Consider the following 72,089-nt stretch of genomic DNA (forward strand, 5'->3'; position numbering starts at 1 on the left):
TGTACATTTTGTCATTTTTCTCCCAAAATCAAATAAAGTTAATAAAAAATTATTAATTAAAATATTTAGTGTTTAACAAGTACATCGATGAATATTTTTGGAAAATTAATCAATATCAGTCAACTAAATATTTACAGGATAAATATTTTCTGACACTTAAAACTAATATTACAAAGTACTAAACATCAAAACTCTATAATTTATACAATAAATACACGTCAAATATATTTCCAAAAAAAAATTGAAACAAAATTTCACGTCAATTATTTTTTCAAACAACAAATACAAAATACATATTAGTCCACCAAAAATATACCAATACCCCAAACGAAACCCTAAAGTCATTGACTAAGGAATTTGCAAGGAATTTGCAAGGGATCCCTCGCAATTCCCTTGCAAATCTCAAATTTGCGATGAATTTGCAAGGGAATCCTCGCAATTTCGTTGCAAATTCATTTTTTCTCCAATTACTCAAAATTTAAATAAAATCTAATTTTTATAATATATATATATATATATATATATATATATATATATATATATATATATATATAATATCTCAAACTATATACAAAATTTAAAATTTTACATTATACATTTCAAAAATAAATAAAAAACACTAAACAACACAAAAATAAAATCACTAAACTATGAAAGGGACTTGACAACATTTTGTGACCTATCTATGCGCTCTCTTGTCATATACGTTAAGGCAAATCTCCAAAATAGCACATTTCTAAGTTTATATCATAAAAATAGCACTCAGAAACTAAAATGACCAAAATAGCACATTTCTAATTTTATCCTTTGAAAATTTTAATTTTTTTATTTTTCAAAATTTGAAATCTTATCCCCAAAACCTCATTTCTCAACTCTAAACCCTAAACCCTAAACTCTAAACCCTAAACCCTAAACCTTAAACTCTAAACCCTAAACCCTAAACCCTAAACTCTAAACCCTAAACTCTAAACCCTAAACCCTAAACCCTAAACTCTAAACCCTAAACCCTAAACTCTAAACCCTAAACCCTAAATCCTAAACCCCACCCTTTAACTCTAAACCCTAAATTTGTGACTTTTGATCAAACATTAAGTGCTATTTTTGTGACTTTTGACCTTGAATGCTAGTTTGGGAACAAAAACTTGATTTAGTGCTATTTTTGTCTTTTTCTCTATAACAACAAAAAAAATAAAAACAAATTTGTAAAAAATCTCATTGGCTACTACTTTCACACAAGGATTAACAAATATTCATTCCTGTCCATTGGATTACACTTTAATCGAATGGACCATATCTTCATTTTCATCTGTTTTTCTTCTCTCCTCTCGATCTCTCATCTTAATCTCTCCATAGCTTCTCTCAAACTCTGGACGAAATAGGTAAAACCAAGCTCAATCTATCATCACTTGTGTCTTCTTCTTTATCTACATTGTTTATCTCTCAATCTCTCATCACTTGTGTCTTCTTCTTCTTTGTCCCTACATGAACATGAAGTTTGGGTGGAAGAAGACAAAAACGAAGTTCATGGCTTGGAGGAAAACGACGACAGTGAAGCGCAGGAGCTGTGGCGAAGGAGGCGCTGAAGCGGAGGTGGAGGCGCTGAAGCGGAGGTGGAGGCGCGGCAGACTCGTCTCGGTCAAGCTCTCTGTTGGCTTCACCTACTCACCACCATCACAGGTCAACCCACTTCGCCTTCCTCTTATCTCTGTTCTCTCGTTCTCTTCATCTTCTTATATATTTGTAATTGGTTTTGTTTTTTTTTCAGATCTGAGAAGCAGTGGTGTGACAGAGAGTGTCTCCGGTTAAGGGTGGTGCGTTGGTGGTGCAAAAGCCGTTGGTGGTGCAGCGATGGTGTGACAGAGCGGCGCTGTGAGATCCGGTTAGGCCGAGGAGGCGGCTTGAAGCTTGAAGATTAGGTTTAGTATTTTTTATGGTTTTACTTCTTCTTCTTTTTTTAGTTCTGGTTTAGTTGTCAACCGGATTTAATTGTAAACCAAACTTTTATTAGTAAACCAAATTCAATTATTTTGTAAAAAAAAAAATCAATGTATTATATATTTCCATTGTATTTTGTGATTTATAATTTTTTTAATTTTTAATAATGTCAAAAATAACGAAAATTATATATTTTTAAAAATATTTTTCAAAACATTTGCGAGGAAACTGTGTTTCGTAAATCTATTGCAAATTTGCGAGGAACCATTTTCCATCGCAATTTGCAACGAACCTTCTTCTGTCGCAAATTTGCGAGGAACCGTCTTCCGTTGCAAATTTGCGTGGAAACGTTTTCCCTCGCAAATTTGCAAGGAAATTGCGAGAGTTTTTTTCCTTGCAACAAACTTGTTTTCTTGTAGTGAAATTATATTAATATCCAAAACTATATTTCTCTAAAAAACTATTTTTAAAAAGTAGAGTTAATTTTTTAAAATAAAATTTAAATGTTTTAAAAAAAATAAATTTTAAATTGTTTTAAAATAAATTTAAAATTTGAGAAAAAAATTAAAAAAAAAGGAAATTGCCAAAACGACCACATTCACAATACCATTTGCATGTTTACGTTAACCATTTTTTTCTTCACTTATAAACCTGGGGTTTATTTTTTAAACATGTGGTTAACTAATCTAGGTTTTGAGTTTTGAGTTGAGGGATGGGGTATGATTTTTGGAATGTAGAGTTTACGGTTTTAATAAGTATTTTTTTTTTAAAAATTAAAAAATTTAAAAAATAGTTTCAAAATTTTTGAATTTCAAAAAAAAAAATTGAATTTGAAAAAGTATAATTCGAAAACATAAAAAAAAAATATTTTTAATTTTATTTTTACTTTATCTTTTATTTAAATAATTATTTATTATCTATATAGAGTAAGTGTATAAGAGTCTCTTGTCTCTTAATGAAGAAGATATTTTTGAAAAAGACAATTCTCCTAAATAGACAATTTTCAAGTTTTGGCCACAAAAATAGACCACAAGGAGGAAAATGACCAAAATGTTTCATTTAACAGGTAAAATGACACTAATACCCTAGATATATAAAAAAATAATAATAATAATAATAATTTATAGTTTTAGAATATATGTTTTCAAATTCGAACTTTTTTATAAATTTTTTTTTTTGAAATTTTTTTTTCGAAATTTTTTTCATTTTTCGTTTTGTAATTCGAAAATATTTTTTGAAACTATTTTTAAAATTTTTATTTTCAAATTTTTAATATTTATTTTTTATTTTATAAAATTTTAAACTTCAATCTCAAATCTCTACCCCTTAACTCTAAACCCTAAGGTTTGGATTTGTTAACCCTAAGGGTATAAATGTATATTTACCTCTTTAATGAAACATTTTGGTCATTTTGATCCACTAACCCAAAACCCGAAATAGGGGTGCTTATTCTTTTTTTAATAATTTTAAGTTGTAAAAGTGATTTAAGATGCAACGCTAAGCACCCCGAACATTTTCGTGCTCCAATGGGAGGTTTTTATTTTGGGGTTCTTAAAAAAAAATTAAAATATTATTTTTTGAAAGATGCATTTTAGTTATTAAATAAAACATAAAAAGTAAACATTTAAACATATATTCTAAAATAAAAACATAGATTTTTTCTTTTTCATCTTTGGGTGTCATTTTGGTCATTTTTTTAAAAACAAATGGTGCTAGTTAGGTCATTTTCATATCTGGGTGTCATTTTGGTCATAAAAATAGTGTTTGAGTGTCATTTTGGTCATTTTCAAAAAACAAATTGGTGCTAGTTAGGTCATTTTCATATTTGGATATTATTTTGGTCATAAAACAGTGTTTCAGAAAGAAAAAAAAGTGCTTGAGAAAAAAAAAAGCATCTCAATGGCAGCGCGCCACGTGCCTCTAAGATACGGCGCTTATTGTGCTTGTTTAAGCGCCAATGCTTCCCTTTTTTCATTTTTTTTAAGTTGTTAAGCACTCGGGGTAAGCACCCCGTTAATTGTGCTCTTAGAGTCTACATTTCTAACAAAAAAAATTTTAGTGCTATCCTAGGGTATTTCTCTTTTGAAAATGTCTCTTTAGTTATGGTAAACATGAATAATGGTACCAACAAAAGTGGTTAACATGGAAATTCTCCAAAAAATTATAATTATATATAATTTGTTATTTTCAATAAAAATATAAAAATTAATATATATATATATATATATATATATATATAAATATAAAATATCTATATCATTCATAAATAAGCAAATTATATATCATATACTAATTTTATATCATAATTTTATATATGAATCATTTACTGTTCTACCAATCACTTTATTAATTGCATGTAAGAATGCATATTACTTTTTTTTCATCAAACGGTTATTCTATTACTTAAACTTGAGGTGGTATGGGAAATCAGACTGGAACAGAAAAATCAATGTAGTACAAGTCTCTATGAAAGTCTTGCTATCTTTGCTAACGAATCATACAGTACATTTTCAGACCGAGGAATTAAAAACAATCGAGAACTCTGTGGATCTACTCTTCAGCTTCACCAGTTCCTTTAGCCCGGTGGAAAAGTTAGGCCATGCTCCCGAGTCTTGAATCATAGAGATTAGCTTCTTACAATCGATGCCAAAAGTTTGGCACGTCGACAACTGTAGCATGCACTCCATAGCCCATGAGAGGGCATTGAGCTCCGAGTGAAGTGGTGAGGTTCTTCGACGTTGGTTCCTTGCTCCTAATAGCTGAGTTACTCTTGAGGAGTTTGTCCATTTCCATCCATAACCACTAAAGTTAGGCCATGCTCCGGAGTCTTGAATCATCGAGATTAGCTTCTTACAATCGGTGCCAAAAGTCTAGCACGTCGACAACTGTAGCATGCACTCCATAACCCATGAGAGGGCATTGAGCTCCGAGTGAAGTGGTGAGGTTCTTCGACGTTGGTTCCTTGCTCCTAATAGCTGAGTTACTCTTGAGGAGTTTGTCCATGCCCATCCATAACCACTAGAGAGTGCGTCACTAGTCCATGATCCATCTATCATGTATGTCTGAGAGATTGAAGCTTGGTGGGGATTTTCAATTTCCTCTGATTCCTCCTTTTTGTGATTAGCTTCAAACCAAGCATGACATTCTGATTCAGCGTGTCGGACAATTTCCAATGGGTCCATGTCTATCCCTCTGAATAATTTGTCGTTTCCCGCTATCCAAATGTACAAATAATCCAAAGGTATGGATCTTTATCCAATTCAGGATCTTCAATATCGTTATTTTGCTAGAATAGATAGTCCATATTTGTGAAGTGATTTGCACTGGGGGACATCAATGGTGAAGTTGGGATTGATGCATGTGCCAATGTCTATAAAGCTGGGGGCATTCAAAGATGACATGGTTTATATTTTCGTCCTCCGCTCCACATCTAGGATAATGGTTGTCGCATCGCATATGGCAATATATTAAGTTGCTTGTTACCGCCAATTGTCCAGAGATCATTTACCAACTGGAATGTTTGATTTTTGGCGGAGCTTGTATCTTCCAAGCAAAGGCCTGAAGTTTCGTGATACTCGGTTCTATCTACGACTACGTCGTATCTTTATTGAGCAGGTTCCTAGCTACCCAGTAGCCTGACTTAACAGTACACCTTTCATTCATTGTATAGCTCTAACAATATTCATCTCGATGATATCCTTGACTTATGGCCAAAGATTGGATCAGTGGGATGTCTTCCGGATTGATATAGTTTTCTAGCCTCTCAGAATTCCATCATTTTGGTGTCCCTGTTATAAGTTCACTTACTGGCATCATTGGATGGACCACTGGTGCAATTAGCCTAGCCGGTCTTGCTGGAACTGTTTGTAGCCAAAGGTCTTCCCAAACTATAATTGCATTCTCGGAGTGGACCTTTTGTCTGATTCCTGGCAATGATAATGGTGTTGCTGCCATTATACTCGTCCACCCGTATGAGGACTTATCCGCCTTGGTTAGCCGCAAAGGCAAATTACATCTGAAATATTTCCCACTTAATACTCTTGCTGCTAAAGAACTGCACTATTCACCATAACTATTTGCCTAGAAGGGCAAGATTGAATTCATGGATCATCATAAATCCTATTTTTCCCTCTTTTCTTGGTTTACATAGTTTTTTCCAATGTACACCTCTTTTAAGAAATCACTAGAGCTTGACCGTTTGTTTTATTTTTTTTATAAATGATAATATATATATAAAAAAAATCCTATTAGATAACTTTTTAATATCACATTTCTAAACATAATAATTTTATAGTTTATATTGATTATTTTATTTTATTATGTAAATCATCAATTGCATTATCTACATTTTTACCCGTACATTTGCACGAATGTAATTTTATTTTCTATAGATCAAAATTTTATGATATATTTTTGTCAATTATGATAAATTATACTAATATTGTTTCATATGCTATTTAAAATCCGGTTCTATATATTGAATTTACATTGGGATATTATTTGTATGAAAATACACATAAAGAATATGTTTATATACAAATTTATAATTTAGTTATATATTTTATAAATGATTCTTTTATGTTACTTTTATTTTTTATTTATTATTAATAAATAATGAACTATTATTTTAAGACAATATTAGGTTATAAATTTAGTAAATGGATGTCAAAATCATTTTAGGTGACTTTATGGTTGTTTTGTCATGTTTATTAGTTAGTTATTAATAATATAAAATTAATATATCTAAATCGATTTTTTCACATTTTATGGTTGTTGCCTAATCAATATAACATTAATTATTTCATGTTTATTAATTAGTTATTTAAATTAAGGTTTTAAAATTAATGAGTTTGAAAACTGATTTGTTTAACTAAGTTTTATAATTTATTTATTTGAAAAAAATAATAAATGCTAGAAGTTAAGATTACGTAGTTTTTCAGTTGAATTAAATTGTAATTAATTAGTTATTAATTATTTCAGTGGCATTGCTTTGTAAATAATTTGAAATTGTAACAATTATTTCATATTTGTATTTTTCTTTTAATAATACAGATATTGTTTATATAGCATACTACTTATATATTATGCTACTACTAATTTATCATCAGCTATACCAATCAAAACCTAAGTTGATGATGTGTAAACAATAATAATGTGTTTAAAGAAAAGTGTATACATTATTATTTTATTAATATTTTCTTGATTCAAATATGTCCAAATAATTTAGTTGATCTTTCTTTACATATTCGTTCTCTTGGGTGGTATGTTATATTCGTTTTCGATAATTATAAATGTCAAGTTGTGATAATTTTTTGGATATGGATTCGGTGGTCCTAACTTTAACAAATCGTGGTATATTGTCGTGGCCAATATTTACTCTCCATGAATTTGGGATATCTCCAAGATTTCTTAAAAAATATTTCCTACTCGATTAAATAAAAATACACTTAAAAATAAAATTTATTTCAAGTATAACAATTTATTAAATATCGTTGAGTTTAGGAAAAAAATATATTCAAAAAATCTTTACTAATAATATTTTGATCATTACTTATATATTGTACCATTTACATACAATATACAATCACACATAAAACTATTTGGATAATTACATTTATAAGTTACAAAAAAATTAAAAAAAAAATGTTTTATCTTTAAATATTGTTTTTTAATTACAGATATTTCTTCTTCTCTATAACTAAATCTTCTTTTTTATAAATTTTCAAAAATTTACATAAGAATTAATATATTCAATAATTAAATGATGGAAAAATTTCATATTTACAATTTTCTTGGTACCATTATTCATGTTTACCACCACTAAAGAGACATTTTCAAAAATATATTTTTCGTTAAGTACCAAAAGACTCTTATACTCTTGTTCTCAATAAATATAATAAATAATTATTTAAATAAAAATTAAAAAATTAAAAAATTAGAAAATATATATTTTTTATGTTTCCGTATTATACTTTTTTCAAATTCAAACCTTTTAAAAAAAAAATTTCGAATTTTTTTTTCATAATTTTTTTTGAAAATCGGAAATTATTTTTGAAACTATTTTTAAATTTTTTTAAAATTTTAATATTTATTTATATAGTTATTAGAATCCTAAATTTTACATTCTAAAAATCCTACCTCACCCCTCAACTCTAAACCCTAAGTCTAGATTAGTTAACCTTATGGCTATAAATGTCTTTTATCTTTCATTAAAATTGAAGGTAAAAATGGTTAGAGTAAACATGAAAAGTGGTACTATGAATGTGATATTTTTGGCAATTTCTCTTAAATAATTTCAAATTATTTGATAGTAATTGATATATTATTAGTATAAATACAAATATATTTTTCGTTTTAGTATAATAAAATTACACAAATTTATTTAATCTCTGTTTTTAAATAAGTAAATAAATTAATAATTACTATTAGATAATATCATAAATTAATATTTATTTAATATTCGCAAGTAACAAAAAATGATATGTATATCTATATATACATATACTATTATTTACAAATTATAGTGGTTAAAGCTGTTGTTACATTTAATAAATTATTATTATATATTGTATTATATAGTCATACATTTTGTTATAGATAACTATAGTAGTCAATTAACCAAGAAGAAAAGAAAAACGTGTTTAAAAAATATAATTCATATTTATCCGAATATATATAATGATTTATTAGAATATAGATAAATATAATAATCAATTAACCAAAAAAACGTGTTTAACAAATATAATTCATGTTTATCCTAATGTTCAAAGTTTATTTTTAGAGCTTTTTCAAAATGACTAAAAACAAAAAAAATTAAATACAAAACTAACCCATGATTTTTTTTGAAACTTTCATTTGCCTTACCACCCCAAAAATTCGGATTATTCACGAAATATCATTACTTTTTTCGAAAATGCATATTTTACTCAATTATCCTCATCTTCTTCTTTTATTTACAACATTGTCACTGTCATCAATAAACCAACCACCATGAACAACCAATTTCAAACTCTAAATGCACCTAAAACTAACATCTACATTTTCATATTCTTATTTTTTACCACACGAACCATTCTCTTTTAGTTCCTCTTTTATTTCATCCCAAAATTCAAACTTTTTATTTCAAAATTTATAAGTTTATTAGAATTACTCGAGTTCATCATTCTTGGTGAAGAACGAGTGGAGAACTTTCATTAAAAAGTTATGTATGCTTGGAGAAGCTCGCTAAATATGAATTTCACCGGATCAAAGAATGATCTTTGAATTTTTCCAGATATTTTTAGTGAAAAATACTTCTCTCGAAGTTTTCTCCACCGAGAAAACTTCCATAGAAGTCTTCTGGTCAATGCAAAGGTTAATTTTGCAATTGACTTTTTGTGTGTGTTTTCAGAGAAAAATTCTCTCGAAGTCTTCCAACTTTTCTTCGTTAACAAAAAAATTGAGTAGACATCTCTGGAAGTTTTCTCGGATGAACAGGTTTGTTTTGCAATTGACCGAGTCATGTCAGATATTTGATTTTCTATAGAAATTTCTCTGGAAGTATTCTCACTTTCGGTGGATGTCTGCTCACTGTCAGTGGGTGTCTGCATAGGTTAGTTTTACAATTGACATTTAAAAATAAAAAAAAAATTAATTAGAAGATATCCAAAGTCTTCTACCAGAATTCTTCCCTAGAAGTCTTCCCGATTTTTATTCTGTGATTCTGGTCAAACCTTTGGTTATGAAAAAAATTCATAAAAAGTGAAATATGGTTAATTGTAAAAGTAATCTACGCAGACTTTCACTAACAGTGAAAAGACTTCTTTGGAAGTCTTCCGACATAAGACTTCTAGGAAAATCTTCTAAGAAAAACTTAAAACTAACATGTTTATTCGAGAAGACTTTTATACGAGTCTTTTCTCTTATTTTCGAGAATTTTTTAAAAACAAAAGTAAGTCAATTTTACAAAAGAAGACTTTTAAAAAGTATGTTGTGTAGTAGACTTCTCTGGAAGTCTTCCTTTGTAAATTAACAATTGCAAAAATAAACTAAATGGCAGACTTGAGAAAGTTTTCTAGGTCAATGTTTAATAAATTCTTATTTTCTTTTAAATTAAAATTTTTTTTAAATATTTTATTGTTAATTCATGTATATTAGTCTATATTGGAGCTCATCAATGAAATTCATAATTTAATTGGTGATAATTATTAATGTTTCTAGCTAACGAGAGAAGATTTTTTATTCAACTATTTAAAAATCGAATAGATAAAGTTTTAAGAGCATTTTTAACCGTATTTCATTTTTTTTATTTCAAAATGGAGTTAGAGAAAAGAATGCTTCAACTTCACTATATTTTACACTTTATAATAGAATAAAGGTTAAAAATAGATTTATTATGAAGTATTTTTTATTTTTTATTCATTGCGGTATATTTTATTATAAAATAGAATATGGATGGAGCGGACCACACTATATAGTATGGTGTTATTCCATTTTAGAAAACAAATATATGAAATCTGCAATGGAAATGCTCTTATTATGGGTAGGCAAAAGCCAAGAATTTGTTATTTTATGTATATTTGACATTTGAATTATCTTGTAACAAAATTTTGAATTGTATTTAATGTGTCAAAATGAGTACTTGTTACTCGAACACTTGTTTAAAACGAATTGTTTATAAGTTATGGTCTCAGTCTATTTTAATACTTCGAGCGTTTGTGAATTACTTATAAGAACTTCCAAATCTGTAAGAGCTAATTGCTAAATAACATTCTAATGGAGGAAACATGTGAATTCGTTTTGTTTACTCTACTATGAAAAAAAACATGATATTATTTTTAATGAAATACAGTATAACCTCTTTAAATTAATACTCTATAAATTAATATACATTAAAAATTTCTATAAAATAATATAATTTTATAGTCTTAAATTGAGTTTTTGGTTCAATTAGTATATCGATAAATTAATAAAAAAATTATAGTTTGGTGTAGTCCCAAAATTATTAATTTATAGAGGTTTCACTGTACTTGTGTATGTTATATAGAAAAAAGACCAAAAAACATGAACTCGATAAAATATTATTTACTTTATTTTTAGATATTTACTTCTTACGACAGAAAAAACATCTTATGGGCTTAGGTTTCTGTTATTGCGGTTTAATTATCATTTTTAATCACCACAAAGATAATAAAATTTATCAATTTTTTTAATGTTAAAAAAATATCTTTTTTTTTTAATAAAAAGCACGTAAAATTATCAAACCAAACCAAGTAGATAACTTTTTCATACATGTTATTTTTGTATTATACTTACTAATATCAAAACACTCCGATACCTATCTTAACAACGATAAATACTTACAAAATCAAGACACATACGGATCCAATAACAAGTATTTGTCTATGGCCCTAGTTCAGCATCACCAACTACGCTATATTTTTCACTATAAAATATAATTTATAATAAAAATGTTCTAATGGTATTATATTTTCAATTCTATAATAGAGTAAAAAATGGGTTTACACTATATATAGAGTAATCTAATTTTTTTGTTCATTACTTTATTTTTTCGCTCGAAAATAGAATAACACAAAAGCAAATCTCAATTCTATTATTGAATTACTCTATTTTAGAGAAAAAAATAGAGTAAACCATTGGAGATGGTTTTTGTAACATACTTATCGAGAACGTTAAGGGTTTGACTAGTTTTTCCATTACCACCCGCAAACGCAGCTTTTGCCAGTGATAGCGGTTGTTGGCATTTTAAAGTCATCACATAAAATGTTATAAATCGTTTCAAACTCCTCCAAACCTCTTAAAATTAGAAGGTAGTTTCCGCTACCATTTGTGATTGCGGCTAGTGGATAAATAATATATAATTATTTTCGAAGAAATATTCAAAAAAATAAAACTAACTATTATAAATAAAAATATATATAAATTTTATATTTTCATTTAAATTCACTAACAATATCTTAATTTATATTTAAAAACTTTAAATCAAGAATATTCACTTTATCTTTTAAATATTAATATATAAATATATATATATATAAAGATACATATATAAATGAAAAAAATAATATTTAAAAAAAAGTTCTTATATAAATCTTCAAAACAAATTTCATTGAATTAAAACTTTTATATAGATTGAAGTAAATAAATAAATGTAATATTTTATTAATTATATTATATTAATGATTATTATATATTTTCTTAATAGTATGTTTTAAATTTTATAATTTTATAATGTGTTAATAGGTAATGTAACATTAACCCGCTGCATCATCTCATAATCAATCAGTCATAAATATCTCACTAATAATTATGTTTCTAACCGTTATACCATTCGTACAAATCGCTTAACGATAGAAACTATAACTACCCATATCCGTAAATTCCGCAACAATTTCCGTAACCCACACGTAACTGATGCGTTTCAAGTTTCAACCATTCATGCCTTAAATCCATGAGAAACATGTGGGTTAATCCATTTTGGTTCCGAAATAGCGACTGCGTCTTTACAAGATAAAACTACTATTTTACCCTCATTTCATAAAGACTATAAAGAAATCCTAATTATTCAACCCCAAATCACCTGGCTTTAGATCTACTATACAAAATGGAAGAAAGTAAAAGAAACCTACTAAATGAAGAAGCCAAAGCTTCTCTAGACATATGGAGATATGCCTTGGGAATTGCAGATATAGCAGCTGCAAAGTGTGCCATCGATCTTAAGATACCAGAAGCCATTGAAACCCATCCTTCCTCACAGCCCGTGACACTAGCGGAGCTCTCCTCCACAATATCTGCATCTCCGTCACATCTCCGCCGTATAATGAGGTTTCTTGTGCACCTAGGAGTCTTTAAAGAAGTCCCCACAGAAGATGGTCTAACCACAGGCTACACTAACACGCCGCTCTCTCGCCGTATGCTGATCACAAAACGTGACGGCAAGTCTATGGCTCCTTTGATTCTATTCGAAACAAATCACGAGATGCTAGCTCCGTGGTTAAGCCTGAGCTCAGTTGTCTCTTCTCCGGTCAATGGTTCACATCCGCCACCGTTTGATGCGGTGCACGGTAAGGATGTGTGGGCTCTAACAAAGGATAATCCGTGCTTCGGAGAGATGATCAATGAGGCCATGGCTTGTGACGCAAGGCGCGTGGTGCCACGTTTAGCCGGCGCTTGTCACGACTTGTTTGACGGCGTGGCTACGGTGGTGGACGTAGGAGGCGGTACCGGAGAGGCGATGGGAATCTTGGTTAAAGAGTTTCCTTGGATCAAAGGATTTAACTTTGATCTTCCTCATGTTATCGAAGTTGCTCAAGTCTTGGATGGTGTTGAAAATGTTGGAGGCGATATGTTTGATTCTATTCCAAAATGTGACGCCGTCTTCATCAAGGTTCAGATCATTCACATACTCTACTCTGTTGAATAACTATTAGTCTATTACTATCAAGTGTTTTTTTCTCTCACAGCTTTGAATTAGTGTTCAAAATCTAATTTACACATAACAAAAAAAAATAAGTAAAACGAATAAATATAAACTAAAATCTTTTTTTAAGCATCCAATTTTTCGAAATATCATCATTCTTTCCACTTAGCAATAAACCTTGTACTAATTAAGCTTTATGTAAGTTATAATTTTTCACTTCGTATAACCTTTGCGTTTACATTCTATTGTTTTGATTCTAGTTGTATTGTTTGTTTGCTTTAAAATGACTAAATAAAGTAAAGATAATGATGATAAAACAGTCATTTTTTTTTAGTTCAAAAAAAAATGACTGTTTTATCATCATTATCTTTACTTTATTTAGATACATATATCCAATTTTGTGTGTGCTTGACAGCATAAAAACAGATGATATATTAACTTTACTTTTATCAACGAAAGAGACTTCTTTGGTTTTGTTTTTTTTTTAACACCAGACTTTTTGTTAAATGTTTAAAGAGAATTAAAACGCATGCATGAGAAAAGTATTTACAAGAGTAAAGTTGCAAAATGCTAGGTGGCACAATTTTTAAAAATTTAAAACTATAAATTTCTACAAATAATTTTTATATTTATTATAATATTATGATTTTTGATATTTCTATAATTATATAAAATGTAAATATTGTTAATTTATTATTTAATCACTGTGTTGGGTAGTTAACCAGTCAAAAGTATCCCGCAAACGCACCAATTTCTAACCGCAGAACCATTCGTACAAATCTCTTAAAACCGCAAGAAACCACAACCACATGCATCCGCAAACTCCTGCAACCGTAACTGTTGCGTTTGAATCAGTGCGTTTGAACCAGTCAGGCCCTGAATCAATTGATGGCGATTACTATCCAGTGCCAAATAACTATAACAATGACTAAAAATCGTAATTTAAAAGTTTGGTTTCTGCATATAATTTAAATAGATAACATGATATCGTATATTCTTATCTCTATATATTATAGTGTGTACAGTGACAAAAAAAAATATCTTTCCGAAACTATATCCTTTATCAAAGATATATATATATATATACATCTTGATAAATATTGGGCTGTAGAATATACATCTTGATAAATATTTTGACAGAAATTTCTTTCCGGAACTATGCTCTTTATCAAAAAAAAACCTTCCTTTCTGAATTATATCTTCTTTTTTCTTTTGTGGACGCCGAAATCATATTTTTAACCACTGATTAAAATGACCAAAATAATTTATTTTAAAATTAAAATTTTTATTTTGTCACAAATATAACCTTTAAAAAAATGACCAAAATAATTTCTTTCAATATTAAAATTTTTAATATTTATTTTTTAAAATTTAAAACTTTATCTCCAAAAGTCCACCCCTTAGCTATAAACTCTAAATCTAGATTAATTAACCCTAAATTAAAAATATATTTTATTGTTTAATAAAATTTATTTTGATTATTTTCTTCGTAACTATTTTTGTGAAAATAAAATAAAACGGGGTTTTCTTAAAATTATATTTTACGTTTTATATATATATATATATATATATATATATATATATATATTTTTTTGTTAATATAAATACTACAAAGCTTCGTCAATATTTCAAAGCATGATATTAGTTTGTGTATCAAATACGTGGTCTAAATTCTAATTTAAGTAATATTTGGAAAATGATGATAGTGGGTGTTACACGATTGGGGAGACGAAGATTGCATTAAAATATTGAAGAATTGCAAAGAATCAAATATTGGAAAAGTGTTTATAGTGGAATCTATAATCAGAGACAAGAAAAAGACGATGATGGTGGAAGAAAGAGATAAAAAGTTAAGAGTATGTCAGATTGATGCTTGATATAGCGATGATGGCTCACACAACCACAGGCAAAGAACGAACTCTGAAAGAGTGGGACTTTGTTCTTAACGAAGCTGGTTTTGCTAGATATGAAGTTAGGGACATTGATAATGTTCACTGTGTTATCATCGCGTATCCTTAGATGAAGGATATGAAAGGGGGTAAACCTAAGCTGAGGAAGAGCTAAACCTAAATATATTTAATTATGATTATCGTTATGTGAGAGTAAGTGTGAGGAGTTATAGTTAAGTTTGAGTGATTGTGTTGTCAGAATAATCAAGGCTTGTTTGAAAACCAGCCATGTTGAGTTTATTGTGTCTTCTCTTTGTATTTTCACATGCTTTTAGTAATCTTGTTGCTTCATTCGGACTTGCACAGTTGCACTTGTAATTTGCTTTTAATTGTTTTTTTTTCTCAAGCCTTATCTCCCCTTGCCTATGTATTTCCATTTAGATTTTCTTTATGTTAGCTTTGTGTTGGTCCAAACCTAACTATTTATAGGTGGGGAGAGAGACCTAGCTTACTCATCAAATTTTGATTACTTCCTCACCAATACTTTCTTACTTCCTTGGCAAGTTTCATCGTCTAATCTCAACCATCCATCAAGGTTGAGTAATGACAAGTGTTTTAGATTTCTAGAACATTTTTCTTTGATGCATTGAACTTAATTCAAATGCCTTCTTACATTGACACATGTTTTCATGAGTCACAATATGAGAAGCCTTCTAGAACATGAATCACTTGTCCATTAGTTAAGTCATCTATACTATTAAAGCAGAATCTCTCATAGGATCATGCCCTTAGTTGTTTGAATTATTTACAATGACATGCCACTCATTAATGTTATCATTTCCTTATTTAAAAAAAACACTCAGAATAAATACACTCCTATGATTATGACAATCTTTTATATTCTTCGATCAATTGTTTAATTCTTGAAAATAGTTTTAGGCAACAATCTTATATCATTTAGTGTAATCGATTGTGCACAAACATATATTTCATATGATTTTCCAAATTATGGTTTCAAGATTTTTTACATTTCAAGAAATAGATCCAGAAATATTCAAACCAACAAATAAAATATTTATTTTAAATTCAATAAATCTATCATAGCTTAGATATGATTTGAGTCCAATACGCTGAATTTTTTTTTTCATATTAAACGTTTTAGTATATGGGTTTTGAATTCGATTTAAATTTTTCAAAAAAGTAATAATTATTTTCACAAAATTAACATTTTTTGGATATTGATCATCAAAAACATATTATATATATTTAAAATATTATATAAAACAAATATTTTAAAATAGACAATTCTGCGCTTTTAAAACGCGAGTCAAAATCTAGTTAGGAAGTTAAACTTCTTTAGTTTCCATTTTATTGGTTACCAAGTGCCATTATGTTTAACAATTTCAATAAGAAATAGATTATCATAAGACCGCATTATGTGAAAGAAATATTAGAGGAAGCTCTGTTCATTTTTGTATCCAAGCGCGACGTCCAGATGCAAATATTCAAATGCTGTTCATTTAGATAATATTACATCAATATTTAGACGATGTGTCTAAATGTAAACTCTATAATATCTAGATATTTAATATGGAAGAGCATATAAAATTTGGTTACAACAATTAATACCAAAATGATGATGTAGATCATTTATATACACCATAGATAAATGATTATACTATCTATCTTCTATATATATATATATATAGTAGACTTTTATTTCATCTCAAGTATCTATCTCATCAATAGATGTACCAAAAGTTGATACCTTGTCACAAATTTTTTAAAGTTACTAAATTTATTTCATATTTTTCATTTTCTTAATATTTGGATCAAATTTATTAACAAAACATTTATAACCCATAAATTATATATAAATCATTTATAAAGATTAACAGTTCATAGATTTTTTTCCTAGTTACATGTTGTTTTCGTGATGACATCATCTAGAAATAAACTATATCATTAATATTTAAATCTAAATTTATCTGCATATAAATATATTTAAAATGAATATGAGATATCATTTGTTTATTTTCGTGATGGTTAATTTTTATGTGTATATTACATAATTTAAGATTTAATTATTTTCAAATGTAATTATAAATATGTTAAAATTAATAGGAGATGTATTTATCATTTTAACATGTTATATACGTAAATTAAAAGAAATAAAAAAGTGGTTTGTAAATTTGATATCGTAAAATAAAAAATCATGTTTCCGTATTTTAATTTTAAAATTAAAAAAAAAAGTGATTACACTAATGTATTTTATATTTTATATTTTATATTTTCAAACTTTTTAATATTTAAATGGGATAACCGGGGCTTCGAGCTCTAGTGGTAAAAGGCTTACAGCTGTGAGTACCGCCACCTGGGTTCGAATCCCGGCCACTGGAGAATTAACATTTCGGCATCGCCAGGGACAGAGGATCGACACGTAGCAACACGTGACTAGTCTGGATCACTTCTGTGAGGTCAGGATACTTCTGTATAATTCAAAAAAAATATTTAAATGGGATATTCGGTTAATGAATGTTACATATGAAAGATTGATCAATCTTCTAAAGCCCAAAATGGGCAAAGCCCGAAATAAAACACAAAAGGCCAAGACAAACGGGCACTCTCTCTCGCTCTTTTCATTTTTCTGTATGTAAATTTGCATTAATGTGAATAAAATTTTGTTTCTTTGATAAACGGATCAATTCTTGTTCTTGCTTAGAATCGTGGGTCTGCTTTAGTTATTATAATATATGATTATATGATCGACCATGAAAACTGATGGATACTGTTTTATTGTCTTATACTCTGTTCATTTGCTTAGGAACTTTGTGACAGAAGAACACAATCAATGAAAACGAAATTTTATATTTAAAAAATATTATCCAGAAAGTGAACCTAAAAACAAGCCGGTCAAAGTAATCTACCTTTTAACTCTGGTCTTAGTCAATAAATGAGTGCTTCTTCGTTGAAATTTAGACACTTGGAAAATTTGTACTTACATAATATTGTGTGGTCGGAGGAAGAAACCAAAACGAAAAGTCATGTTTGTATCTTTCTACCATGAGTCTTGTGGGGATCAAACTCACCATTAGTCTGAAGAAATTTCTTTCTGGATATATATTTGGTGAAACTCTCTAACTTTTAACTCACTTTAGTCTCTCTTTACCTTTTCTTACATATAAAGCAGGGTTGGTGAAATCTGAAAGGAATCCTATTTCGTTGGAGTTTGTTGCATATTGTAAGTCCAGTGTCTAATCTTTATGACCTATTTGCTGAAACTATTGAGTATAGCTTTGACCTTTTATACATATCCCTCGATGTGATATGTTCATTCATATGAAACCACAAAGTTGAAGCTCTTGTGTTGCTTGTCTGTGTCTTATGAGGTTTTCTTGATTACAGTTTCTTGCATCTAAAGCTATGAATTTCAATCAAAAAGCTCATCCGGATTGCGTATATTCAGACAATCCTTTCCATGAATGTGCTTCAGCTTGTTTAGAGAAAATTGCTCAAGGCCATGTCAAGAAGAAGACTAAGAAGCAAGGTAGGTCATTTTCTTTCTTTTTTTGATGATCATTGTTTTTTCTATTGTAAATTATTTTTCAAGTAAAAGTTTATGTAATTAAAATTATTGCAGGTTTAAAGACTCTTAGTTTCTCAGGGAGTTTTGGTAGGAAAAAGAAGGAATCATATCCACAACCACTTTCACCGTTATCTGCAAGGCCATATCAAAACGGTGGAGGCAGTTTTGGAAACGCTAATTTTCCCAAGGTTCACCATGCAGTTGCTGCACCTGTAGCTGTGAAGAACAAGACAGTTTCTGATACGAATAAGTCTTTCTCCTCTTCATCATCTGATGATTTCTTTAAGCATAAACCGGAGAAAAAACTCTCTCAAATCATTCCTCTTTCCCCCAAAAAAATGGTATTTTTATCTCTTAGTCTTGTCCATCATTCAAACTATTCGTCTATATTAGATGTTTCTCAATGTTTGTAGCATCCTTTGAAGGTTGATACAGGCAAACCGGTATCACCTAAACCGGGAAAACAAGAAGGGGAGATTGAAGCAGGCGTTGAAACTACATTATTTAATTTCCTAAATTCTCCAATACCGCATGGAAAAGAGAGCAGTGATGATGATGAAGAAGAAGAAAGCAACAATGAGATTGGAGTAGAGCTCGATCTTGAGTCAGTAATGTCTGACACTATTGTCTCTGTCGGGAAATACAGAGTGAGATCGGGTTTGGCAGCAATCCTGAAAGCTATCATCGAGAAACACGGAGACATTGCTCAAAACTGTAAGCTGGAGTCGGGGTCAATGCGGTCTCGTTACCTCGAGTGTTTATGTTCGTTGATGCAGGAACTGAAGTCAACCCCGGTCGGGAAGTTGACCAAAGTCAAAGTCAAAGAGATGTTGGCAGTTCTCAGAGACTTGGAGTCAGTGAACATCGAAGTGGCTTGGCTGCGTTTGGTTCTTGAGGAGTTTGCGCGGTCTCAAGAAGATGTAGAGAGTGAAAAAGAGAGGCAAGAGAGTTTACTGAAGGCTAAGAGAGAAGAGCTTGAAGCTCAAGAAGCTGATTTGGTTCGGATGGAGGAGGAAGTGGCCGAGGCGAGGTTGCGGATTGAGGAGACACGGGACCTGGTGGTCGAGATGGAGAGTGAATGGGTGAGGATGGAGAAAATGGGATTCAAGATTGAGAAATTTAAAGGGAAAACGTTTATAGATGAGCTTCTGTGAGATTGTATTTGTGTGATTGTGATTTTGTTAAGGGTTTAATAGTAAGTTGTAGCACAAAATCTAAAGACTCTAAAATGAGTTTTCGGTTTTCTAGAAGTATATGGGAAAAAATGGTTTTATTTTATATCACTAAGGTGAATGTTTATTTATTAGTAACTTGTAATGGTGTTGATGTATTTTGTTGTTGCTAATAAATATGTTTGGCTTTGTGATGCAAATGTTCTTTTACTTTTTTAGTTTCTTTCGTTTTCTCTAATGGAATGATTATAAGAATACATGTTGTCTTGAGTTTAGTTAGATAACGAAAGCTATGTTCCTGAATCTGCTAGTGGCTTATGCACAGAATGTTTTAGACTTTGTTAATTCACTTGGTCAAAACTACTTGTATAATTTAATCATTTTCAATAAATTATAGAAAATGTCAAAAGGATGCTTTTATGGAGATAGTAAAAATGTATACTGAGAAGAACTAACACAAAGAAGAAATGTAAGAAAATTATCTTACAGCCTACTCTGTTTTAACTTCTGCTCTGTTCTTAAGCCGTTAGACTAACGAACTTTGTTATTTGCGGCAATGCCACTAGGCTTCAGTTACTCTTTTTTTTTTTTTTTTTTTTTTTTTCACGGGCGGTCTCCGGAATCCCAGAGGACTCGAACCCAGGTGTCTTGGAATCCAGTTCACTCTAGTGTTAGCCTAGTAACACTAGGCTATTCTGTCCCGGCAGGCTTCAGTTACTCATGTGGCCTTTATATTGAAGCCACTGTAACATGGCCCAACAGGCAGCTCCCGAGCCGAAGACTATGCGTAAAACGGCGAAACTAAACTAGAATCCCCCAAAAAAGGAATGTGCTTGGTCTTTTTGCATAGCATGAGTAAATAATTAATTAACATTATTGAAGATTAAGTCTTAACTACTAGTGAGAGCAATAGTTGTAAAGGAATCACAAGACAAAACACAGAAGATGACAAATGATGTCAACGACAAATTGTTTGTCGCTTCAAATCACCTTTGACAACGAATTTTTGTTTTCTTATGTTTCTTAATTTCTATAATATTTTTTTTTTAATTTCTATAATATTTGACGAACCAATTTGTGGGATAAAATTATTCTCAAGTCAATTGCCTTCCAAAACTAATGTTGTACCATTTTTTATCAACATTATTAGAGAAGGTGTGTTTTTGTCGACACCAAAAAAATAATTCTGAACATCAAATTAAAACCAAAAAGTCGGCAACTTTTTAAAGAGTCTGCTTTTGATCAATCTTCTACAAAACTGAATAATTGAAATCTAGACTCAAAAGAACTTCAGTTCATAACTAGTTAATATTCATTTTAGTTTATTAGGTTAAAATGTTTGATTTTTTTATTTTTTTTCTGGTAAAAACCAAAAATTAATATTATTTATTTATTTTCATGTTATGAATTTTAGATAGTAGTCATGTTGAACCAATAATTTCATATTATAGTTTCTATAAACAGATAATAGTTTAAGAAAAAGAAAATAAAATTATTAAGACAAGTCATTTCACTACAATTTGGTCGGTAGTGTAAGAAGCATTAAGAAAAAATATTTTAACTTTCAAAAAAATTAGATACTTCAGTTGTGGTGAATACTTAGTTACAAAGTGCTCACATCAAGGTGCACATATACGTGTATGTAAAAAGTATATAAAAATAGTTGACAAATATATAAAGATATTGTTAATTAATATTAAATGACATTTTTGTTCAAATAATACATGAAAGATAAAATTAAAATTAATTTAAAATAAAAAAAAGCCTTGACATTAGTCATATTTTTCATATAAAGAAAATAAAATTGTATCCATAAATAGAGGTTGTCACATATCGAATATTTGGGTATTTGGAAGCATTCGTGTCGATTCAATCTTTAGCCACCTAGATATTCGGTGACTCGGATATCAGAAATGTTTTAGAATTTTAAAGAATATAAAATTTGATCCGTAAATAAAATAAAATTTTAAAAATAATTAAATTTTTTTAATAATAACATTTTATTACAAAATAAAACATTATTTAACTTTTTAAATTCTAGTACCTAATATAATAAATTTAATTCATAAAAATATTGTAAAACTGATATAAAGTATAATATATATAACGTATATATAACGTATATATATAATTCTTTACAAATATGTATATATATGCATATAGCAAATCGAATTAGATATTTGTTCTTAAAAATATTAGTATTTGTGATTTGCTTCTTTTTTGGATATTGTATTTTACTATTTGATTTGTTTCATAGAGTTACGGATATCCAGATTTTTTTGTTCAATTCAAAACGGATAACGAATCGAATCAAAATTTAAGAATATTTTGTTCAACTTTATCCTTAAACAATATAAATAATATAGATATAGTTTGGATTTTTATTCGTTATCTATTTTTATTCGAACCAAAATCCAGAGTTTTATTGGAACCAAGTATGTGAGTTTTATATTAAAAAAATGCAAAGTACATAATGTGTACACATTTATGAATATAGTGTGAACGCGTTAGCATACTTATTATCAAATCATTGTGAGGCTGCCACATGTCTATTATAGTGTGAATGCATTTATTACAATGCTTATCCTATAATATATAAGGGATTCAGTTATAATTTGTAATACATGTCAAAAGTTTTCTAACCACTAATTTTATATTCGGTTTATTTTACTTCGGATACATCTATTTTTAGATATCATATTAAAATAAACATGAAATTAGGTACTTTTAGTTTTAAATACTTATTTGTATACTATGATAAAATAAGCATATAATTGAATATTTGAAATATTAATTTAAGTATTAAATATTTATTTCGGATATTATTTTTTTGGATTTTCGAGGTTTTGGAATATTCGCTTAGATTTAGTTAATAACACTTTGGCTTGGGTACATTTTATGTAATTTTATAGGATCTATTCGGCAATTTTTTCCATCTCGAATCAGATACTTTTTTTGGTTTTCCGGTTCCAGTTCATTCTGGATCTAGGATTTCAAATTTTTTTGTCCAGGTGTAGAAGGGTTTGTTGGAAGTTTTTCTTCTTCTTTTTTATAAAAAGGTTTGTTGGGAGTTGCAACTTGCAACATTGTTCTTCTCCAGAATCCACTAAAACAATAGAAAACTGTTAGGAATTCTATCCAACTTGTGCTTTAGAATAACAATGAATCAAAACGTATCTTTTATTCAAGAATGCAAAAGAGTCTCACAATCAACTATTAGAGATCACAAGGTTAATAAGTAAACGAAGCCTGTTTAATATTGCTCTTGATCTTTCTCTCTTGCTCGTTATTGTCTGTATTTCCGGATGATCTTAAAGCCTTTACTACCTCCCTATTTATAACTCCAGCCACCGACATTAGATTTCCTATTCCTGATTGTATTCAACGCTTTGTCTCTTGTCGAACGTGAAAAGGAAACTAACGTGATTATTCCTTTTGTTGCAGGTCTTCAAACGTTGCTGGACTTGTGTGGGCCAGGAATTGGGCCTTTACTTCACAATTCTCCACCTAAGACCCATATTGTTGTCCACACCTTATGGCCCAACTGCTTTTCTCTTTGTCTCTGGAAACGTCGACGAACCTGGAGCGTTTCTTCTCCTTTCTCGAGTTTACTCCATAGACCACTCCGCCTGAAGATCCGTAATCGCCATCAATCGCCATCGTCATGCTCCTTGTTCTCTTCGAAGCGGTGATGAAGTCTATCAGCGAATCCTTTTCGCCATAGCTCCGATGTAGCTCGTACGCCGCTACCTTTTCCTTCACCCCCTTTTACGGATTCGATTTTTGAGATCGACTTATCTTCCAAATCCTCAGGTCTCTCTCTTTCAATCTCATCAGCTACTCCTACATGGTAAGGGATCCGTAATCCTTTTTTTTTAAAAAAAAGCTCGCGAGTTCCTTTTTTTTTCTTGATGATTATCAAATCGGTATCTTGCATGTTGTAGATGATGGATGAACTGTTTCAACCTTGTCGAATTATTACAGTACTCCTGGTAAGATTCTCTGTCTTGAGTTTGCTTTAAATGTTAGTGTATCTCTTTTGAGTATGACAGTGAGATGCGATTCTTCAACGTCTCGGTTTTGAGTTATATGAACCTTTAGAAGCTTTCACCATTTTTCAGACACATGTCTCCCTTCAGCTCTTGATAAAGCCACTGTCTTTATGCTGTAGCTGTTTAAGACTATGTCTAATGAACACTATTTTGCTTCCCTTGTTGCTGAGATACTCGTCTCCCTTCAGCTCCCACAGCTGTTTAAGACGTTCTCTCACGGTGATCATCTTTGAAGCTTCTCCACCTTGAGCTAAGAACCCTTATCCCTCGCCTCTCCTTCCCCACAGGTAACGTTTCCTTGGAACTCTAAAGTCCCTTTATTGTTGTTTAAGAAATAACCGGAGTGCTCAACTCATTATTTCTTCTGTGGCGAGGTTACAACAATGACGTTACCTGTGGCGCCTAGCCCTTCTAGACGATGTTTAAGAGATCACAACAGAGATCAAACTTAGGCCCAGGTACGGCTTTAGTTAAGAAATCTGCTGGATTCTTACTAGTATGGATCTTAGATAGGTGAACCTTGCCTTCTGCTACAACGTCTCTTATGAAGTGGTATTTGTTGTCTATGTGTTTAGTTCTTTCGTGATGAACATGATTTTTTGCTAGGGCTATAGCACTTTGTGAATCGCAGTGTATCTTAACACTTTCTTGTTCAAAACCCAACTCTGCACTTAACTTTCTTAACCATATGGCTTCTTTCGCGGCTGCGGTAAGAGCCATGTACTCTGCTTCAGTCGTTGAAAGAGCTACCACTTCCTGTAAACTCGATTTCCAGCTAACTGTGTTTCCCCAAACTTGAAACACATATCCAGTTACCGACCTTCTCCTGTCAAGGTCAGTTGAGTAGTCGGAATCACAAAAACCTTCAATACTAAACTTGGAGTGTTTAGTAAATGTAAGACATCTTTTTGTAGCACCTTTTAGATATCTTAGAACCCACTTAACAACTGACCAATGCTCCCTTCCTGGTTCTGACATGAATCGGCTTATGAGTCCGACTGCAAAGCCTAAATCAGGTCTTGAACCGACCATGGCGTACATAAGACTCCCAACAGCACTTGCGTACGGTATATCTTGCATGTACCTTCCTTCTTCTTCCTTTTGGTCTTTTGTAAGACTCCTCAATTTAAATTGAGTGGAGGTTGGCGTAATCACTTCCTTTGCTTCAGCCATCCCAAACGAATTCAGAACCTTCTCCAAGTAATTTTCTTGAGATAATACTAAGGTTCCTTTCTTTCGGTCTCTTATGATATCCATTCCCAATATCCTTGAAGCTTTTCCTAAGTCTTTCATCTCAAACTCTTTGTTTAAGCTCTCTTTCACATTTCTGATTTCTTGTTTATCTCCCGAAGCTATAAGCATATCGTCGACGTATAGAAGTAAGTACACGGCTTGTTCTGTGTTCACGTTTCTCATGTAAACACATGGATCTTCCTTGCTTCTTACAAACCGCTGGCTCTTCATGAAACAATCAAACTTAAGATTCCATTGCCTTGGAGATTGTTTCAATCCATATAATGACTTCTTTAGTAAACAGACTTTGTTTTCATCTCCTTTCTTTATGAATCCTTCTGGTTGATTCATTAAAATTCTTTCTTCCAAATCTCCATGAAGAAAAGCTGTCTTAACGTCCATCTGCTCAAGCTCATAATCCCTGTTGACCACGAGAGACAATATCAATCTGATCGACACATGCTTCACGACAGGTGAAAATACTTCATTGTAGTCAATTCCTTCCTTTTGAGAAAATCCCTGTGCAACCAATCTTCCTTTATACCTTGGATCTTCGACTCCAGGTATTCCAGGTTTCAATTTGAAGATCCATTTGCTGCCTATAACTTTTGCATTCTCGGGTTTTTCAATCAGTATCCATGTGCCAGCTCTTTGAAGAGAATCCATTTCATCCCTGGCAGCATTCTTCCAAAACTTGCTTTTCTTGCTCATCATAGCTTCTTTAAACGACTTTGGCTCGTCGATTTCTATCTCTTCAGATGCGGCTAAAGCATAAGCTGCAAAATCAGTATCTTCAAACCTTGAAGGTGGCTTGATTGTCCTTCGAACTCTGTCTCGTGCAAGCATATATCCCTCGAGTTCTGGTTCTGCTTCTGAGTCTTTATCTTCTTCTACAGAACTGGTTTCTTCTGAGCTTTCTGATTCTTCTGTTTCAGTAGCTCCACCTTGAACCAATGGTTCTTCGGTTTTACTAGTGAGTAATGTAGGGCCATCTATTAGGTTTTCCTTAAACGTCACTCTTTTTGTTTTCTCCTTTTCTGATTCTACTTTTTCTCGATGGGTCACTGTGTGCTTAAACATCTCTTCCTCGTTAAACACTACGTTCCTACTAGTGACACATTTTTTCTCTTCAGACAGCCACACTCGATATCCTTTTACCCCGAATGGGTAACCTACGAAAATGCCCTTTAATGCCCTAGGGCTTGTCTTTCCCTGAGTAGTATGAACATAAGCAGAGCAGCCAAAACTCCTTAAGTGATTCAACTCAGGTTTTACACCTGACCATACTTCTTCTGGTAAACGGTAATCTATGGCAGAACTTGGTGATCGGTTAACAATGTAGACCGCTGTTGATGCAGCTTCAGCCCAGAATTCTTCGCCTAACCCAGATTCTGCGAGCATGCATCTCACCTTCTCCATGATTGTCCTGTTCATTCTTTCAGACACACCGTTTTGTTGTGGTGTGTATGGACAAGTCTTGTGTCTTTTTATACCAGAGTCTTTGCATAGTTTGTCAAACTGTTTATTGCAAAACTCTAACCCGTTGTCCGTCCTAAGACACTTGATTTTCTTCCCTGTGCTGTTCTCCACGGCATCCTTCCATTCTTTGAATTTGCTGAAAGCTTCATCTTTAGATTTTAGGAAGTAAATCCAAACCTTTCGAGAATAATCATCTATGAAACTTATAAAGTACTTGCATCCCCCTAGACTCTCAGGGCTTGATGGCGCGCCCCATAGATCAGAATGCATGTACTCCAAAACACCTTTTGAAGTGTGTTTAGCCGTTGGAAAACTTTGTTTGTGGGACTTTCTCAGAACACAGGTCTCACAAAACTCTAGTTTATCCACTTCTTTATTGTACAAGTATCCATCTTTCACGAGCACATTCAGATTCTTTAAGCTCATGTGTCCCAGACGCGAGTGCCATATTTTTGTCTTGTCAGTTTCTGCCCTTGACACATTTGCTTCCCCTTTCATAACTGTTCCTTGCAAGTAATACAATCCTTCATGGTACTTACCGGATAAAATCTCTTTCCCATCTTTGAAGAAACGTATTAAGAAGTCTTTTCCTTCGTATTTGCAACCTGCTCGTTCTAGCATCCCGTAGGATATTAGATTCCTGCTCATATTAGGCATATATCTTACATCTGTAAGAATAACCACGGTTCCGTCGGGTCTCACAATCCTTATCTTGCCAATCCCTTTGACGTCGCAGTGAGTGTTGTTTGCCATCAAAACCTTGCCTCCTTCAAATTCTACTAGGTCAAACAGAACATCTTTGTTGGGTGTAATATGGAAAGAACAACCAGAATCCATGACCCATTCTGAACTGGCGTCGTGTGTACTAACTGTTAGTACAAATGGCTGCTTAGGTTCTTCAGCTACATTAGCAGCTCTATGCGTTTTCTTCTCCGGACATTCCCGTTTCCAATGCCCTTCCTTCCCGCATGTCCAGCATCCTTTGTTGTTCTTATCGTATCTTGGCTTTGATTTGGATCGTCCGTGTCTGCTCTTAGATCTGCCTTTACCGTTTCGGTTTCCTCCTTTGTTAAATGATCTTCCCCTATCTTCCACGTACAGCCCTTCATCTTGTGATTTTGAAAGCTTTCCACTTTCAAGTAACTCTCGTTCTTTTGACTTCGCGGCACCTGTCACTTCATTGATCTTGAGAGTGTCTCTACCGTATTTGAGAGTTTCCTTAAGATGATCATACATACGAGGCATTGAGTTTAGTAACAGGATAGCTTGAACTTCTTCTGAGACGTCCACGTTCAAGTTACTTAGGTCTGCTACTAACTTTAGAAAATCATCAACGTTTGCATCTATGCCCTTGGAATCTTTCATCTTGAACGTGTAGAACTTATGTTGCAAGTAGATACGATTCGGCAAAGAGGTTTCTGTGTACAACGTGTTTAATGCGGTCCACATTGCAGCAGCGGTTTCACAGTGGCTGATCTTCCGTAGAACTTGGTTACCTACGTTGACGACGATGATGTCTTTTGCCTTCTCCGACTTTTCAAGTTTAACGGGATCGATCTTTGAGCTTGATTCCGTAGTTCCATCTCCTGTGACCTTCGTATCTCCTTCTGCTTCCTCTTTTGGCGGATCCAACAGAAGGTTCTCATCAGTTAGGATGTCCTTTAGCCCTAGGACTCCAAAGTGAGCCATCATACGAACTTTCCACAGCGAGAAGTCTCCGGTTCCGTCGAACCTATCAATTTCGATCCTTGTTTTCCCCATCCTTTAAGCACCTGCAATCTAACCTGGATTGCTCTGATACCACTTGTTAGGAATTCTATCCAACTTGTGCTTTAGAATAACAATGAATCAAAACGTATCTTTTATTCAAGAATGCAAAAGAGTCTCACAATCAACTATTAGAGATCACAAGGTTAATAAGTAAACGAAGCCTGTTTAATATTGCTCTTGATCTTTCTCTCTTGCTCGTTATTGTCTGTATTTCCGGATTATCTTAAAGCCTTTACTACCTCCCTATTTATAACTCCAGCCACCGACATTAGATTTCCTATTCCTGATTGTATTCAACGCTTTGTCTCTTGTCGAACGTGAAAAGGAAACTAACGTGATTATTCCTTTTGTTGCAGGTCTTCAAACGTTGCTGGACTTGTGTGGGCCAGGAATTGGGCCTTTACTTCACAAAAACAAAACCCTTACGGCCCATTTATATAAGAACATGGCTCATAAACTGTTAGGGTTTAGGGTTTACAAACTTGAAAATGAATGGACCATGTTGGAAGCTAGGAAGAGATAACGAAGAAAGGTTCATAATAACGGCTAAGTATTTTCAAAAACAGAGCCGAAAAGGCGTGATAACCGGTAAAGAGTAGATGCTAGGCTGTTGTTGTGGTCCCTTCTCCTCTATGTGTTTCGCTTTACTGAAAAGACAAGTCGTGACATTGTTTCTACCTCCCCCCTCCCACCTTACATGTGATCGTGATCGATTTAGAAAAAAAATCACAACTATTTAGTCGAGACAAATGATTCAATTATTTTAGATAGAAAACAATTAGTTGAGTTGGTATAGTTCCGAATACAGATCACTTCTCAGTAAGTCCAAACATGAACAGGTAGTGTGGGTCTATAAAACAGTGATAATAATACGTGCAATATTCACGTACGGAGTTACCCATGTGGTGAAAATTAGCTAGGCGACATGCGTCAAAATGTTTAGTGCGGTGGGAAATGGGCTTAATGTCTCGTTGTTTGTCTGGTTGTAGTAATCCCATTGGCTTCACTTTAATATAAAAAAATTGTTGTATGAGTAAGAAAAGACTAAAAAGAAGCATGAGCAAGAACTTTACGAAAAAGTTAAATCGTAGCAAAATGGAATCCAACGAACAATCGAGAAACAGCCGTAACGCATTATTCTTACTCGACTCTGATATGAAAGTACACATGTCCCTGACTAATTGGTTTGTTGACAAACCGAGGATAATGAAACGAAATGAAATCGATGACCCACCACGCCTCCCCTATACACAATAATACAGCATGACCAGCAGAAAAAATTGTATTTTATTTCGACGTTACTGATAAGAGTTGCGACAAATCATATAATACAATAATACGAAATTAAGTGATGATACTCTTGAACTGGATGTTGAGGAATAGAAAGATTAACTTATAAAAAGCCAAATGATTCCCAAGACACACCGGACTAAACTATTGAACAAAGTGGGTTTTTTCTTTAACAAAAATCAATAAAGGAAAGAAAAGAAAACATAGATCCATTTCATAATTAACATCATCGATCCATCCACCAACTTAATAAGTTCTTTCTCATTACACACAAAAGCAACAAATAAAGTAACATTTAATCCTTCATTAAGTGGCTAAAATTCACAACTTCATCATCAGTTTGTTGCGCTGCTTCGGAACGAGGCCAATGCCTTAACTGCTGCAGCTCTCAAGATGTATTGATGATAAGCTGCTGCTGCTAGTGCTCCCACGAACGGACCAACCCAGAAGATCCACTGAAAAAACATGTGAACATCAAATAATTAGAGACGCGAATGGTTAATATACTTTTAACAAAGTTAATGTATCAATTAAGATGATGAGTTAAGTTAAAAAAAAATTAAGATGATGAGTTAAGACTATACATGGTCATCCCACGCCTTCTCGTTGTTGTAGATAACAGCAGCACCAAAGCTTCTCGCTGGGTTAATTCCAGTTCCGGTAATGGGGATAGTAGCCAAATGCACCATGAACACAGCGAATCCAATTGGAAGTGGGGCCAAAACCTAGTCAGAAAACAGAACAGCCAAACCAAAAAAACGTTCAGACAATATCATAATCTTCACAACAAAGACCCACTTGAGACAACCACAAACCCCCAAAAAAGATTCAAACTTTACCAGGAACTACACAGACGCACTTAAGATTATTCAAGAAAATTATCATTTACCCCAAAAGATTCAAACTTTAATAAGAATCTTTACAGCCCCCTTTTAATATATTAACAAGATTAATCATAAAACCATATAAAAGATTCAAACATAATCAGAATCTACACAAACCCATTTAATATTATACCAAACTTTATCACAAAACCCTAAAAGATCTAAACTTTATCCACTTTGAGAGGAACACTTACAGGGATGTGAGAGTCACGAGCGCTTCTCTTAGGGTCAGTCGCGGAGAAGACGGTGTAAACGAGAACGAAAGTTCCAATGATCTCAGCTCCGAGAGCAGTTCCCTTGCTGTAACCAGGGGCTACGGTGTTAGCTCCGCCTCCGAGAGTGTTGTAAGGAGTCTTCATGAAAGCTTTCACGAAACCCACACCACAAATGGCTCCAAGACACTGAGCAATCATGTACCCAACAGCTCTCACCAGAGAGACCTTACGCGCCAAGAACAGACCGAAAGTCACAGCTGGGTTGATGTGACCACCTGAGAAAAGAAAAAAAACCAAACCAAGAACAAGATTAGTAATAAAGTAAGCGAAACGTGTAAGAAGATTTTTATTTTAAAGGTGAGATGGTAACTTACCAGAGACCCCGGCGGTGCAGTAAACGAGGACGAAGATCATACCACCGAAAGCCCATGCGATACCGAGTAAACCGACGCCGTCGCAAGGACCGGTTTGCTTCTTGTGGCCGATGACGGTGGCTACGGTGACGTAGAGGAAGAGGAGCGTTGCGATGAACTCGGCGATGAGAGCTCTGTAGAAAGACCACGACTTGAGCTCCCCCATGTCGAGGAACGGAGCTGGCGGAGGATCAACGTAGTCTTTTCCATGGCTTTGAGTGTGTCCCTCTTCGCTCACTTCTTTCGACATCTCTATTAAAGAAACTTTAGTTTTTCTCTCTCTAGATAGGTATGGAGTGGTGGTGAGTGACGACGACAGTGTCTCTCTTCTGCCTTTTAAAAGAACCTAGCAAGTGCCCATGGATAAGCCAAGGGTGTTTTCGGTATTTTCTTGTGTTTGTTTAGTTAATACTAATGTGTAATTATCTTAAACAGCTCTGTAAGAAAATCATTATTTGTACGGCAAATGCTGTCTTAATGCTATAATGGGAAATATTCTTAGAGTTTTTGGGAATTTAAATGTCGGATGATTACCTCTAAACTTAAAATTGTACTTGGAACTTTCTAGTTCTAGTTAATATCGAATAATCAAGGCATTAATAAGATCATTTAATAAATAACGAGAAAAGAAAACTAATTACTAGATAAACTTATACTCCAGTTTATTTGTTTTGTTTTCTTTTGTTTTTATGTGTATTATTACAGGCATTATATGTCAAATAATTAATATTTAGTATCATCTGACAGTGATGATACGAAATAAAAATCAAAGGTGGCTATGGACAAAATCTTCTGCGGTTCTGGAATTGTGAATATTTTCTGATAATAAAACAAAATGCGAGAGAATAATGTAAATTAAGATTTGCTGAATAATTTTTTGGGGTTAATACAATTTGAAAAGAGATAGAAAAAGTAGAAGATGGTGGAACCCAAATGTACAGGTAAGCCATGTGAGGGTTAATGATAGAAATGAGGTGTAAGGTTTTCTCGTCAGCATGTCATCTGACCCCTTTTTTCTCTTCTTCTCAACGGTTATATCGATTTCTTTGTCTTTTATTGTCCAATCTCCTTTTTTGCAAGTTTCTTCTTGTTTTTAATTTATTTACCAAATAAGTTATTTCGGTGAAATGTTGATTTTCCAAGTGGTTAGTAGTACCTATCTAAACTAACTACTTTCCAAATAGTTAACAGCTATTTAACATTTTGTTTGGTTAAAACTCTCTACATACTTGTTAGCAGAAATAATATTAGAAGAACATATTATCCGTGGTGGTTAAAAAAGATCATCTTTTATACAAAACAAGAAAAGAGGGAGATGGATTGATTGATGATGTGGTACACTTCTGACGAAATTAGTAAAGGTAAGTTACTCACTCGTGGATTTATGCTAAGAAAATTTTGACGAAGATTTTATAAACTTTATTGAAAATCTCACACAATAGGTTTGTATGCATTCGAGCATCTTTAACCATGTATATTTATTGGACTTTTATTTTTAGTATTAAACTTTTAAAAAAATAAAACTCAATTAATGATAAATTGATATCTTGCATATTCACATTGTTTTATCCATTTATTCATGTGCATTTTCATCATATATATTAGGATTTAGCCATGTCTAAGTTGCATTTTGCATACATATGTCTCTATCAGGTATTGGAGTACCACATGGAGTTCCTGGAGACACTTGGGTGCATTTGGAGCTCAAATGAGGTGATTAGAGTGATCTTTGGACGAGCACTGCTTGGAGCGACCAGCCCAGAGCGACTATCTCAAGTCGCTCCAGCCAGAGCGACCTACCGGAGCGACGCCATGAACTCGCTCGCCCTATGCGCTTCGGAGCGACCTCCTAGAGCGACAAAGCGAAGTCGCTCAAGCTCTTAGAGCGACCAGGTCAGAGCGACAAGGCGAAGTCGCTCCAGCTCCTAGAGCGACCTCACCACAGCGACCAGTTCAGAGCGACACAGCCAGGTCGCTCGCGAGGAACGACCCGGGAGCGACGTCTTCGGAGCGACACAGCCAGGTCGCTCGCGAGGAGACGACCCGGGAGCGACGTCTTCAGAGCGACACAGCCAGGTCACTCGCGAAGAAACGACCCGGGAGCGACCTCTCGCAGCGACGTGCTGAGGTCGCTCCACGTCTATTTGTTTGGCTGAATTCATGTTTTTTCAAGGGCCTTTTGGTCATTTCATTATGCACGTTTTTACTTTTCAAAACCTATGTTTTAAGTACTCTTGGCAGCGACCAAGAGAGAATCTCTTTTTCTGGAGAAGAACTAGTGAAAACTTCTTTTGATTCAGATTTGATTGCTCTCGTCTTGTGTTCTTGTTGATTTCTTATCTATTTCTCTACATGATTAATCTGAAATCCACCATGGGTTTAAGAGGAATCATGGAGATTTTGAATTCATGGGTTAGGGAGATTAAGGGTGATTAGGTTAGTTCTAGGATGTTTTAGTGTGGATCTTCTTGTTCCTTGCTAGTAGAGTATTCATAATGCATCTTCTGAGTTGGCCACTCAAAAGTTGATCTTTAGGCATTTCCCACCCACAAGGTGTTTGATGAAATGCCTGAGACAACTCTCCTAAGCTTTTAACATACTTTACCAAAACATTTGTTGTTAAAGGTGTTAAGATAGCCAATAGACTTGTTAGTAATGATTGCTTTCATATTATCCAACCAAAGACATTTGATGTTTGAGATATGTTAGTAAATGAACATTCATCTAGACATAGAGTTTGTTTAAGATTGTGTCTAAGCTTAAGGTTGATAGTTTGATTGATCGTTTGCCATCCTTAGTTCGATACTTGATCATCCAAGGTCTAATGCTTATGCCCATGAGTTCTCTTTTCCCTTAAATAGAAAGTATCATTCTGTAATTGCTTTCTAGTATTAGTAGTAGTTTAAAACCCCTTTAAATCATTGGTTGCACTTAGATTAAGTAAGTACTTGCATTCTCGGTGCTTTGATATCTCTCAGAACTGGTTCGACAATCACTATACTACAACATTTGTCTTAGGAGCCTTGAAAACTCCTAACATCAAATTGGCGCCGTTGCCAAATTCTGAGTAGATTTGAACATTGAGATTTAGTCACTTACTTGAGACTAAGTCATTTTTATTTTCTTTTGTTACTAATTCTTCTTCTTCACCTACCTTTCACTTTCAGGTGTATGAACTTGAGGAGCAGGGGTCCATCAAACCTAGTTCCAATAGTAGCAGACATCAGAGCTTTCGAGAGGGAGTGTGCTAGAACTAGAAGAGAAGAAGAACAACAAGCCCACTTGCAGAGATTGGATATTGATATGGCAGATCCACCGCAAGGGGCAGAATACCAACCGCGGGCAGCTCGACCCATTGGTGCTTATGACCGGCCCAACATTCTTGGTCATAGACTGGGAATCCGAGCACCGGCTGTGGCAGCCAACAACTTTGAGGTCAAGTCAGGACTCCTCAACGTGATCGAGAACAACAAATATCATGGCTTGGCTTTAGAGGACCCATTCGATCACTTGGACAAGTTCGACAGCTACTGTGGGTTGTCAAAAACCAATGGTGTGTCCGAAGATGCCTTAAAGCTCAAGCTATTCCCTTTCTCTTTGGGGGATAAGGCACGTCAGTGGGAGAAGTCTCTACCCAGTGACTCTATCACTACTTGGGATGAGTGCAAGAGAGCATTCTTGGAGAAATTCTTCTCATCCTCAAGAACTGTTAAGCTGAGAAATGAGATCTCAAGTTTCCAACAGAAGAACTTGGAAGGCTTCAGTGAAGCCTGAGAGAGATTCAAGGGCTACCAAGCTGAATGCCCACACCATGGTTTCTCTAAGGAGAGCTTGCTGAGCACATTCTACCGTGGTGCTCTTCCTAAGTACAGGGCCAGACTGGATATAGCTAGCAATGGGTTCTTCTTGGGGAGAACTGAGGAATATGCAGAGGAGCTGGTTGACAACATGGTAAAGAGTGATGCAGTCTACAGTGGAGACCACGACAGAAGCAGTCGAACAAATGATAAGCAGACGAGGAAGGAGTTGAAAGCTCTACAGGATAAGATAGACATCCTCCTTGCTGATAAAGCCACACAAGAGTAGCTGCACTTTGTTGGTAATCCAAGCCAAGAGACACCACCTGTTGTCCATGAGGTTGAAGGTTTGGACGGTGAGGAAGAGCTGTGTTTCATCAACAACAATGGTAGCTGATACAAAAAAGAGCCCAACTTTCAGTACAACAACTACCAACAGAAATCCTATCCCAACAACCAACAGAGTGGTTATCCGTCTCGAAACAACCAGTAAGGCAGCTATCAACCTCAGCAAAACCCCTCATCTGGTTTCTCTGCTCCTCAAGAGAGCAGCACTGACACCCTGCTGAAACAAATCTTGGAGTCTCAGACTAGAAGTGAGAAGCATGTTGGTTATGAGTTAAAGAACCTTCATTCCAAGATTGATGGGAGCTACAATGAGCTCAACAACAAGTTCTCACATCTTGCTTCTACAGTCAAGAATTTAGAGAATCAGTTTGCTTCCATGAACACTCACCAGACTCGCCAGCAAGGATCTCTACCTGGAAAATCTGACCAAAACCCCAAGGAGGCCAAAGCTATCACCCTTAGGAGTGGTAAGCAGTTACCTCCTACAACCCTCACCAGGGATGCTGAGAAACTAGATGAGGAGGTGGCCATCAACTTAGATGATGAAGTGGTGATTGTTGATGAGAAAATCAATGATGAAATCTTGGAGAAGATTGTGGAAGCCAAGGGTAAAGGAAAGGTTGGGGAAGAGAAGAAAACAGTGAAGGATGGTGAAGTTCTTGCTCCAGCAAGTGAGACTTCTTTTGTTCCTCCTCCCTATGAACCCAAACTACCATTCCCTGGTAGATTCAAGAGGCAGCTGCTAAAGAAGTACAAGGCTTTGTTTGAGAAGCAAATGAGTGAAGCTCAGGTTGCAATGCCCATCATCGATGCTTTCATGTTGATTCCTCAATACAACAAGTTCCTGAAAGATGTTGTAGCTGCAAAGAAGAAGGAAATGGAAAGCATGATGATTCTTACCCATGAGTGCAGTGCCATCATCCAAAGGCTTGATGTTCCAGAGAAGTTAGAGGATCCAGGATGCTTCACACTACCTTGTCCTCTTGGACCTATGGTATTTGAGAAATGTCTCTGCAATTTGGGAGCTAGTGTCAGCGTGATGCCTTTGTCTGTTGCAAAGAAGCTTGGATTCACTCAGTACAAGAAGTGTAGACTCTCTCTGGTGTTAGCTGATCGTTCAGTGAAGTACCCTGTGGGCATCTTAGAGGACCTACCTGTGAAGATTGGAAGGTATGAGATACCTACAGATTTTGTGGTGCTTGAGATGGGTGAGGAGGCTCAAAACCCATTGATTCTTGGAAGGCCATTCCTAGCTACAGCAGGAGCAATTGTTAAGGTGAAAGAGGGCACGATTGATCTCCATTTGGGTAAAGGGCATGTTCTCCACTTTGACATCAATGAGAAAATGAAGAAACCAACTGTGTTCGGGCAAGCCTTCTACATTGAAGAGATGAGCACTCCTGCTGATGAACCCCTTGAAGAGTTACCACCTGAGGACAACGAGGAGGGAGCATCTCCCTCTACTCATTCCCCATAGAAGGTAACCCACTACTTTCCTTTGTATATACCATTTCATTTTTGCATATTAGTTTTCTCTTTTTGGGTATCTCTCTCTCCTTGACAACACAGAGACTGTGTCATTTAAGTTTGGGGGAGGTACCAAGTATTTGATCACGTTTGCTTTGATGATTTTGAGTTTCATGCATTGCATTATACATATATATTTGCATAAAAAAATATTCATTTAGTTTGCATCATTTGCATTTCTAGGAGAGTCTAGAGCATATAGGTTGCATTTACTTGCATTGGGAGCAATGATTTGAAATGCCTTGTAAAGAACATTACTTTGCACTTGAGTAGCTTATGCACCTCTCAAAAACACTTGTATGCTTCGAGCCTTGAAGACTCTTCTTAAAACTTGTTGATTGCTGAAACTCAGTCTTTGAAGCCAACTACAACCTTATTTGAACTGAACGAACTTAATGCATCTTGCTCATGGTCCCTTGTGTACTGAATCATGGATATACACACTTGAGTTGTCACATCCTTTATGCCAATCTTTTTTGACAAACTCTAGTGGTACACCATTCCCAAAATCCCTTCCTCCTTTTAAGCTTTCATTATTTGATGAGTGAGGCCTTTTTTTGGAAAGCCTTACATGTGCATAATGTTGAGAGTATCGGGAACGACAATGCTTGGTCTTCATTCTTGCTAGATTAGGCACTCTATTGTCTAGCTATAGGTGGGGGTGAGTGTTGTGACTATGGTTTGGAAGCATGAAAAGTTCGAAGGAAAAGAATAGACTCTTTGTGTTTAAACGTCTAGCTCGAGTTTATGAAAATTCTTGGCCCCCAAAAAAAAATATATATATATATAAAAAAAAAAAAGGCTAGCAAAGTTGTTTAGAGCTAAGATTTGTTTAGAAGTTGAGAAAATCCTTTATATATTTCAAAGAAAAAGAGTTTTATGTGCAAAATATTCTTGGGATCTTTTGGTGAGAGATGGGAGTTGGGTTTGACATTGGGAAGTGATTGTGTAACCTGTATGTTTGGGAAAAGGGTATAACAATGGAGATTGAGCATTGTATGCATGAATTGGTCCCTTTCTTAGATATATTATGTGCAATGTCAAGGCTACTTGTTTTGAAAGTAAACCACTTTAAAAGATCATGGATTTTGAACCTCTTAACCCACTTGAATAAAAGTCTTCCCTTACTCAACCAAATGATTTGGACCAATTGACCATTTGCAAGAATTCACTTGATGCTATGCTTAATGAACTTGAGAGTTGACTGATTTGCATGTGTGAATGCATGATGATGAGTGTAGGGATGAAAAGAGTTGAGATAGGCCTAGAGAAGCTAGAGTATAATAAGAGAGGGTGTACTAATGCTGAATTTAAATGTTGATTTGAGTGCTTTGTGTGTTTCTTTTGGCTATGAGCTCCCACCTTCAAACCTCTCTCCCTATGAGTTCTAGAAAGTTCACTTGAGGACAAGTAAAAGAATAAGTTTGGGGGAGTAGATATCTTGCATATTCACATTGTTTTATCCATTTATTCATGTGCATTTTTATCATATATATTAGGATTTAGCCATGTCTAGGTTGCATTTTGCATACATATGTCTCTATCAGGTATTGGAGTACCACATGGAGTTCCTGGAGACATTTGGGTTCATTTGGAGCTCAAAGGAGGTGATTAGAGTGATCTTTGGACGAGCACTGCCTGGAGCGACCAGCCCAGAGCGACTATCTCAAGTCGCTCCAGCCAGAGCGACCTACCGGAGCGACGCCATGAACTCGCTCGTCCTATACGCTTCGGAGCGACCTCCTAGAGCGACAAAGCGAAGTCGCTCCAGCTCCTAGAGTGACCAGTTCAGAGCGACAAGGCGAAGTCGCTCCAGCTCCTAGAGCGACCTCACCACAGCGACCAGTTCAGAGCGACACAGCCAGGTCGCTCGCGAGGAACGACCCGGGAGCGACGTCTTCGGAGCGACACAACCAGGTCGCTCGCGAGGAGACGACCCGGGAGCGACGTCTTCAGAGCGACACAACCAGGTCGCTCGCGAAGAAATGACCCGGGAGCGACCTCTCGAAGCGACGTGCCGAGGTCGCTCCACGTCTATTTGTTTGGCCGAATTCATGTTTTCCCAAGGGCCTTTTGTTCATTTCATTATGCACGTTTTTACTTTTCAAAACCTATGTTTTAAGTACTCTTGGCAGCGACCAAGAGAGAATCTCTTTTTCTGGAGAAGAACTAGTGAAAACTTCTTTTGATTCAGATTTGATTGCTCTCGTCTTGTGTTCTTGTTGATTTCTTATCTATTTCTCTACATGATTAATCTGAAATCCACCATGGGTTTAAGAGGAATCATGGAGATTAGTGAGTAATCACTTTTTGAATTCATGGGTTAGGGAGATTAAGGGTGATTAGGTTAGTTCTAGGATGTTTTAGTGTAGATCTTCTTGTTCCTTGCTAGTAGAGTATTCATAATGCATCTTCTGAGTTGGCCACTCAAAAGTTGATCTTTAGGCATTTCCCACCCACAAGGTGTTTGATGAAATGTCTGAGACAACTCTCCTAAGCTTTTAACATACTTTACCAAAGACATTTGTTGTTAAAGGTGTTAAGATAGCCAATAGACTTGTTAGTAATGATTGCTTTCATATTATCCAACCAAAGACATTTGATTTTTGAGATATGTTAGTAAATGAACATTCATCTAGACATAGAGTTTGTTTAAGATTGTGTCTAAGCTTAAGGTTGATAGTTTGATTGATCGTTTGCCATCCTTAGTTCGATACTTGATCACCCAAGGTCTAATCCCTATGCCCATGAGTTCTCTTTTCCCTTAAATAGAAAGTATCATTCTGTAATTGCTTTCTAGTATTAGTAGTAGTTTAAAACCCCTTTAAATCATTGGTTGCACTTAGATTAAGTAAGTACTTGCATTCTCGGTGCTTTGATATCTCTCAGAACTGGTTCGACAATCACTATACTACAACATTTGTCTTAGGAGCCTTAAAAACTCCTAACATCATAAATAAGTGAATTATAGGATTCTCATGAAATTTTAAAGTTTCTTATTTGATTTCTCACTCATTTTTTCTTCTATTATTGTTACTTTTAAAGTAATTAGAGACTCATGATGTACTTTTAATTGTATAGATGTTCTTTTTTTGATCAAAGAGTGTTTCATTCATAATTAAAGGTTTTACGCTCCATTAGAGGAGACTGATACAACAGGGTTGGCAAGAGCCAACTTAGCAACTGAATCAGCTTCAGAGTTTTGCAAGCGAGGAATAAAATGAAATGAAATTACATCAAAGTAGGTGCTAAAATGATAGATATCGAACAAAATCCCATACAGAGCCGGCCTTGATTCCTTCTGTTTCAGCATCTTGATGAGAGTAAGAGAATCAGACATGATCGCAAGGGTTTTAATGTTCGAGAAAGCAGCAGTAATAACTGCCAGACGAATTGCAAGGGCCTCAGCCATCAATGCAGATGATACAAGGCTCCGAGTGGCGGAGATCCGGGGGAGACGAGTCAGGGTGGGAGAGCCAGAGAAGAGACCCCCCAGCCCACACATACCAGAGCGGGCATCCCATGCTGCATCAACATGACAAGTAGGACCAGACGTATTAACACGTAAAGATGGGTGAGGTGCGAGATGGTTGTGAGCTAGTGAGATATCTTCAGCAAAGTGAATCTGCGAGTCTTGCCATTCTCGTGCATCAGAGACGGCCTTAGAGACAATCTCTGTAGCTGAATAGGTACGGTCCTCAAAGCAACGCTTATTGCGGGCCTTCCAAAGGCTCCATAGGACCCAGGGCCATAATGGTATAGCGGCACCGGACAGGGGAAGGTTAATAAGTTGCAAGGCTTCAAATATAAGAGTCTTGATTGATGGAGCTAGTGGAGATGGTATAGAGACCATCTAAAAGATCTGATAATACTCTTGTATTTCACGTCATTGTTACTATGAGAATCCTACTCGTCTTTTATACATATAAGCCGGTCCTAGCTTGTCGTGTACGACAAGGTATACATCTCTATCTCCAAAGATACTAACAACCACATATGGGAATATGTAATATCGATCAAGATATTATCCGAAAGTGAATATTCACTAACATCCCAATACCCCTCCTCAAGTTGGAGCATATAGATTTCTAATGCCCAACTTGAAAAGAAATGACTGAAACACCTTTCCGCCAAGTGCTTTTGTGAAAATATCAGCCAACTGATTCAACGTAGACACATGCTTCGTTCGTACTACACCCCGCTGTATATCATCACGAATGAAATGACAGTCCAACTCAACGTGTTTAGTACGCTCATGGAAAACCGGGTTAGAAGCTATATGAAGAGCTGAGCGACTATCACAATACAAATTCATCGCCTCCCGATGATCAATACCCATAGTGTAGAGAACACTCTTTATCCACTTTAGCTCGCACAATGCCTCCACCATCGCGCGGTACTCTGCTTCAGCAGATGAACGAGAGACCACCTCTTGCTTCTTAGACCTCCATGAGATCGGTGAATCTCCCAACTGAACCAGCCATCCACTAAGAGATCTTCTTGTTATCGGACACCCTGCCCAGTCCGAATCACACCAAGCAGTAAGCTGAAAATCACAGTCTGATTTGAGCAAGATACCTTGTCCAGGAGACCCTTTCAAATACTTCACTACTCGCAGTCCAGCATCCCAATGCTCCTGAGTTGGCCGCTGCATAAATTGAGAAAGAGTGTGGACCGCGTAGGCGAGGTCTGGACGTGTTGCTGACAAGTAGATCAGCCTTCCAACTAGGCGCCTGTACTGTTGCGGGTTAGACAAGGGCTGAGCGACAGACTTGGCTAATTTGTGATTTTGCTCAATAGGAAACTCGACAGGCCGACCACCAAGAAAACCAACGTCAGCTAGAATATCAAGCGTATACTTTCTCTGCGACAAAAATATCCCCTCCTGGCTTCGTGCCACTTCAATACCCAAGAAATATTTAAGTTTTCCAAGATCCTTCATGTGAAAACATGTACTTAGATAAGACTTAAATTCCTGAACAACTTCATTCGAACTCCCTGTCAAAACTAGATCATCAACATATATTAAAACATGAAGTTCCTTCTTCCGTGTGATCAAAGAAAAAAGCGAATGATGAGCTCCACACTGGACGAAACCATAATCAAAGAGAGCCTTTGCAAACTTTGCAAACCAGCAACGCGGCGATTGCTTCAAACCATATAAAGACTTGCGTAGGCGACACACCATACCCTTTTCTGGAGCATGGAAACCAGGCGGTAGTTTCATAAAAACTTCTTCATCCAAGTCCCCGTGTAAAAACGCGTTATGAACGTCCATCTGGTGTAAGTCCCAGCCTCGTCCACACGCAATCTTCAGGAACATGCGCACTGTTGTCATTTTAATGACGGGATGTTAGTGAATATTCATTTTAATGACGGGATGTTAGTGAATATTGGGATGTTAGTGAATATTCACTTCTACACTGTTTTGCTCGAAAACAAATATCACAAACTGAAAACTCAACACCACTACTTTCAACTACTGGCAACTGCCTTATTCTCTTCTCTGATGCATGCCCAAGTCGCCTGTGCCACAGCTCCAGCGACTCCTTTGCACCTACTTTCTTCACTCTTCTCACCAACTCCACTCCTTGAAGAAAGTAGACGCCATCCCGTCTTTTACCTGTTCCAATCGGAGTCATCAGCGTGAGGTCCTGTAATAGACAACACGTTTTTGAGAACAGAACAATACAATTCAGCTCATCAATGAGTTGTGAAACCGAGATCAAATTGCACTTCAGTTCTTTCACGTAAAGTACACTATGCAGTGTAAGATTGTTAGTCAGAATGACGCTTCCCTCTTGGTCAGCCATCACTAACTTCCCGTTTGGTAATCCAACTAGACATGGAGCAACTGTATGTATATCAAACAAGCCATCTACCATCCCTGTCATATGATGAGAAGCACCACTGTCTACTATCCAATCATCTCTACAGTTCTTACCAGTTAGCCGTGTCTCCTCTGTTTTCTCTCCCAGCAATTTTACCAGCTTGTCCCACTGATCCTTTGTTAATCCGGTCACTTCATGGGCATCAGCTGAAAGTCCTACGTGAGAGACTGCATTGACAGTTGCTCCCCTCCCGTAGCTTCCTTTGTTTCTCGCTGGAGCAGCTCCACTTCCCTGTTGAGAAGTCTTACCTCCTCGTCCTTTTCCATATTTCTCGACCCACCACTCAGGGTAACCGTGCAGCTGATAACACCCTGCAGTGTCATGACCGGTTTTGTTGCAATGAGTACAGTAACCTCCTCTGTTATTGTTCCGAGGTGTGTTCACTGCAAAATCCATTGCTTCTCCTCTTGCCTCCTTCACCCGTTCACGGTCAGAGAATCGCATCTGTTCTTCTCTTGCCACCATGGAGTAGGCGTGATCAACACTGGGAAGTGGTTCTGTGTTCACAATAGCCGTTCGTATGTTCCCATACAACGACGCGTCCAAACCAATACAGAACTGATGTAGCTTCTCTCTTTCTCGTGCCATCTCGAGCTGACGCAAAAAATCGCATGTGCACCCTTGACACTTGCATCCTCCACAGCTACACACCGGTTTGTATTCATAATTTGAGAGATCTTCCCAAATCACTTGCAACTTTCCATAGTATGTCTCAAGTGACATATCTCTCTGCTTGCAGTTCATCAATTCTTCTTTCAGTTGCTGAACTCTGACTTCACTTCTTGAACTGAAACGCGCCTTGATGCTCTCCCATAGATCCTTAGCTATCTCACGATGTGTGATGCTGGACCTAAGTCTTGGTTCAATGGTGTTAAAGATCCAAGATGTCACCATGGCGTTCACGGTCATCCAGTCATCTTCTTCTTCCGATCCTTCTTGCGGTGCTTTCACTGCACCATCGATGAAACCCAGTTTCTTCTTTGCTCGAAGTCCGGTTTTCACCTTCCTTACCCATTCATCATAGTTTCTTCCATTGAAGACAACTTGTGTGATCACATTTGCTGGATCATCCTTAGATGACAAAGCGTATGGAGACGTCACGATCTTGCTCACCGCTCCCTCCATCTTGCTTTCAATCTGTTTGCCGTCGGCTGACATACCTAGGGCTCTGATACCATAAAAGATCTGATAATACTCTTGTATTTCACGTCATTGTTACTATGAGAATCCTACTCGTCTTTTATACATATAAGCCGGTCCTAGCTTGTCGTGTACGACAAGGTATACATCTCTATCTCCAAAGATACTAACAACCACATATGGGAATATGTAATATCGATCAAGATATTATCCGAAAGTGAATATTCACTAACATCCCAATACCATCTTTCAGACTATAAGAGTCTTGATGGAGCTAATTGTATAGATGTTCTTATAAGTTATATAACAAACAAAAACGAAGTTCATGTCTCAAAATCAAATCTACCAGACTTTCGGCCCATAAGGAACCAATTACTTATAGCTTGTTATTTTATATGATTACTATACGAACAATTATCAGGATTCAAAGATTTCTTTGACATTAAGCAGAATTTTTTTTATGTTACATATATATATATATATGAATAATCGTCTATGAATGGTAATTTAGAAATAAGGATTGCATAAATACAAAACCATTACCGCAAGAATATTTGACCCAAAAAAAGAACTAGCAATTATCATCGAGTTAAAATAGGGGACCAACGGATAATAATAACGGAAGAGGAAGCCTGTAAGACCGTAACGAGTAATTATTATCGTTTTGGTCCATCCAAGTCCAAAAACAAAGTGATTTCAATTTTTAATTATGTTTCCAAAAGCAGATTATATGATAGTATTAAACTATTAGTACATTTGAACAAAAAAAAAGACTATTAGTACACCCTACTGCTTTCGTTTTTTTATTCGTGAATAGAACATTTGTCCTTATCCTCCGAGCCCTAATCAACTTTCTTTTGTTAATGTCCATTGTTACTAATTAGTCACTTTCTGGAATACCAATATTAACACTTATTTTTTACGCAAATGTCAATATATTAACTGATTAGCATGATAGAAATACTCTGAGTCTTTTACGTTCTATATAGACACGGAAATAACTTTAATTAATACACCATCATGGAAGTACAGTACATCAGAAATATTTGATTTGAAATTATGCTGTCTTTGCGACGAGGTTTTAATCCGAGATCCGGATTCGATCCGGATCCGATCCGAAAATCCGGAAATCCGGATATTCGGAGGAACCGAATCCGGATCTGAATAGTAAAATGTTGGATCCGTCAAAGCCGAATCCGGATCTGAATATCTTAATTTTTTAGTCTGGATATCCGGATCCGTAAGTTTTATTAATAAATATTTCAAAAATAGTAATATCTATATAAAAAATTAATTTTATTTAATATATTTTTATTTTATAATAGTATATATAAATTTTATGTAAATTTTGTAATATTATACATATAAATAATTAAAAACATTATATATTTTTTTATTTTTAAATTATTGTTCATATTTTATATATATTAATATTATTTTTTATTTATTTTAAGAATCCAAATCCGGATATCCGCCGGATATTACAATTTTTAGAAGGATATCCGACACCCGGATATCCGAGAACCCCGGTTCCGGATAATGATAGTAAAATTATGAATCCGCCGGATAAGGATCCTGATCCGAATACCTTAAAATTGTCCGGATATCCGATCCGTCCCAGAAAAAAATGCCAGGTCGCTGTGCAATCATGAAACTGATTATTGTTATCCTCCTTTTCCATGACTGTATGCTTTTCTCATTACAAAATTATATTAGAAAAATTATGTAAGCTTAAATATAATCCAAATATTAGTGCATGTTCATTTGTATCTTAAACTCGTACAGGTCCGAGACTCTGAGTCATTAGCGTGTCTATATTTAACTTGAAAACTGATTAGCCAAAGCTGGTGGGAATATGCATATACCTGAGTCAATTTATGAAACCGAAATGATGGTCATCATAATCAATTGGGTGGGTTTGCCATCTAAGACATTTTTTTTTTGAACTGAGCCATCTAAGACATTCCCTGATTCAAATCTCCTTATGGTGGATCATATTTTTGGTTCAGACGATATCATTGCATGTGAGAATGAATCATATCTTAAACATGATCTCGCTGCCAATCCTTTGATTTATGTTCTTTCTCCGGAAAAGAAGGGGGTTATGATTAAATTATTATACATATTGGGTTAATTTGGATAATAATTGAAGTCCAAGCAAATAACCTACCACAGGGGCAACCTTGCTCGCCCAATCTTTATCTCCAAGACATCCACGTCACTGTTTCCACATCAGTTAGGCAAAAGACAGGTCAGATCTCTTCCTTCATTCACTCAAATCGTGCCACGTGTACTATTTCTGGTAACGGCTAGATTCATCTACAACACGTCTTTCTCCAACTCTTTAAAGGTGGTCCTCGTTTTCAGAATGTTATTTTTAATTATTATTACCTACGGCCACTACTTTTAAGTTAAAACTTGTGGCGGATGTTTAATGGTTCAGTCAGGCACACAAAATATGCTCTAATAAGCACCATAGATACACAATACATGTTTAACATATCGTACTTAATTTAGTGAATACGTTTAGTTTGTGGATTGTACTCTTATTGGGTGTCCTGTCGTTAGTGCTGCTCCTACATATGGTATTAGTAGCTAAAGTGTCATGTGTATGAACTTAGCTTAATTATTCTTACAAGTTTTTTTGTATATTTAAACTTAAAAACATACATATAGTAATAGTACATCATCTTGCCTGGCCATTCTACTTCGGTTTTCGTATAATAATACTTTATTTCAAATGTACGTCCCCTTAATCTAGCTCTTTTAAAAAAAAGAAGTACGTATACATCCAAACAAAGTTAACTATGATAATAAACCTGGTGTTCCTCGATATTTCAGATTTCCAGCTGTTTTTGGTTACGACTAATAATTTAATATTAAATTAAAAGAAAATGTTGCCTTTTATAAAGGGAATTTAATTTGAGCAAATCAAACCTTTACAAGCTTCTAGCAAAAACTTTTGGAGGTAGAGATAAAACGTGAAACAATCGACCAGAGGAACTAAAAAGAGTCTATGTATCCTTATGACTTTTAGGAGAACATGAACCTAGTGACACATGGTGATTCTTGTGAAGGAGACGAACAGAATTGATCAACAGGCTGTTTCCTTATCATGTATACTACAACTTGTTAAATCAGCTTAATAACGAGGACTTCATCAAATGTAGCTCAGTTCACTCAAACACAAATCAGCTGTAACCACATGCGGCCTATTTGATCATGGGCTTGATCCAATAATTAGCCTGAAGGTAGGCCTGTAGAAAATTCTTTCCAAGAACCTTCTTACTTCAAGATTGGTTAGGGAATTAAAGTAACCGGACACTTCATATAAACCAAGACTACATCAAGTATACCATGAAAACGGTAGAGTAATTAGTTGTAGAATCGTGTTAAGTATTTGGTCCAGCCCAGATATATTGGCCCATTTGACACCTTTTTGTTATTGCCGTGCCGTTTTAATTCGGTGGAGCTTTTGGGCTATAGTGTGTACTCACAATAGAGCTGTAAAAGCTAAATGGTTAAAAAAACTCTTGTTTAGCCACCAAGTTGGCAGTTTGCAATGCTAATGGAACTGTAAAAGCTCTAAACTATTGTAAGAATCTTCAAGTTTAATTAATGGCGACCATGTTTGCACAAAAAAAAAAGTGTACTCACAATAGGTTCAGTTGCTCGCTCTTTTTTTCTAGCTCATTTGGTAAAATCTTATTGCCATTTACAAGATCAAAAACTAAAATGAAAAAAAAAGACCGAAAACCGAATAGTTTATATAGTTATATTGTCAAAGTCTATAGCTGACATGGTTTGTCAATTTAGATCAGCTTGCTTATTAAGCCCATAGTAATCATAAATTCATAATAATGTTTTGTTATATGTACACTTACTTTTTGGTTTCTCTATAACCTATGGGGGTTGAGTAACCCAATGTGTACCAATGTGTATGTTTTGTTAGGCGACCATACTTTGCCATACGTGGGAGGGAATAAACGTGTGTTAAATTTCTGTTTAATGAAAAGTCTTAAAATCACTTAAAACTTCAGAAACAACATGAAGGTTCTGAGGTGGGCCATTCAGAAATTGATAATCTCGTCTCGCGTTGACAAACAAAACAATTATCAATTCAAGAGGGCATCTGCTCCAGCCTGAGGCGTTCACATTATCCAACCACACGTGGAGCCCAAGTAATCATCCACGTCATCCAAAACCACACTAAACCACATAAAAGGTTGTAGTAAAGAGCCAAAATAACCGGATAAGGAACCATAACTCCATGCCGTCCTCATTTTTTCTTCTTCTCTGTGTTGGAAAATACATTATTTATTTATTTGTCATTCTTCTTCCTTGCTTCTGTAACCATATAAAAATCTCCTATATTCAAAATATTTTTGACAATATCACCATCGTGGGTTCATCAGCTTATCTTTCTTCTTGGGAATCTAAATTCTGATCACATTGTATAGTTTATCGTCTTGAGCTATCCACGAGTTGAAGGTGTTAGTAGTATTATACCTACAAGGTTCAAAACTACACATTAATTGGGTTTTAAACAAAAACTTAAAATACATAAACGTAATTTAATTTTGAGCCAAAACATGTCATGTTTTTCATCTTCTATTAATAAGTGTTGAAGAGTTTACTTAGTTAAAAAGCATTATCCTCCTCCAAAATTTAAACTTGAAAATGCGATGTTAAAGGGTTCATCTATGAATGTGTATCCGATCATATAACACTCCCAACTGATATAGGTAAGCTTAAACAATCCAAAATTAAAAACAATTTTCTCAATCATTTTCTTACAGAAGAAAAATATTCGTACAAGTACAACAAATCAAAACTAATAAAATAAAGTAAATACGTAGGTAACCGGTGGTTAGTTTTAAGAAAGAAAAAACAATTGATATATCATCTACAGACGTTCCTGAATTTATCGCCACAATAAATAACTTTTGTAGTATTTGATTTTCCAGTTTTTATCAGAAAATAAAAGAAAAAACGATAACCTTTAAAATTGGCTTTAAAGCGCAAAGGCAGCAAGACACACGCCATTTATAAATATGCAAGCAAATATTAAAATCATCTCCATCTCCTCGTTTTGCTAAATCCCTGAATCTCTCCAAACTCTCTCTATCTTTCTACTATGGATCCTTACAAGGTAACAACTCTCCCCTATGTCTATCACCTCTTCGTCTTGAATGTTTGGTTAAATCAGGATGATGCTTCTGATTGATGCAGTATCGGCCGGCGAGTTCTTACAACTCTCCATTCTTCACCACCAACTCTGGCGCTCCTGTATGGAACAACAACTCCTCCATGACCGTTGGACCCAGAGGTATCCTCTCTATCTTACTATGACCGTTTCATATGGTTTACATCTGTAAGAAATGTTAACGTTACACACTTCTGTTTGTGTTGGATCTTGGCAGGTCCTATCCTTCTTGAGGATTACCATCTCGTCGAGAAGCTTGCCAACTTCGACAGGGAGCGTATTCCAGAACGTGTGGTTCACGCAAGAGGAGCCAGTGCAAAGGGTTTCTTTGAGGTCACGCATGATATATCTAACCTAACGTGTGCAGACTTCCTCAGAGCTCCAGGTGTACAGACACCGGTCATTGTCCGTTTCTCCACCGTTATCCATGAACGTGGAAGTCCCGAGACCTTGAGAGACCCTCGTGGCTTCGCAGTCAAGTTCTACACCAGAGAAGTAAGTCATCACTTCTTTTTAACAAATTAATAAAAATAGATACTTCTTGCTAAACAAGTAAGGGATTGTTCTTTCCAAACAGGGGAACTTTGATCTTGTCGGAAACAACTTCCCTGTCTTCTTCATCCGCGACGGGATGAAGTTCCCTGACATGGTCCACGCGCTTAAACCAAACCCTAAATCTCACATTCAAGAAAACTGGAGAGTCCTTGACTTCTTCTCACACCACCCTGAGAGCTTGAACATGTTCACTTTCCTCTTTGATGACATCGGTATCCCGCAAGATTACAGACACATGGAAGGCTCAGGTGTCAACACCTACATGCTCATCAACAAATCCGGAAAAGCTCACTACGTGAAGTTCCACTGGAAACCCACGTGTGGAGTCAAGTCTCTTTTAGAAGAAGATGCAGTCCGTGTAGGAGGAACCAACCACAGTCACGCCACACAGGACTTGTATGACTCCATTGCTGCTGGAAACTACCCTGAGTGGAAGCTCTTTATCCAGGTCATTGATCCAGCTGACGAAGACAAGTTCGACTTTGACCCACTCGATGTCACCAAGACCTGGCCTGAGAATCTTTTGCCTCTCCAACCCGTTGGTCGTATGGTGTTGAACAAGAACATTGATAACTTCTTTGCGGAGAATGAGCAGCTTGCCTTTTGCCCTGCTATCATTGTTCCTGGGATACATTACTCGGACGACAAGCTGCTTCAGACGCGTGTCTTCTCTTATGCTGACACTCAGAGACACCGTCTTGGTCCGAACTACCTTCAGCTGCCAGTTAATGCACCCAAATGTGCTCATCACAACAATCACCATGAGGGGTTCATGAACTTCATGCACAGGGACGAGGAGGTATATGAAATATGACAGTATATTAGTATCTTTATATTAAACTTTTGGAAGCTAGAATGTGGTTATCTTACAAGAAGATATGTTGTTATAGGTAAACTACTTCCCATCGAGGTATGATCCTGTTCGTCATGCTGAGAAGTATCCAACTCCACCTGCTGTCTGCTCTGGGAAACGTGAGAGGGTAAGTAATCATATCAACACAAGGATTTTTCACACAAGAAACATATGAACTAATAGTTTACTGTTGTGTGTTTGCAGTGTGTTATTGAGAAAGAGAACAACTTCAAGGAGCCTGGAGAGAGATACCGTTCCTTTACACCAGAGAGGTTTTTTTTTTAAAATGATGATGATGTCCAAGGCATCTATATGTTCTTGATGTTATACGGTTTGGTTTTGACTTCAGGCAAGAACGTTTCATCCGTAGATGGATTGAAGCCTTATCTGACCCCCGCATCACACATGAAATCCGCAGCATCTGGATCTCTTACTGGTCTCAGGTATAACATCTGTGAGATAATCAGATAATGTTTTTTTTTTGACAAAAATAATCAGATAATGTTGGTGAAAGTTTTTACCATTTTTGTCACTGATGTGGTAAATATGTTGTGTGAAAACAGGCTGACAAAACTCTGGGACAGAAGCTTGCAAGCCATCTGAACGTGAGACCAAGCATCTAAAATGGGTGAACAAGATTCTTGATTCGTCCTTGTGTGGTTCTAATAGGCAGAGAAAAAAGATGGGAAGGGATCAGACCCTATAAATATAATCTTCGTCATGTGGCTCCTATGTTGTATGTTGTAATATTATCTGTTTAAAGACTTAAAAAAAACCTTGTGTGTTGTATTGTGACCTTAGTTTTTGTCTCATGTTCTTTAGAATAATACATCAAAGATTTATAATAGTAATCGGTGTTAGTTGATCAGAGCTCCTTTACTTGAATTCTTCCTTCAAAAACGTGAAATCTAGAATTCTACTTTCATAACAAACTCGAGTTTATTACACTAAAAAAAAGGTAAGAACCACATAATCGAAAGACCTATATATAGACAAGAACGTACTGTTATTACACATGTTCTGGACGTAACCAATTGACAAGAGCGTGCTGTTACTACACATGTTCTTGACGTAAGGGAAGAGCAAGTATGAAACGAAGAAAACAACAAAGGCCATATAGTCTTCTGTTTGATTTGTGTAGTCATAGAGAACTAAGAGTTGTCAATATGCGATGTAGAACTGGCGACATCTGAGAAACGTTAATTACATCAAAGTTCTTTTTTTCTTCAGAAACAAATTCACTTTTTGCCTTAGAGAGACCGAATCAATTGTTCCAGTACTCATGCGTGAAAAAAAAAAAATTTCTCAAATACTCTTACTCTAAATTCTATTTTATTTTGATTTAGTTTTTATTCGAAATCTGATTAAAAATTTTAATATACCCTTAATAAATCCACTTATTTACATGCTATGCCATTAGACCTAATCTCTCTTTCAATCTTCGATCTCAATCTCTTGTTCTTCGAATTGCCTTTTCTTTTTTTTATGAATTATCTGTTTCTCATTCTCTTTCAATATGTTTTCCTCTTGTTCTTTAACTAATATATTCTTCTTCAAATCTCTTCTACTCTTTTATGAATCCTTCATTCCTTTTCTTTGATTTCTTCTTCTACTTCGATCTGTTCTTCTCATTTTCTGTTTTGTTGGTCTTTTTTTGCGATTTAAGATTTTTCTACGATTTCTTCTTCTTCTTATTTGATTTTCTCTCTTAGATTTGGCATGTGACATGATATATGAAAAATGTAAAAGTAAAACTTTAACCCAGAAACAAAGTTTTACTAAGTTATACAATCATTTAAGTACAACTTTGTAAAACTATAGAACATGGTTAAACTAGGTACAAAGTTTTATAAATTTGTACCATGACAATAGTACAACTTAGTAAAACTTTGTGCCTAGTTTTACCAAATGTACAACCGTTTAAATATAACTTGGTAAAATTGTGAAACTTGTAAATTGTAAAACTGTAAAACTGTCAAATTTGGTAAAACTGAAAAACTAGATGAAACTTGACCATGATTATTGAGATCTAAAATTTTGAAATTTGAAATTTGATTTGGAGGAAAAAACAAGGGCAAACTTGGAATTGTCTTATTTCATTAAAAATAAGAATACACCAGAATAAGTAAGAGTATAGAGAATTTTTTTTTTCGCTCATTAAGAGCATTTGAGATTATTACTCAGAGAGACAAGTAAATACTACACGCTTAAAAGTTACCCTCTCTACTTTGTTCATAGGGTGATTGGTGAAGATTCTGCGGTGGTCGGCGACCTCTCTGGAGCATGCAGCGGTCTTCCCCTCTCGGATCCTTGTGCAACAAGACGGAGTAGCCCAGATTTGACGGTCTTTGGAGGTGCTCCTCAAATCTCACGGCGAGTCGGATTGGTTTAGAACTTTACAACTAACACAACTTTCACAAAAATTCTATTTAAAATAAAAATTATCATAAGAGAGTTAAACTATACATTTAATAATAATTATTTTTTTCATGGTTTATAACTAACACAATCTCCATATAAAATGAAACTTTTGTTATCATATTATATACAAACACTATTACTATATATTAATGTATAAATTAATATGAATTGAATCTTACTTGAAAAAAATATCACTAGAAATTTTATTAAATTTATGAAAATCCACATATATATAGTTATCTTTCTTCTTAATAACATTTTATGTTTTATACTTTAATTGCAAGTGTGGATTTATTTGTCACAAAAGTTCATATTTCTTGGATTATTAATAATTTTAGACGAAAAAAACTCAGCCAATACAGTAATCCTACTACCGTAAAAACTTTATAAATTAATAATGTTAAGCCTGTGATATTTTATTTATTTATAGAGTTATTAATTTACAAAAAAAAATCCTTTTTAGATTTTATTTTATTTTATAATTCGATTTTAGTGTATATACATTAATTAAAATTTTGAAATTCAATATTCATATTGATTTTATTATATTATTTGGTGCATATAGAATATGTTTCATAGAATTCAAATGTGTTTTTAGATATAAGTTTACTAAATCTCATAAAAATATATTAAGCATTAAGAAAATGTAAGATAATTATATTATGAATATAAGACAATTAATATAATGGTTTGTTTGTACTTATACAATATATATATATATATATAAATTTTTATTTTTTAATTTTTAATGGGACCATATATTTACCTAAGATTTTCTAAAAAAATATTATCTTATTATTTTATTGATTTGTGTCATATTTTGAACCAATCTAACTAGGGACTAGAGACATTTATTAATTTATGGTGTTTATTAATTCATCGAGTACTAATTTATATAGTTTCTATTATATATATGTATATATTTACGAGAGTTTTTTTTTAAAGATGAAATGCCATTCTTAATGTACGATAATATTAATCAGTCATATATAGTTGTTGATAAAAATCAAATACGATACTACAAAATCATACTTATAATTTTAAAAAGTAATAAGATAATCAAAAGAAAAAAATGTAAAATATATTTATTTAAAAACTATCTACCAAAAAATCGCATTCAGTTTAAGAATTAAAATTATCTTATAACGCCCCAAAAATATTATAAATATTACATTATTTTGAACTTTTAAAACTATATTTATCCCGCAGATTCGTGGACAAGCATTTAGTTATTGAGTAAAAAAATAGGAATTTCTATTTTTTCCTATTTATAAAGAAATAAAGTAGCAATCTCTAATTAGAGGAAGAAAATGGAAATGGGTTGAAGTAAATTTATCTCTAAATACTATTATAAAAGAAAATATATGGACGAATTGAATATATGCTCTAAGACATCTAGAATCTATTTTTTCTATTTCTTCCTATAAAATAGACGAAATCTATAATAGAAATGATATTTACTTCAGTGTATATCTCTAGATATCAAACTCTACATATAGAGTAAAATATAGAGAAATATTATTTTCATCTATAAATAGAAAAAATAACAATATCTAATTTAGAATAAGAAATATAGATGAATTAGAATAATTTTACCTCCACATGTTATTATATAAATAAATATAGAAGTGAACAGGAGATGTTCTAAGAAGATGATATCTGAGGTTAGTGGTCTCTTATAGTTGTTAACAAAATTTTCAATCACTAATGCAGAAAATCTGAAGATTTCCTTTTCTTTTTTTTATATATTCAATTTTAGGTGTCTGTGAAAGAATAAATATTATCCCACAATATTGAAACATAAGGTGTGACTGGTAAAAAAAAAAGTAGAGTAAATAGGTGGCAATAAAAGGATAAATGAAAAGTGGAAAAAATGTATTATTTGTTATAAATCAATTGGTGGATCTTCATAACCGGCCCGGTCCATAACCGGCCCGGTCCATAACCGGCCCGGTCCATAACCGGCCCAAACCCTAGAGAGAGAGACGGTCCAAACCCTAGAGAGAGAGGCGGCGGTCGCGGCATGGCGAGAGAGGGAAAGTCGGCTAGAGACTTTCCATTCTTCTAGTTTTCCTATTTCATCTATGTTTATGATTCGTAATCTTTCCATTTATGTATTTCCATTTATCTCTCATGTAACCCTTATATAAAGGGATCTCTTATTCATTAATAAAACATATAAATATTCAGACCTAAAACCTTCGTTTTATAACACGTTATCAGCACGATAGCCTCTAACACCCTGAGCCTAAAACCAAACCCCTAAAACCCTAAACAAAAAGAATCTACCTCGGAACTCCAAAGATGTCGTTCTCCCAAACCGTGAAGACCCAGAAAACGATCAAGATATCAAATCGAAGCTCTTGCCAAGACGAATCAGTCAGTGCAAACCGTTTGTCTATCTGACTACCGACGCGCCCTCACACACTGATAAAGTGCGCGCCGATTTGCTTTGGAACCCTAATCCAAACCCGACGAATCCTAATCTGTTCTTGCAAGCGTTCCAGCTCGTGTTCATCCGATCAGCCCCAGCCCTAAGGCGTTCCTGATACTAGACGAACTCAGCCTCAGCTCCATCCGTTCTCAGCTTACATCCCGGACAGCTACAGCTCGCGTTCCCGGCCAGACGCTTTCCGTTCCAGCTCGCGCCTCAGCACGCGTCCGTTCTAGCTCGTTCTAGCTCGCGTTCCAGCTTGTTCCAGCTCGCGTCCCGTCCAGCTCGAGGTTCTCTTGGTGGTCCGGTTCTACAATCTTCAAAACCTAAAGGTAATTCGAATTCTGAAAACATGAATCGAATCTGGTTATTTTGTAAAGATTGAAACCCTAAAATATAATCTCTAAAAGGATGAAAGCCATAGGATAATAGATCGATACCCTATGAGTAAATCGAAGCTCTATAAGTTCGATCCAAACCCTAAAATTGAGATTTGATCCATTGATCAATTAAAATCAGAACCTTGAAGGTTTTGAATCTCAAAATTAAACTCCCTTGATCTAAGATCAAATCGAATTCCCAAAACCCTAATTTGAAAAATCGATTTTAATTGTTTGGATTTTAAAATTTTTTGTTTGATTGATTGATCACCTAGAACTATGATTAGGATTGTTTAAACTTGAATCTTGAATCTAAAGTAATTGGCTTGTTTAAATCAAACCCTAATGATCTAGTTTAGATTGTTTAAAAATCAAAATCAGAAACTATATGATTAGGTTAAACTGTTCTAGACATAATCATACTTGTGGCCGTGTGGCCTTATTGCATTCATACCTAAACCTAATCACATTGATTGATTGCAATTGCACTTAGAATCTCATGTTAGGATGGCATTGAAATTGAAATTGAAATCAAGTATGATTGTTCTTTGCTTGGCCGATTAGCTTGCTTGTGTTGAGTACATTGTATAAACTGATAGAATGCATCTATGCTAGGATTGCAATTACACAACAAACTATATGCATTGATCCTGAATTGAATCATTAGCCGTGCGGCTTGTTTTCCTGTTTTGGCCGTGTGGCTTCTTCTTGGCCGTGAGGCATAAACCTTAGCCATAAGGCTTGCTTGCTTGATTGATTCTATTGATTGTGAGTTAAGTCAGCTAGATTGATTGCATATTGAATCTGAAACCCTAAATCTCGAATTTGAATCCCTAAGGGCCTTGAAACCCTAAATCGCATGATATTGATCCAAATTGAGTTTAGGTTTGATTCTTGTTATTTTGACTGATCTAATTGATGTCTTGAAAGCTAAGGTGCTAGATTATTTTGATTCTCATAAAATCTGAAACTCTAGCCACATTTTGTATTGCTAAGATGATAAAACCCTAATTGGATCAACATAGATTGTTTGCATCATAGGTTGGCCGTGTGGCCTTTATTGCACCTTACTATCATAGCTGTGTGGCTTGCATACATCATATCACCTTGATCACATATAGAATCCGAAAGCTAAGATCGTATGCATCATATATCTATCTAGCCGTGTGGCCTCTTTGCTTGCATCATGACTGTATGACCGTGTGGCCTTGATTGTATTGCATTAAATCCTCATAGCCATGTGGCTTACTTACTGATGCATTGATCATTACTTGATTGCTTGCTTGGCCGTATCATACATCACCTAGGCCGTGTGGCCTCATTGCACATCACCCCTATAGCCGTGTGGCTTGTTTATTAGGAATGCATTAACTCGATTGTTTACTTGGTCACACAATTTATTTTCTTATAAAGATTGAGTGATATATGATTACAGATGTCGAAAATCAGCAATCTAGATTATGTTGCCCTAAATCTCTTTGGAGATAATTATTTACAATGGGCATTAGACACAGAGATTGTCCTGAAATCAAAGAGCCTCGGTGAATGTATCATCGAAGACAATAATGCAAGTGAAAGTAATAGATACAGAGCAATAATGATTACTCGCCAACCCTAAGCCAATGAGGCTGCAGAAAAAAAAATCTAAAGAAAGCAACCACGTCCATCATGATAAACCATACGGCTGTAACCGTGATGGATGGAAAGGACGTGGGCATAGCCAAACCACCTTATACGACCATGGACATAGGAATCACTATAACCGTGGTTGTGGACCCAGTTTTGGTCATGGTTAAGGGAGAGGAGGCTGTGGCATTTCTAAGCCACCACACTCGACCAAGTCAGTGTGCCATAAGATATGTAATGGGGAATCATTAAATCAATTGGCGGATGTCCATAACCGGCCCGGTCCATAACCGACCCAAACCCTAGAAAGAGAGACAGTCCAAACCCTAGAGAGAGAGGCGGCGGCCGCGGCATGGAGAGAGAGGGAAAGTCGGCTAAAGACTTTCCATTCTTCTAGTTTTCCTATTTCATCTATGTTTATGATTTGTAATATTTCCATTTATCTCTCATACAACCCTTATATAAAGGGATCTCTTATTCATTAATTAAAACATAGAAATATTAAGACCTAAAACCTTCGTGTTACAAAATTATTCTTATTCTCGCTACATTTTAGTGGAGAGAAGTATTATTCTATTTTTTATTAAAAAAAAGAAGTATTATTCTATTTTATAGATTTTCATCAAAACCAATGCATTTTTTTCTTATTTTCCTTTTTGACCTGATTGGTTAAGAAAAGTTAGAATGAGAATCAAACTTAAATTCAGAGTAAAATTTTAGTCTAACTAGTGCATACAGTCAAAGCCATAATTAGGAAAAATAATCTTTTTTTTTTTACTATAATCTGAAAATTAATCTGAAAGATTTTCTTACCACCAAAATATATTTTATACAAATATCTTGTTATATATAGAACCATCTCTATAATCTAAAAACTATACTGCCGAAATATCTTTTACAGATATATGTTGTTATATATAGAACTATCTCTATAATCTAAAAGGTTCTCTTACAACCAAAATATCATTTACTGATATAAGTTGTTATATATAGAACCATCTCTAGTAAAACGTAAAAGATCAAGAAAACATCACTAGAAATGGCTATCACCAAAAAGATGTTAGTGGCAATAGTTTTCAGCATCCTGTTCATTGCTCCGACCGTAATCTTGGTATTAGTCTATATAACAATTCAATTTTACCCTTTTATCTAAAAAAATTGTGAACACTTTCTTCCTAAAATATATTGGTTTAATAATAATTCTTGTTAAAATAGGTTATGGAATAAATCAAGAGTTTAAGAAATGCTTCCCAGAGCAGCCGTGTTATACTTGCCAGCCCTTCTGTGCAACTAATGTTAGCCTGTTTGCAAGGGTAGTTTGTGAAGACGCCAGATGTTGCTGTATAAGCAAGATATAACAAAATTATGTTGTTGTATAAGCAAGATATGAATGAAATATATTTAAATTTATGACAAATTTGTAGTCAAACACATCTAATAATAAAATTTAAAGTTGAAATATCTAATTTAAAAAGAATCGTTCAAATATTTTACATTTTTTGAACATTCACATTTTAGAGTCATATTATATCATTTTAAACACAAAATAAAAATTTGAATATATCTGAAGACTTTCTGATTATAGAAAATCAAATCGGATACAAATTTATCTTACACCGTATCTAAAAAAATGAATAAGATTATTATCAACAAATACATTCAAATTTGAAACGTATATATACATTCAATTTTTATGACTTAAAACATTTTGTATCAGTTTACCTTACTTAAAACAGAAGTCACAACCTTGATTCATGTGTGATTTTTTTTTTTAAAATGGACCTAATAGACCTATTTCTAGAGAGTAATGTTACATTTAATCCCTAATATTATCATTTAAATTTTGGGAATACCAGAAATTTTTATTGGGCTATCAATAATTGGATTTAAAGAATAAATGATCCATTGAATTTATAAATAATATAAATTAAATAGATATAATTTAATGTTGTAATACTATACCTCCATATGTTAAATATTTAAATATTTGTCGATGTTAACTTTTAAAATTATAAAGATTTTTTTTTTAAAATAACAAAAATCATATTATCTAACAATGATTAATCTCTACTACCTTAAACCAATGAAAACAAATTTTAAACTATATAGTTTATTTTAAAATTAAACAAAAACTAAATGTTTAATTATTTACTCGATAATATAAATCCAATGAAGCGAAAAAATTAATTTTTAAAAAACTTTCTAAATTTGTGAAATGTTACAATATCTTTGAGTATGTCAATAAAATAATATTTTACTAATCTTTATATATATAGTTACGATTTTAATAATGAAATAATAATCCGAAAATATATATATAGAAGAAGATACAAATACATGTGAAAGTTTAAAACAATCTATTCAATGAAAAAAATATACCATAAACTATTATGTTTTAAAAATTGATAGACACATATATTATAATATATACCAATTTAAAATTGAAAATAAAATATTAATATAAAAATAAATGAAAACAAAAACCCGCGCGGTTGCGCGGATCGAGATCTAGTTCTATTTAAAATAAAAATTATCATGAGAGAGTTAAACTATACATCTAATAATAGTTAACTCTTTCATGGTTTAGAATTAACACAACTTTCCATATAAAATGGAACTTTTTGTTATCGTATTAAATACAAACACTATTTATTTAATTTGAAAAAATAGTTATGTTTCTTCTTAATAACACAACTTTCTTCTTACTTGAAAAAATATTACTTGAAAAAATAATACTTGAAAATTTATTTAATTTATGAAAATCCACATATATATAGTTATGTTTCTTCTTAATAACATTTATGTCTTATACTTTAATTGTAAGCTGGATTTATTTGTCATCTAAGTTCCTGTTTCTTGGAGTTTTTAATAATTTTTAGACAAAAAAAAATTGGTCTATAAGCTAATCCTACTATATATATATATTTCTTTTTTTTTAACTAAAGTTTTTTTTAAAAATGAAGTTCTCATTCTTAATGGACGATAATCTTAATCAATCATATATAGTTGTTGATAAAAATCTAATAAAATATTACAAAATCATACTTATACTTTTAAAAAGTAATAAAATAATTAAAATAAATAAAATCTGAAATATGTTTAAAACTTTTAAAACTATCTCTACTCCGCGCACTCGCGGACAACCACCTAGTTATGTTAAAATCATGTTAATATTTCTTTTACATTATACGAATATGCATTTTATTCATGCAAGTACTATTAGTAAAATGAATGGATCAAGAAAAACTCTCTTGTCATCTAGAGCTACAAATGTTTCAACTCATCTCATTTACCTGAAGAGGCTTTTAATTTCTCAGTAGAGGTTAAAACCAAAGAAAGGGCTGATGACAATACCCAAACCAAGACCTATTGCCATTATAGACGAAACCCAAGTTAGCTTCTCTGTGATCCTTGGCATCTTCTCCTTCAATGCCTCACAACAAGACCCAATAAACGCTGTGTAACTCCCCATTGCCACCACCGTACCAACCAGAAACATTATAAGAAACGCAAACCCAGCTAACCGAGACGGCAGAGCCAATGCAGGCAACACAGTCATCAGAGCATCTGGTTGTAACCCGTGAACCACTCCAGTCGCAAATGTAGCAAGCCCTATTTTCTTCTTCTTGGGAGAGGCATCAAGGCCTCTTTTTCCGTTGCTACCATGCCGGTTTCTAAGGCGACACAAGGTACTACTACTTCGGAAGCTTCTTTGATTCCCATTACTCCTATGATGACAAGTGTCAACCCCACGATTCTTGTACCCCAAGTTTGCAACACTTCGATGTGGAGCCCGTCTTTGAGTAGCAGAAACAGTAAACCGAAGATGACTTGACCAGCGTCGTGCCCACATCCCCAGAGAGCTCCGACAGAAGCACTCTCCATTTTAGTGCGTCCGATCGAAAGCGGAGCTAGAGCAGCGAGGTGGTCTGGTCCTGAGAGTGTGTGTAAGCAACCAGCGAGGAAACCGGTCCAGGCACTTGTTAGCCAACCGGATTTAGCTACGGTTTGAAAGGTAGCATAAGCAGGTGATGCAAGAAGCGGGTTAAGCAAAAGAACATCTACTGCAGAGAACAGTATCACCGTTCCAGTAGATAAGGTCTGCATAGAAACACACACACACAGATAAGCCAATGCCCTTATCAAATAGTTACAAAGTCTTAACCTTTGTAGTTACACATTGCACTTATCAAATAGTTATAAAGTCTTAACCTTTATTGTTACAGAAACCGATTGGAACTTTTTATTAGAACTTTTTGTTAAAGTCTTCTCTTATTAATCACTCAAATCTTTAGGTCACAAATCACAAGTAATGCTCTCACAATTCACAAGAGATGTAACAACACATGCATCTCTATTTATAAGACTAGATAACTCCTAATCCTATTAGCATAACAATCTTTCCTTATTTCCTAATTCTATTACAAAATCATATCTCACTAGGATTAGGATAGCTTGTGTCTTAAGCTATTGTCAAGCTTAATCCAAATCCAACACTTTTTGCAATTTTTCTTGGATTCTTCTAGCTAATGTTAACTAATAACCAATTTAGATTCCTATCCTATCAGTCAGCCAATCAGATTAAACCCATTTAAAACCCTAAAGTGAATACCTTTCGCTGCTCATCAGCCGTGGTGACGATCCGTTGGAAAAACCCATGATTAGGGTTCGATTCTCCTGCTACAGGAGATGAGGAAGGAGATCCATTCAAGGAAATGTTGGTCTGATTAGTTGTTCCGCGCAAGTACCTAAGTACTTGTTTTAAGGCCACACCATGAGAAACCTTAGGCTCTTGCATGTATCTACTAAGAACTCCCACACTGAATGAGAGATCAGGTCGAGTATGTAATAGATACCTAAGACACCCTATGCTTCTTCTAAACTCTCTCTCATCGATCCCTTTCTATTGTATTGATTTTGACAGCCGGATATTAATTTCCATGGGTACAGGCACGAGATTACAATTTGTCATACCGGCTTCCTCAAGGATTTTTCGAGCGTATCTATCTTGAGACAACACCACTCCTCCATCATACTGCAACACTTCGATGCCTAGATAATAAGTTAATCTTCCTAGATCACTCATCTCGAACTTGCTAGCCATCTCTTGTTTGAATTCAACCGTTGAAGCCAAAGAGGAACCAGTGACAAGCAAATCATCAACGTAAACACATACCATAAGCACGCCTTTCTTATCTTCTCTTCTGTATAACGAGGGTTCCTTAGAGCATCTAGTGAAACCAAACTCTTGTAGAATTCGGTTGAGTTTGATGTTCCATGCTCTAGGAGCCTGCCTAAGACCATAAAGAGCTTTTTTAAGCTTGTACACCTTATCTTCCTTTCCTTTGATCTCGAATCCTTCTGGTTGACTGACATAGACTTCTTCTTTTAGCTCTCCATGCAAGAATGCCGTTTTTACATCCAAGTGATGTACCTCCCAACCATATGAGGCTGCAAGTATGATTACTAGTCTGATGGTTTCGATCCGAGCTACAGGCACAAAGACCTCGTCATAATCAATGCCGTGCCTTTGTACGTAACCTTTTGCTACCAACCTCGCCTTATACTTACTGATACTTCCATCCGCATTCCTCTTTATTTGTAAAAACCCACTTCAAACCAATAGCTTTGAAACCCTTTGGTAGATCAACGAGTATCCAAGTGTTGTTCTTCTCCATGGAGAATATCTCATCCCTACACACATCAACCCAAACTTCAAGTTCCTTAGCTTCATTAAAATCCCAAGGCTCATTGTTTATGACCATTAGGAGTTTCTCACACTCCTCTTCGGCTAGAAGAATATAATCCTCCAGATATGATGGCTTAGATGTTGCTCAGCTTGATCGCCTTACCTCATTTTGTGTTGTTTCTTCTTCCTCTTCGTCTTCAACGTTATCATCTTCCTCATTCTCGTTACCATCCCCGTTGTCTTCACTCGTACTGACATTCTCTTGACCGCTTCCAGTGTCTGCTAGTGGCAATAGCTCTATCTCGAATGTGCTGGAGTCTTTTGCTTTCTTTGTTTTAGCCGTGTCCCAGTTCCATTGCTTTTCTTCATAAAACAATACATCGCGGCTGACTATTATCTTTTGTCTTGAAGGATCTAGTAACCTGTAGGCTTTAGAGTCCGGTTCGGTTCCTAGATGCACCAAAGCTTTTGACCGGTCATCGAGTTTCTTTCTTCCTGCGACCTCAGTTCGAGCGTAACAAACACAACCAAAGACTTTGAGATGGCTGAGATTAGGTCGTTTACTTCGTAATGCCTCGTATGGGGTCTGTCCGACAAGATATCTAGTTGCAATCCTATTGATCAAATAGGTTGAATGCCTTACAGCTTCCCCCCCCCCCCACAATTCATTGGGCACACTCATATGCTTTAGCAAGCTTCTAGTCATCTCAAAGCGTGTACGGTTTCGACGCTCCACGACTCCATTCTGCTGAGGCGAGTTTGGTGCTGTCATATGTCTGTTAATTCCATTCTTGTCGAAGTAGGCTCTGAAATCATGTGATATGAACTCGCCTCCTCTGTCCGTACGAAACATCTTCACCGTTGTTTTTGTTTCTTGTTCTGCAAGGTTTTTAAACATTTTTAACTTTTCAAACGCTTCGCTCTTCTCCTTAAGTAAAATGGTCCACATATAACGTGTATAGTCATCTATCAACACGAACACATATCGTTTCATTCCTGGCGTGGAATGAGTGATCGGTCCACATAAGTCTCCATGAACAAGCTCAAGTGGTTGTGTTGCTCTGAACGAGGTTTCTTGGGGAAAAGGTTGTCTTGTTTGTTTCCCGAGAAGGCATGAGACACACGTTTCTCTCTCGACATCTATTCGTGGAATGCCCACGACCAACTCCTTATGTATCATCATCTTCATTGTCTCAGTTGCAACATGATCTAACCGCGCGTGCCACTTAGATGATTCAGTAGGTACTGATGTGAGAAGACATTGGATTGCGTCGGCTTGCAAGGTTACTTTGTACAAGCGGTTCTTTGATCGTGTGGTTTTAACCATTAGAGCTCCGGCCTTGTCAAAAAGCATTAGGATATCATCCTTCATCCTTACCTCACAACCAACTTCGGTGGCTTGTCCTAAGCTAACGATATTGCTTCTCAAGCCCGGTATGTAGTAGACGTTGTTCAGTATTTTCTTATCACCTTTAAGACAAAACGAATTGATCATTTTCCCTTTATGTCAATGCGAGAATCATCCCCAAACCGGACCTTTCCCGTAAGCCTTTGTCGAGCTTAAAAAAGAACAAGCGGTTTCCACTCATGTGATTGCTTGCCCCATTGTCAAGATACCATAGATTCTCCATACCTTGTTCTACTTTAAAGTTAGCTGGTTTCACCTTCTCCTCATTAGCTTCTTGTGTATCTACTTCTTTCTTCTCATCTGTTTCTTGAAGTTTAAGCAACTTGTCGGGACAATTACTTGCGTAATGTCCTTGTTTATCACACGCGAAGCAAGTGATGTGGCTCATATCTCTGTTTTGACCTTGCCTATACGCCTCTCTTTGTTCATAGAAACCTCCAGTGCGACCTCGACCTCTTCCTCTCCAGTTTCCTCGTCCACCTCTTCCACGTCCTCCTCGGCCATACCTGTCTTGCTGTGACTCGTTGTTGTTAGCGTATAACAACTTGTCATTATCATCATCTTGGTGTTCCTCTTCATCTTCACATATTCTTTCTTCATATGCCTTTTGTCTACCCACGATGTCCTCAAAGCTAGTCGTATTAAGGTCAAGAACTTGCTCGAGTGAGGCGACAATATGAATATATTTTCTTCTTGGTAGACTTTTAAGAAACTTCTTGACGATCTTTGGTTCTTCAATGATTTCTCCTAAGGAGGAAGACTTTGAAGAGATCTCTGAGAGCTTTCCCACGAATACATCAATGGTATCTTCTTCTTTCATCTTAAGTCTATCAAACTCAACCATTAGGGTTTGCAACCTTGCTTCTCGTACTCTCTCAGCTCCGACATGTCTCGATTTAATTACATCCCATACTCCTTTTGCTGTATCAAGATCACCTATTTGTAGTATTAAAGCTTCCGGAACATATTGAAATAGCAAGGCAATAGCCATGTTATTCTTTTCTTCATGTTTGCTTCCCGGATCAATAGTTTCCCACACTTTGTTGACCTTGAGTGCAATCTTCATACGCATAGCCCAAACAATGTAATTGGTAGAGGTCAACATCGGAAGTTTAATGTAGGAGGGTCCATTCTCTTTGGAGTTCGTCGCAGCTTCTTCTTTAACATCGGTCATGTTTGTTGTTGATTTGATTGTGTGCGTTGGTTGTTTATGTGTATGGCTCTGATACCAATTATTGAAACACAAACACACTAACAAGAAGTCCTTCTCTTATTAATCACTCAAATCTTTAGGTCACAAATCACAAGTAATGCTCTCACAATTCACAAGAGATGTAACAACATATGCATCTCTATTTATAAGACTAGATAACTCCTAATCCTATTAGCATAACAATCTTTCCTTATTTCCTAATTCTATTACAAAATCATATCTCACTAGGATTAGGATAGCTTGTGTCGCTTAAGCTATTGTCAAGCTTAATCCAAATCCAACACTTTTTGCAATTTTTCTTGGATTCTTCTAGCTAATGTTAACTAATAACCAATTTAGATTCCTATCCTATCACTCAGCCAATCAGATTAAACCCATTTAAAACCCTAAAGTGAATACCTTTCGCTGCTCATCAGCCGTGGTGACGATCCGTTGGAAAAACCCATGATTAGGGTTCGATTCTCCTGCTACAGGAGATGAGGAAGGAGATCCATTCAAGGAAATGTTGGTCTGATTAGATCCCACAAATGGGCTCTGGAGATTGCTGCAGGAAATGGAGCTCACTCGGCGTGACTCGGGTCTGTACGTTGAGACGAACCGGAGACAAGGAAGGAGAGGGGGATTCCTCGAGGTGAATTTGGAAGGAGAGATTGTGGAAGAAGACGGTGGTTGCAGAAGTCTTTCCATGTCTCTCTCTCTCTCTTGGTGACAAGCTCCGAGGAAAAGAGAGACTCGAAACTGAGAGAAAAGTGGATTACGTGCGCTTCTGTTTTAAAGATACACGATTTTTCAAAAAAAGATATATTTTTAACTAAAATCAAATCAACTTCGTTACACCAATCTTCCATATTTGTTAATTAAAATTATTATTTCGAATATTCGAGAGTTTCATGTTAAAAGCTGAATTACCTAATATTCTTCCGTTAATGAGAGACTGAGACAAGAAAAAAAAGCTTTTCTAAAGTTCCAAACCTTCCAAACCCATAGTATAGTCTATTCTCTCGTATGTACACCAAAAATATGTAAACACTTGGTTAGGCCAAAGGAAAGCATAAGTCAATATGTTTGCTTGGAAATGTCAGACAAATATTTCGCCTAACAGAGGAAAAGTAAAGTCATGAGGTATGTTATCCACGACGCTTCCATAATTCAATTATTCCTTATCTGCTTATATAGACTTTTTTTTTTTGTGAAACAGCTTGCATTTAATAAATCATGTTTGGTACATAAGGAGAGCCTCTTTGACAATTCTTCTCTACTATTATCCAGCCTAGGGATAAACTTAAATTTAACATCAGAAAACAAAGAGGAAAGTAGATAGATATCGTTGAGGAGAGATGCGATCTCAAGATGTCGACCTTTTGCATTCACAAGATTGATGAGGGTTTGTGAATCGGATCGAATCAGGAGAGAATTAATCCCACGATGAAGAGCAGAGGTCATGGCGCTTCGCAACGCGAACGTTTCCGCCATTAGGGGTGACGTTACAGATGTATCGGTCGCTGAGTGAGAGGAGGATGATCCAGCATAGTCGATGATCCAAGCAAGACCAGCACATCTTGATTCCGGATTCCAAGCAGCATCCGTGTTAATGAATGTTCGATTTGGGTCTAGGGTAGGATCCTGGACGATATGAGTTGCGTGTGGTTGGGGTTTAGGGAGTTGATCTTGAGAGACGGTCCATTCGCGAGCTTCTCGAGTCGCTTTCAGTAAGGTCTCCTCTAGAGTGAAAACTCGTTTCTGAAAGACCAGCTGGTTCCTGGAGATCCATAGATTCCAGCAGATCGAAGCAGATAGTGTACCTGGTCCTACACCCGTGGGAGGGAGAGATGGTATCAGACGGAGGGTATCAAGTCCATTCCTAGTGGGTCGAATCTCGAAGCTAGAGGAGCTAAGGTCCATACTTTCTTCGCGTCGCTACAAGTGAAGAGCAAATGGGCTACAGATTCGACCTCATTGCATCGTGAGCATCGACTTGTGAGCGGGATGTTCCTGATTGCGAATTTTTCTCCTATAGGCAGAGCATCATGTAGGGAATTCCACAGAAAAAATTTAACTTTCTCTGAAGTTTTTAGTTTACACACGTTGGCTAACAAGTCAATATTTGTTTCAGGAACATGAGCCTCTTCAGTGATCGTCGTTTCTGCTTGAGCTTTGAGCCTGACTTTGCAGTGTGGACACCTGAAGCTGATTTAAGCCATACCATTTCGTCTGGAGCATTGCAAATGGAGGGTTTGATTTGCAGTATCACGTGTTTGTGGAAGGGGAGAATGCTATCAATCTTTTGGTGGTCCCATACCGTGTAGTTAGCAAGCATTGGATCTGAAACCTTGAGGTCTTTACAAACTTCCGGGGCAGGTTCATATGGTCTGAGTTGCTCTGTAGACGAAACCCAATCATCATACCACACATTGATATTCTTTCCCGTTCCCACGATCCATCCAAGGTATTTAACAAGCAAATCTCTCCCAATAGACTTACCTACCTACAATCACTTTAGTCATCGATTTTGTTTTTGAGTTTATATTGGAGGGATTTAATTAGTTTCATTGTGTGAGAAGATGAATACTACTATCAACTTGGTTAAATCAAATGTTAGTGTCATGGTTAGTTACTAAATATAGTTAGCTCTTGTTAATTTAGGAGGTCAGTTTTGTATAAGAGTTGTATCAAAGAATATTATTGGATCATGGAGATACACAGAAATTACTTTGTATGATTACAGAAATTATATGCTATGCTAAACTGGTGGGAAAAATGTCAATTTCAAACCCCAACAATTTCAGTTGTGCCTAATACAACCCGAACTATTAGTCGGTGCCAAATACGACCTCAACTCAATTATAATTCATAAAAACTACCTGAATTTCTTAAAACGTGGCTAAATCAACATTGACTCTAACAGAAGTTAGTCAACCGTTAACAAGATAAAACGACGTCATTTTGATCTAATTAAATATATATATATATATGTTCATTTTGGGACTAAAGTAAAATTTTGAAACTCTTGTCTTGATACCCATTTAAAGGGGCACCAAACCACTAGACTAAAGTAAAATTTTGAAATATTATTACAAATTGGAAACTATATAAACTACTATACTTCTTCATATTATCCAATTAAAACTTTGGTAATGATTGTTTCTGATTTATATAAATATATTAACATTTTCTTACTATCATATCTTTGATAAACTTATATGTTATTAAAATATAAATAATAAAATATTTATAATTATACGAAATTAAATGTACTTAAAACTTTGAATCTATTTATAAAACTTTCTTATATACATTATTTTTAATTTTTAAACTTAAGTGGAAATTTTTTTATTTTCCAAGTTAAAGTTATATATTTGTATATTTTGTTCAAAATGTTAAAGAGGCCTTTTACCTTTCTTTCACTAAGATATTTTGTTCAAAATATTAGACATATTAAACAATAACTAAAATATATATCTTACTAAATATAAATAATAAAATATTTATACTTATGCGAAATTAAATATACTTACAACTTTGAAACTATTTATAATTTTATATATATTTAAATTTTTTAATCCTTGAATGGTTTTTTACATATTTTAGTTACTGTTTAATATGTCTAATATTTTGAACAAAATATCTTAGTGAAAGAAAGGTAAAATACCTCTTAACATTTTGAACAAAATATCACAAAAATATAATATTAACTTTGAAAAAAAAATCCACTTAAGTTTAAAAATTAAAAATAATGTATATAGAAAATTTGTACATAGTTTCAAAGTTTTAAGTATATTTAATTTTATATAATTATAAATATTTTATTATTTATATTTGAGTAAGATATAAGTTTATTAAAGATATGATAAGTAAAAATGTTAATGTATTTATATAAATCTGAAACAATCATCACCAAAGTTAGTTGGATAAGTTGAAGAAGTATAGTAGTTCATATAATTTCTAATTTGTAATAAAATTTCAAAAAGTTACTTTAGTCTAGTGGTTAGTGTGTCTCTTTAAACTAGTTTTGAGATCCAGACCGAGTTTCGGAATGAGCTTATTTAAAAAAAAAAATTAGATCAAAATGACATTGTTTTATCTTGTTAACGGTTGACTAACTTCTGTTAGAGTCAATGTTGATTTAGACATGGTTTAAGAAGTTCGGGTAGATTTTTGAATTATAGTTGAGTTGAAGTCGTATTTGACACCAACTAATTGATCGGGTTGTATTTGGTACGACTGAAATTGTTGGGGTTGAAATTGCCACTTTTCCCCTAAACTGGTTCTGCAAGAATAGGTGAAAAATAATGGGCCGGCCCATGGGCCAATACGTAATCCACATAATTACACACTATCGTTTTGTGAGCTTTGAGTCAAGTAAAATCTACATGCCAAAAATATGGTGAATTGGGCTTTAGACCGATCTTTGTTAGATTTACAGCATTTCAAACCCAGACTTTAAATAAGGCTGACTTGGGCCTTACACACAGAAGACTCTAATCCGTAATTAGAAAACAAAAAAAAATTCTATTAGTAGAGCAATTGGCACGAAACTTCCTACAAACTACAAGGCTACAACAATTATATCCAGGGGCGGATCTACTTGAATAGAGGGTGGGGCACGTGCCCCATACTAATTTTATAATTTTTGTTTGTAAAATAATTTTGAGCATGTAAGTCTAAAATATTTGGTTAAATTAAGTCAAACAATGCTACACACTCTCAGGTAACGTATTACCATACTTTTTTCCCATTTTTTATTCAATTTATTTGTTACTACCAAATTTAATGTGTCTAATTATGTTCTTATATTTAATTTTTACCATTTCTTGTTCTCTTAAACTTTATTTAACTAGTTATATATGTCTAATTTGTTAATATTTTTTTGTGTAAATATCAATCCTCAATTTCAAATTTATTATTATATACTACCTTGTTTCAAAATTTTTTTTTATATTTTATTTTTATTAGAAAATATATTTAAAAAATAAGAAATATACTCTTTCCGTTTCATAATGATTCATGTTTTAGAAAAAGTTTTTTTTCTAAAAGATTCATATTTTACCTTTTCAATGTATATAATCCTAGAAAAGTGTAAATTTAAAAAACATTAATTGTGTTTGCTGAATTTTGATTGGTTAAAAATCATAGGAAATAGGTAAACATGGAAAACAATGCATTTATTATCAAAATTTTACATGTTTTTTTAACAAGTGTGAAAACTCTAGAATATAAATCATTTTGAAACGGATGTAGTATTGTTTTGTGATTAATTAAAAATAATTCAATAATAGTTAAATACAACTAATTGGTAAAAGTTTACAGTTTACCATTATTTCCTTATATGAAATATATTAAAAATGTAAAATATATATCTTTAAAAAAATTTGTGTTTCTCAAAATAACATATTAAAAAAACCTTTAGCAATAGTAATATAATAAAATTTGTAAAATTATTTTAAATTAGTTATAGATAAATATTTTGTGCCCCATATAAAATATTTTTCTTGGTCCGCCCCTGATTATATCTGTCCAACCCTAGATCAAGACCCTGATTGATGTTGAAAGATTTTATATTTCTTCCAGCTAAAAGTGATATAAATGGAAACATATATAAAAACTCTTTGATATATGTGTTATGTGTATATATATAAATAAATAAAATCTGTATATATAAACACAAACTGAAAGAATATTTTTAATGCAATGAACTCTATTCTATGAATATTACGTAGCCCTGGCCAAAAAAACCAAAATACCTGACACCGAAACCTTCAAATATCTGAGTTGTTCTAATATTTCTATATCCGAAATAACCAAATCGGAACCAAACCGAAAATCGAACGGATATCTGGATATCCAGGAAAAAAAAATTAGCTTTCTGATATAAGGTAAAATGACATCAACTCCATTCGAACCCGGGTTGGACAGGAAGAGTGAGATCATTGATATCACCGGTCGACGTTATCTTTTATGTACTCTCTTATACTATAAATATATATATGGTATTTCTATATTAAAATACAATAAGTATTTACCGAATTAACAATTTAGTGACTCAAACTTTGATTGGTTTGACAAATATACAAATGTGTAAACAGTAGACTACTTAGATTAACATGTTAACTAATATATTTTGTATATATATTTGATTCACATATTAAATAGGTATTCAGAACTGACCCGCCGAACTGAAACCGAACCAAAATTTCATAAGTACCTATTGGGTACAAGAATGATTTATCCGATATACCCATAACCAAATGGTTCCTACCCGAAACC

At 34.6% G+C, this 72,089-nt stretch overlaps 4 protein-coding genes, 1 long non-coding RNA gene, 1 other non-coding gene and 1 pseudogene across 8 annotated transcripts; 4 read left to right on the forward strand and 3 right to left on the reverse strand.

The window, feature by feature from the left end:
• The first annotated feature begins 1,174 nt into the window (after positions 1–1,174).
• On the forward strand, positions 1,175–2,068 carry LOC106436086. Of its 2 annotated transcripts, XR_007320433.1 has the most exons (3): positions 1,175–1,379; positions 1,495–1,677; positions 1,766–2,068. It is a non-coding gene; the product is annotated as an uncharacterized LOC106436086 (long non-coding RNA). The 2 variants fall into 2 exon arrangements; XR_007320434.1 differs by having other exon boundaries at positions 1,367–1,677.
• Positions 2,069–12,485: 10,417 nt separating this feature from the next.
• On the forward strand, positions 12,486–15,655 carry LOC125583437 (annotated as a pseudogene).
• A 2,571-nt stretch (positions 15,656–18,226) lies between these two features.
• BNACNNG61640D lies at positions 18,227–20,201 on the forward strand. 2 transcript variants are annotated; one of them, XM_013877037.3, is made up of 4 exons: positions 18,227–18,484; positions 18,649–18,790; positions 18,884–19,170; positions 19,243–20,201. In XM_013877037.3, the coding sequence occupies exons 2-4, from the start codon at positions 18,667–18,669 to the stop codon at positions 19,981–19,983; spliced, it is 1,152 nt and encodes a 383-aa protein (XP_013732491.1). In that variant the 5' UTR covers positions 18,227–18,484; positions 18,649–18,666; the 3' UTR covers positions 19,984–20,201. The 2 variants fall into 2 exon arrangements, with proteins under 2 accessions (XP_013732491.1, XP_013732492.1); XM_013877038.3 differs by having other exon boundaries at positions 18,228–18,484; positions 19,255–20,201.
• Positions 20,202–30,018: 9,817 nt separating this feature from the next.
• On the reverse strand, positions 30,019–31,809 carry LOC106436084 (aquaporin PIP2-7). The gene is made up of 4 exons (XM_013877042.3): positions 31,299–31,809; positions 30,904–31,199; positions 30,410–30,550; positions 30,019–30,280 (listed from the first exon to the last, which is right to left on the reverse strand). The coding sequence occupies exons 1-4, from the start codon at positions 31,585–31,587 to the stop codon at positions 30,161–30,163; spliced, it is 846 nt and encodes a 281-aa protein (XP_013732496.1). The 5' UTR covers positions 31,588–31,809; the 3' UTR covers positions 30,019–30,160.
• A 3,239-nt stretch (positions 31,810–35,048) lies between these two features.
• LOC125584647 lies at positions 35,049–35,155 on the reverse strand. Its single transcript, XR_007321557.1, has one exon. It is a non-coding gene; the product is annotated as a small nucleolar RNA R71 (small nucleolar RNA).
• Positions 35,156–48,945: 13,790 nt separating this feature from the next.
• LOC106421785 (catalase-2) lies at positions 48,946–51,501 on the forward strand. The gene is made up of 8 exons (XM_048750367.1): positions 48,946–49,192; positions 49,273–49,369; positions 49,464–49,741; positions 49,824–50,600; positions 50,692–50,781; positions 50,859–50,926; positions 51,004–51,097; positions 51,218–51,501. The coding sequence occupies exons 1-8, from the start codon at positions 49,178–49,180 to the stop codon at positions 51,275–51,277; spliced, it is 1,479 nt and encodes a 492-aa protein (XP_048606324.1). The 5' UTR covers positions 48,946–49,177; the 3' UTR covers positions 51,278–51,501.
• Positions 51,502–60,828: 9,327 nt separating this feature from the next.
• Positions 60,829–62,313, reverse strand: LOC106436082. The gene is made up of 3 exons (XM_048749925.1): positions 62,128–62,313; positions 61,330–61,616; positions 60,829–61,243 (listed from the first exon to the last, which is right to left on the reverse strand). Exons 1-3 carry the CDS (start codon positions 62,311–62,313, stop codon positions 60,829–60,831), a joined length of 888 nt encoding a protein of 295 aa, XP_048605882.1.
• Positions 62,314–72,089: the final 9,776 nt, after the last annotated feature.

The sequence above is a fragment of the Brassica napus genome, chromosome C3 (genome assembly GCF_020379485.1).
Source record: "Brassica napus cultivar Da-Ae chromosome C3, Da-Ae, whole genome shotgun sequence".
Lineage (NCBI taxonomy): Eukaryota > Viridiplantae > Streptophyta > Magnoliopsida > Brassicales > Brassicaceae > Brassica > Brassica napus.

Excerpts from the sequence above, each read along its gene's own strand:
- LOC106436084 (XM_013877042.3), bottom strand. The coding sequence starts at position 31,587 with ATGTCGAAAGAAGTGAGCGAAGAGGGACACACTCAAAGCCATGGAAAA. Across the intron at positions 30,551-30,903 it reads CTCGTGACTCTCACATCCCT|GTTTTGGCCCCACTTCCAAT; the intron begins GTAAGTGTTCCT and ends TTTTCTGACTAG. Across the intron at positions 30,281-30,409 it reads AGAAGGCGTGGGATGACCAT|TGGATCTTCTGGGTTGGTCC; the intron begins GTATAGTCTTAA and ends ATGTTTTTTCAG.
- LOC106421785 (XM_048750367.1), top strand. Across the intron at positions 49,742-49,823 it reads TCAAGTTCTACACCAGAGAA|GGGAACTTTGATCTTGTCGG; the intron begins GTAAGTCATCAC and ends CTTTCCAAACAG. Across the intron at positions 50,601-50,691 it reads TCATGCACAGGGACGAGGAG|GTAAACTACTTCCCATCGAG; the intron begins GTATATGAAATA and ends ATGTTGTTATAG.
- LOC106436082 (XM_048749925.1), bottom strand. The coding sequence starts at position 62,313 with ATGCAAGAGCCTAAGGTTTCTCATGGTGTGGCCTTAAAACAAGTACTT. Across the intron at positions 61,617-62,127 it reads CGGCTGATGAGCAGCGAAAG|ACCTTATCTACTGGAACGGT; the intron begins GTATTCACTTTA and ends GTTTCTATGCAG. Across the intron at positions 61,244-61,329 it reads CAAGTCATCTTCGGTTTACT|GAGTAATGGGAATCAAAGAA; the intron begins GTTTCTGCTACT and ends TTGTCATCATAG.
- BNACNNG61640D (XM_013877037.3), top strand. The coding sequence starts at position 18,667 with ATGAATTTCAATCAAAAAGCTCATCCGGATTGCGTATATTCAGACAAT. Across the intron at positions 18,791-18,883 it reads GAAGAAGACTAAGAAGCAAG|GTTTAAAGACTCTTAGTTTC; the intron begins GTAGGTCATTTT and ends AAATTATTGCAG. Across the intron at positions 19,171-19,242 it reads CTCTTTCCCCCAAAAAAATG|CATCCTTTGAAGGTTGATAC; the intron begins GTATTTTTATCT and ends CAATGTTTGTAG.